The 61,525-nt window shown below is 38.9% G+C and overlaps 2 protein-coding genes across 8 annotated transcripts; one reads left to right on the top strand and one right to left on the bottom strand.

The window, feature by feature from the left end:
* Nucleotides 1-3,503: 3,503 nt before the first annotated feature.
* Nucleotides 3,504-6,170, top strand: LOC106179452 (cytochrome P450 1A1-like). Its single transcript, XM_024077459.2, has 2 exons — nucleotides 3,504-4,017; nucleotides 4,533-6,170. The coding sequence occupies exons 1-2, from the start codon at nucleotides 3,711-3,713 to the stop codon at nucleotides 5,726-5,728; spliced, it is 1,503 nt and encodes a 500-aa protein (XP_023933227.2). The 5' UTR covers nucleotides 3,504-3,710; the 3' UTR covers nucleotides 5,729-6,170.
* Nucleotides 6,171-7,887: 1,717 nt separating this feature from the next.
* LOC106179451 (sodium/potassium/calcium exchanger 5) lies at nucleotides 7,888-56,089 on the bottom strand. Of its 7 annotated transcripts, none has more exons than XM_086996731.1 (13): nucleotides 54,780-56,089; nucleotides 22,075-22,247; nucleotides 21,576-21,737; nucleotides 18,796-18,982; nucleotides 17,691-17,748; nucleotides 16,594-16,793; nucleotides 15,636-15,759; nucleotides 14,892-15,011; nucleotides 12,207-13,097; nucleotides 10,321-10,532; nucleotides 9,827-9,980; nucleotides 9,046-9,210; nucleotides 7,888-8,658 (listed from the first exon to the last, which is right to left on the bottom strand). In XM_086996731.1, exons 2-13 carry the CDS (start codon nucleotides 22,244-22,246, stop codon nucleotides 8,452-8,454), a joined length of 2,652 nt encoding a protein of 883 aa, XP_086852857.1. In that variant the 5' UTR covers nucleotide 22,247; nucleotides 54,780-56,089; the 3' UTR covers nucleotides 7,888-8,451. The 7 variants fall into 7 exon arrangements, with proteins under 7 accessions (XP_086852857.1, XP_086852862.1, XP_086852858.1 ...); XM_086996736.1 differs by having other exon boundaries at nucleotides 12,207-12,344; nucleotides 54,780-56,084; XM_086996732.1 differs by lacking the exon at nucleotides 54,780-56,089 and adding an exon at nucleotides 50,788-50,896.
* Nucleotides 56,090-61,525: the final 5,436 nt, after the last annotated feature.

Genomic DNA, 61,525 nt, shown 5'->3' with positions numbered 1-61,525 from the left:
CATTTATATCTAATTTATATTTAATTAGTTCATTTTAGGTCCGGGAGGACTAAATGTTCCTAGAGAAGTTTTAGGTTAGCTTATTTTATTTATTTACTTATTTATTTATTTATTTATCATTTCATAGAAAGATTGTTAATTATTTCTGCCCATGGGTTGACCACTTGCTAAATGAAAATCTCTCCCGTGTACTTAATTCGTCTAAAGAAAGGATATTTTGCACATTTTGCATGAAGACCTTCGCACGTGACGTACATGCAAAACATTCTGCATTCTGATGTTCATTTTGTGACGTGACTCTTAACCAGTGTAAAATTGTTTTAAAAGTTTTCCAGATTTGAATTATCGGTGATTAAACACTTACAAAGTTTAATTTGAAGTCTGTGGACATACGTACATGTAGATTCTCGATGTGAGTGCGTACTTTAACTGTTGGTTTTCTTTTTTCTTTTCTTTTTTTCTCCTTCTAATCATAATCTTCATTTCTGTTGATGTCATGTGGATGATACAGTGGCGGATTTAGAGGGGGCGTCAGGGGGGTCCTGACCCCCCTCCCCCCCCCTTCGATTCGATTTCTGGTCCCTTGAAATCAGAATTTTGACCAGCTGATCTTATCATAGTACTAAACCGTACCAAATGATACCGTTCGCCCTCTAAAATACCAATGCTTTTTTCGAAGCACGCTGAAGGGCCCCGAACCCCACGCCAAGTGGGGCGGGGGGGGGGGGGCGATTTCGCATCCTCCGCCCTCCCTTCAAATAATCCTGGAACCGCCCCTGATGCACACGAGTCTGCGACAACTTGTCGTGATTATATTTATATATATTTTATTACCTCAGTGATTCACGGATATCATTGCTGCAACTACAGGTATGATAGGCTGGGGAGAAGAAGAGATTTGCTTCGAATTCTTGGCCAGTTTCACTGATAATGCGGTATCCATATGGATATATACAGCATTTCTCATCGCATCAGTTTACATTAAGTTTATCTGATTGCTATTCTTATTCTTATAAAACTGGTTGAAAGGCCTAATCAAAGGAAAGTTTGCAATTTTATCCCCAGTGTGTATTTTGGAATTTTCCTGCCAAACCGAATTTTCCTCGAAATATTTAAGGAAACGAATTTCTGCGGTTCACGATTCATTGTTCGACCCAGCCCTGTCAAAATGATACAGTGCCTTAATTACAACCGGCCAGTCAGTTAGACCAAAATATGCATTTTTCAAAAGAAAAGGATATGAATTTTGAGATGAGATTCACTACTTTCCAATCCCGCTCAGAATCATCGCTATCACACCGTGTAGGCCTACTAGGCAAGAGCGGTGTAGCGACTGATACTTCGAAGCGCGTACTGACGCACACCTTGAATGCGGGTAGTGTGGTCCGATCTACCGGCGAATTCGGGATTATTTGGTGCCGAGTCTGGTAGTTGGGTAGGCTTGATTCAGTTCCTTACAACTGGCCTTGATGTTAGTTACATGTAGCCCTATTTTTCCAGATTTTTTTTTTTTTTTTTTTTTTTTTTTTTTTTTTTTTTTTTTTTTGAGTCTTATCGTTTTTAAGGTCTGCATTTGGAAAGTGAAGTTGCGTTTAGTTGTACAAGGGGACGCGAAAAGTACATATAATGGCACAATAGAATGAAACTTGAGATGAAAGCACTGACCCCTTTTTAGATAATCGACATGCACTTGAAATAAATGTTTCGCCTTGCACTGCTGGCTTTGTTGCAGTTATCCTTATTGTCAGGGCGAACAGGTACAGGGAGCTACTGACTAGTGTTGGCCTGACCTGACGTGACCTGGGTTAAAACCCATGCTAGATAAATAAAACAGACAATGCACTGCGTTAAGCCTTACATGGTATACTTTACAGTATATCTTCGCATGAGCTAGCTGGCTAAGTAGCAGTATGCCCGGCAAAAGTATTAAAAAATATTCAATTCTCTGAAAACGGAGATAAATATAGAACTCTTGTGGTTTATTATATATATTCAATATATCTGGCAGTGAAAATTGTTTTGTCAAAATGTCAGACTGCAGTGATAACAAATTGATTGATTTTAACTCGGACGAATGAAACACTGGCCTGCATTATGAAGTTAAAGGGATAACAACTCTTTCATTTTTGACGGGAAAATCGGCAGAGACAGATTTTCCTGGGGTAAACGACAATGCTTACACATTTACCTAAGATTAATCAATCCGTTTCGATATTCGAAGTTAGTCGATTTTTTAATTTGTTTTTCTCTTGTCTTATTTATTTATCTATTATTTTTTTAATCTTAAGAGTATTTCGGATGATAACCATCTATGAAGGTCCACGTGGCCCAGTGTCGAGCACAGATATCAGAATACTTGCGTTAACCGCCTTTTTGGTGGTAAAATTGACTTTATTATATTTCTATGGATGTGTTGTTTTCAATGTATTTATTGTGGAATTTTGAATCTCATTTGAAGAGCTGTCATACCCTTTAAACCACAGCTAGCGCGTAGAACAAAAGACTCGGCCGTGCTGTATTCGACATACAAGTTACGTGTATATCGGGTCCTAGCACCCACCACGGAACAGACAACAGTGCAAAAAAGTCGTTTCTCAAACTTTTGATATCATGGAACAGCATTAACCCCCGAAAAATGTTCCGTTTTCGAATTTGAACGACAAGTTACTCACAATACAGAATGTGAAAACGAAAGTTTAGAAATCTAAACTTCCAAAGTAAATTTCCTACCTTCTTTGACAATGACAATTTTCCTAATCTGTGAAGGCACATGAAGTATCAAGGTATCCTTAATATCATTACATGACGGGGAGAAGAAGTAGTGTTTTTTTTTCTCTTCTTTATGGGGGGAACTTCTCAGTATCTAAACTGTTGCTACTGCTGCTGCCCTAAGCGGCTGGGTTGGTCGAGGGGTCTGTAAAGGCGTGTTCAGCCTTGTCCTCCATCGTGCAACACAGGAATAAGAGTGCATCCCCAGAGATTTAGATCGACCTATCCGGATCGACCTAATTCCCTGGGGGTTCACGCTAAATTGCAGCCAGCCGAGCACGCACAGCAGTTAATTACCCCCTTACAGCTTTTAGTAGCCGGCTAAGCTGACAGTAATCTAGTGAGACTCCCCACAGAGATAGATCGATCTAAAATCTGTGGGAATGGGGTCTAAGACCCCATACCCAGAGATTAGATCGATCTACTTTAGATCGACCTAACTCCCTAACGCCGAGCGGGCACGAAAGTTAATTACCCCCTTACAGCTTGTAGTAGGCGGGACGGGCATTTAAGCCGGATTCTCTGACAGTAATCTAGTGAGACCCCCCGCGGGGATAGATCGATCTAAAAGCTCTGGGAATGGGGTCTAAGGGACCACAAGGGCCCCTAATATGTATGAATAAAATATCGCAAGGGCAGTGTAGTAGCCAATCAGAGGTCGTTGTTCAAGCCATATAAAACACTCGTTGCCGAGCTGTACGTGAATATTACTCGTGTGTTAATTGTTTCGCCTGTGGCTCTACAATCGTAATATTTCACGTACAGCTCGGCGACTCGTACTGTATCTATCGCCTAATAAGGCCATTAAGGCAAATTAAATTTTACACGCATAGTGCGTCCATGGGTACGCCTGCGGGACTGCTTACATCTAAAGTGTCATGCAAATTTGAACTGAGCTGAACCAAGGAGGGTGTCACACGAAGGCAAAACGAAAAGAAAATATGGACGATCACGAAGTTTTGTACCAGGCGATAGTTACGGCACTTATTGTGGGTCTGTCATCTTCTATTATCTTCAGATTATGGAAATGGTACAGAATCTTCAGACTGCTCCCTCCTGGTCCTTGGGGGTGGCCATTTATTGGATATCTCCCTAAACTGAAGACGAACAGGCACCTTGTTCTAACGGAGCTAAGGAAGACGTACGGCGACGTGTATTGCCTGAAAATAGGAGTGCATAGAGCCGTCGTTCTGAATGGACTGGAGACCGTTCGCCACGCCTTAGTTCAACTAGGGGAAAACTTTGCAGGTAAGAAAGACACCTGTTGGGTTGGGACCTAGATGTCTTACATCATTTCAGTTTTTAAAGATCAAAGGAAACAGTTGTGGGTGATTTCATATCTATTAGTTTACTTAAAATCTTGCATCTTATATGTGGAATTACAGTCTGACTATTAACTGTTAGGTTATTGCTTTAGTAGCCTTACAGAACTTCATTTTAATAAATTGGGATACATTTTAGAATTCATTCAGAAATCTGATTGGTTGATTTGCATAGTGGTCAACAACAAGAGAAAAACTGAAACCATGCATCCATGACAATACATATAAATATTTGTTGTGATTTGCGAACATCTTTTCCATCGTATGCAGCTTTTCGTGTTGGTTGCAATGTGAAATGCGCCGTCTGTGTAAAAAGAGTCAAGGTAGAATAACTAACGTGTAGATTAGCATGCGCAGGTCGCTGAAATGTAATGAAGAATTGCAATAGACTTGTACTTCTAAAAGCATTTTATTTTTGTAATATTTAAATTTTTATTGTAGGACGGCCGAGTTTTCATACGTTTCAGTTCATTGAAAACGGTAAAAGCATGGCCTTCTGCGATGTTGGTCCTCGTTGGAAAGTGAGAAGAACCATTGCCTTAAACGGACTGCATGCGTTTTTAAAGGACAAGGTTCACCCTGTTGAGATTGCGATGACGGAAGAAGCAATATATCTGGTAGAGACGTTCTTGGGAAATAGCGGAAAGCCTTTCAATCCAGAAAACAGCGTATATCTTTCACTTGGTTCTATAACATTCGGTCTGTGTTTCTCGGATCACACGTTAGGCCGCAGCGATGCTGAATATCTGAAACTGATAAAAAGCGTCCGCGATTTTACTCAGAATGTTGCAGCGTGTAATTTGGTTGATATTTTGCCATGGCTTCGATATTTATGGAAAGACAAACTGAAAAGTTTCATTGAAGTGAATAACACACTGCAATCCATTCTAAGTCGACAAGAGAGAGAGCACCTCGCAACTTTTGAGGAAGGTCACGTGAGGGACATATTGGATTCCTTCATTAAAACTTGCCGTGAAATGAACGAAGAAATTAAACAAGAAGTGCAACTCAAAGACGAGCATATAACTAACATAGCTGCAGATTTACTACGAGCAGGCACTGTCACTGTGTCAGTGACGCTAACATGGGCTCTGCTCTACATGATAATGGATCCCAAAATTCAAGAACGTCTGCAAAACGAAGTCGATGACGTCATCGGCCCAGCGCGAAATCCGCGACTGGATGACATGGGGTCTTTGCCGTACACGGAGGCGTTCATCTTGGAGACGCTGAGGAAATCCTCAATTGCCCCACTGTCCTTGCCTCATGCTACCACCAAGGACACTACTCTGTATGGCTATCATATCCCTAGAGGGACGTGGGTGATACCGAATTTGTTTTCGATAAGTCACGATGAAAAAATTTGGTCGGACCCCCATGTTTTCAGACCAGAGCGCTTCTTAACGCCAGAGAACACGGTGAACGAGACGCTCGCCAAGAGTTTCCTCCCATTTAGTGCCGGCAAAAGGCGCTGTTTAGGGGAATTACAGGCCCGATGGGAACTTTTTCTTTTTGTGGCAACTGTTGTTCAACGTTGTCATTTTGAGAAAGTACCCGGGGAAACTTATGATTTGGCTCCTGAACCCGGGCTTGTTCTGCACCCTAAACATTTTAATATTATAGCCAAATCGCGTTAGTTCTACACCGTAAATAACCGTGCTATGGAGACAATGATGGCGCTGTATTTTACTTGGGCATAGTTTACTCTTCCCCGTCGAGTAACTTGATTTATAAAATGCTTACAATTGCCCTACGGTGTTTTAGCACGCTATGGCCTACATAGAAATATTCAACATAACATTAGGCCTATATATTGTGTACAGTACTTAGTAATATGGTGCCTTGCAGGTTTTTGAGGAGCATAATAAAGGCTTGGTCATGCAACGTCCCGAAGATAGTTTATGCGGCTATTTATACCTATCTATATTATTCATAAATATCAACATTAAAATGGCTCTTAGATACGCATATTTTACAAAATTAAAACTCGTGTTCTTCACATAAAACACATTATAATTTTCACATTTATCGTAAGATGCTGCTTGGATTAATAAAAACAAATGTGTAATTTTAATTTAATTTAGTCTATTAAAATAGACTTGAGAGTTACATTTTTTCATTTAAGTTTTAAGCACGTGAGAAGGTCACATACATTGTAGAGCTTTACGTATGGTGTGTATGTGTTCGTGTGTGCACAGTGGCAGATTTAGAGGGGGGGTCAGGGGGTCCTGACCCCCCCCCCCTCCTTCGAATTCTGGTCCCCTGTTGAAATAAGAATTTTGACTAGCTGAATCAAATGATACCGTTCGCCGTCTAAAATACCAATGTTTATTTTGTCCCATGTTTAGGCCCGTGGGATTAAACAGGTGGAGGCCTGCAAGGAGTTTAACAAAATCTTACACATCCTCGAGACACTGAAGGAAATGTCCCTGCTGTCTCGGAATTGCGCAGTCAGCACAACTAACACAATAAGCGCCGTTTTAACCACAGCCAGTACGTAACACCTAACACATTGGACTTGACGGTGGCCGTACAAGATGTCCACACAGTCTCCATTTTTACATAAAGTTAGGCATCCGCGGACCCCCACACCCTTCAAATAATCCTTGATCCGCCCCTGTTAAGAGGAAACAGATGTGATTTATTAATAGCAGTAGCTGTCATGCCAATATATTTAATATTAAATTACTGCTTACAGTGTTAATGAATGTAGCTTACAGATACATACAAGGTCATTTTTTTGTCATAAAAACCAACCAAATGCCAGCATATAGTTTCAAGTAGTATAACTAAGAGAATTACCAAAATGCATTGTTTAATTTTACCCGAAAGTGATGTTTGAACAGATTTTTCTGCTAGCGTTCTATGCTGTATGTCAATGGGGCAGAAAAGTAGGTCACAAAAGTAGGTTAAATTGACAACCAAAATTTTAAAGAAAGGAGCACTCTAAAGCTCTTTTATGGCTGATTGGGTGATTTATTCAGTTTATCCCTTGGCAGTCGAATTTACTAGAGTCTTATAAGAAACTAGTAGAAGTGGTTTACATGTGTTACTGGGAATCCACGCTCCACCAATGATCGGTTCGTATGTACCTTTAAGATGTGGCTGTCAGCTCAGTTCAGTCAAATGTAATAATTTTGTTCCTATGTTGAGGTAGTTGGTCATTTATAAAGTAGCAGACATGGCATATAGACATATTTAGTTACATATATTGTAAGCATTTTATTTGTATCAGTTTGACATAACGTGGCGTGTAGGTTTGTAAAGTAAAGTTAATTTGAATCATAGATTAATTTGTCATTTGTCAGTTATTTTCTTTCATTTAAATGTGTTAAATGTCTCTATATCTATCTATATATTTATACATATACCGGTATAAAAGTGCTCATTATTTAGTAGTCGTATAAGCATATGTTTTGTATATTTTTGCACATTTGAACCATTATCTCTGACATTATCTCCAACATCACCTCCATCTCTATCAAGTCAGATCACTTCAATACAGAATAAAGAGATATGAGCACAAATATTGTCGTCTCCTCTTGTTCCAATATCTTCAACGACAAATTTCCCAGCTTCTCGTAGAGTCACCCGTCACAGGGTCATTATTCTTGTTGTCTTTCTCACTCAATTGTCATCGCATAAACATTGACTCCTAATAAAGTAGGCCTATACATCTTAGAGCTACTTTTTAAGGCAATCTTTTGTATGTCAGAAAATGATGTCAAACATTAGTTCTTGCCAACATCAGTGCTATAATAAATCAATTTTTTTCTACCCAAGAATAACCCATATATTGAACATACAATGAACACAGTTTATTTGAAGACGCTTTCTCTATTTACAGATGTATAAATTAGCACGACTCTAGTACAATGTATTATTATCATATTTACATTACGAAAACCAAACTCTTCATTCCGAAGTTAATAGAATCAGCGCAGCGACAGACATTTTGTTTCATCTTTACATATATCACAGTGTTTGTCAGTCTAATAAATGCGTAAGTAATAACTTGAAAATCAAATAAATATTTCTTGATTTTGTAGTTACACCGCAATTTCCAGTCACAAGATCTAATGGTGAAAATGGACGATGATAATGGAGAACATGCGCTTTGATTAAACGTCAATATCGCTTTTTCTGCTTAATGTTCAATTACCTGTATAAAGTTATGATATACTCATCGTTTTTGACATATCGCTCATAAAAAAGTCCGCCTGAGCTTAAACTGGTTCGAACGGGACTCGTTCACACAAACCAAACCAGATTTGAACCGGTCTAAAATGGCGTCTCGGATAAAGTGTCCCAGAGTTTCTGGAACTCACCTCTGAGGTAACTATAGCCACGCGTCTAAATGTTAACAGAAAGTGTTCAACTGCTTGCGGCAGATCAACTCTTGGATGAATGCATAGGTTAAGAATAAGACGTACACTCCTACAAAACTGAACCCGATGAATTTGTTCAAGACGAACTTGGATCCCATGAAGACGCCAAGAGTTATCAACAAGACCAACAGCAGCAGGAACCCGAACTTCACATGGGGCACTATGTATAAGAATGTTTCCTGGAAAGGAGAAGGAATACTTCATTTGTAATAATTTGATATATATTTGTTAAAATAAAATTGAATTTAACCATGTACACTTGAAAGATGTCGACGATTTTTTTTCACTAAACCTGCAAAATCGTTTCTTTTTTAATAAAGGTTTCTTTGTGATTTTCCGATACTGTAATATGCTTCACTAAGGCCAATAATTCATTAAGGTCACATATTTCGTTTTTGATAACCGTTAGGTCTTAATCATTCAAGAAAAAAAAAGCAACAGGTAGAGGGTGATGAATAAAATGGTTGAAAGCAGAAGAGAGGCTCCCCCCCCCCATCTGCCCCCTCGCTTCTACACCTGTGCTACTGCCACAGATAACCCGGCAAAAAGTAAAAAAAAAAACTTACACCGGGCTTAACCAGATACACTGGTGCTCCACTCTGTATGATAACCTTGATAAGAAAAGGCAGCCCAATGCCCAGGTTGATGTCAAAGACATTAGATCCTATAGCATTGGACACTGCCATGTCTCCGTACCCGTCTCTGGCTACCAAGATGGAGCTCATTGCATCCTGAAATGATATATTTTATAGATAACGGTGAAATAGACGCAGAGATAGATTGGGCCAGTCATTAGAGGTGTACAATGCAAGTTAGACTTTTATATAGCATTTTTTTTGTTAGTTTCGACACTTTTTTCTTAAACAATTAGGTAAAACATATCCAAACCTATTCATGGAATTATGATCTCTACACTCGTTTTTTTAGTTCCAAATTACTAGATTTTGCGTCACTTAAATTTCGTAATTGGCATAGGGACTGGTGAATTTCTCTTGACAAAATTTATCTTTACTCATTTGTTCATTCGTTAATCACTAATCTTACTCACTTTTATTTTCTGAAACGGGTAATCAATTTTTGTTTGTGTGCTTTACCTTTCTTTTCCAATGCTTTAATCAAATTTAATTTTCCACAGCAACTTTATTTGATTTTTACCTTAACCCTTCCCATCGTGTGGTGGGCTACGCTTTTCTGTTAGGTATTTTGAAATGAAATTAGAAATTACATTAAAAGGGGATGTGGAATCAAATTTAATCCGGCACAATGGCGGCGTCGAGGGCGGTGTTTTGTGTCGATGACTCTCTTAGCCAAACTAAGGGCCTTAAAATCAAAATCGCCAGAACTAACCGGCACACTCGTCCCGATGGCTATGAAGACGAGCCCCATGACAAAGGTATCAATCTCCAGGATACAGCCCATTCTTTCTACTACCACGATCATGGCGTAACTCAGCAGTCCAATCCACACAACCGACATCAAGAAGCTGAACCAGAACCATTTCCTGAAAGAAGGCAAAAAAATAAATACATTTGACGTCAATTATACAACCAAAATAGGACTACAATGATAATATTGCTGCTCGGCCCTCTGGATATGTTCCAAGATATATAAAATTATGTTAAAGAAAGTTGCCTATACTCGCTAAGAAAGTTACATAAAAATAAAAAGTAGGACTAAATTAATCAAAACGATGAGGCCTCCTACACAATGGCAAATATCCAGTAGAAAGCATTTGGATGTGCCAACACGGATGCAATTAATACAGCGTAGTTACCTTGTACGGACTGAAATTTAACACCTATCACGATCTTAAAATTTCTTAAGTTACCGGTGCTACTTACTTGAGGTGATCTTTAGAGCAGTCGGGTATAGACCACGTGAAGAGGACCACAAAGGGAAAGGAGATCACGAAGAGAACCCATTTTAAAATGAATTTCGACCACAGCCAACATCCGCCCTTTTCTTTGGCTTCTGAGGAATCTGGGGGAGCCATTTTGAGAGGCGGAAGACACGGGAAAATGTACATCTCCGGCTCAATCTCTACTATTGATCCCTGGAAGATGAACGGAACAACGATAAATTTAATTGTAATGAAACAGAAATATTAGTCTATAATAAATATCAGTAGGATAACTCTTTTTTTTCTTCTTTTTCGTTGTTTTCATCGCTGACGTCATCCTCATCACATTTGTGTTTGGCACCTCTTTCTCTTCCATTGAGAGTGTACTTCTTTAAATTACTAAGTCGCTCATGGTTGAGACTCTGAACTAGATTATTGTGAAAAATACCGGGATATTACAGGGAGTATTCAGTTATTATAGCCGGCAGCACATCGGGTCCGACTAAGATTTTTTTTACTCCAGCCTCTCGTAGTATGGCGCAATATTTTTAGTAAATAAAGGAAGTAAATGTTTGTCGCAGTGTTGGAGCGCTCGTGTGTGTGTGTGTGTGTGTGTGTGTGTGTGTGCATGAGTCAGTTCTCGCGCGCACGAGAGAATTTTATCTTCAATATGGTAACCCGGCAAATAAATTAGACGCCCTACCCCTTACAGGGTGCCTTGCCCTATTTTTGACTAAAATTTTGGGGCAGCTTCTTCATGTACATTTAGTAACCTAAAGCATATGTAATTGAAACATGCTCTTATACACGAACGTTGTCGGCTGTCGTCACCCTGAGCTTCAGAGATAACTTGACACTAACCTCTTCACTGAAGCTCAGGGTGGCTGTCGTAAGCCATGAAAGAAAGGAGACCGTAACGATTACATCTTACTCGATACAAATAAATGCGAAAATCTATTCTTTTTACATAAACTGCACCCTGCGAACCGCGGTGACTTTTCCTAGCATCAATCATGGTATAGCCTACTGACAGGGTGGAGAGTCACTGTGAGTTCCTTGAAACGCAGGGTAGCAAACTGATAAACGGGAAAGAAATCAATATTAAATCATCTAAAGAGAGTTTTTTTAACGGAAAACGTCTGTGAAACGCTTGGACAGATCTTGGATTCTTGAGTGTCTTCGTTGTTACCTAATTGCGCTTTTCATAAAGTCGAAACCTAAAAGATGCTCTTTGCTCTTTTTTTTTTTTTCAGACATGTTGGGTCTTCACAAATCCAATATGCGACTTTTACCCAACTGATAAGCAAGACAAAATATAATACGGGTTCAAAACCGTCAAACCAACCATTATCTACAGTACACATGTATGAAGACCGTCAAACGCAAATAGTACCTGATAAAAAGTTTCAGCAACGTAAATAGTTGCTAACAGCCGTGTGATGTGTGTTTTATGTTTATAATCAGTTCTGAGAAAGAAGGTTTTGATGTCAAAGTGTATATGATAAGTCATCCAGTAACATACATGGCAACAGTGACAAGGAGGGCAGTTTCGTGATGATGTCCATGGGTATAGACGACACTTCGAAGTCCATGCTGTAAAATATTGTATTCACGCGAGTCTCCAGCATTAAGAGCTTCAATTTTTATGCAGAATTTAATGTCATAGACGTCTGTCTCCAATAAAGTAGAAATCGAATGAAGTGAATCACGAGTCAAAAAAAAAAAAAAAAAAAGAGCACACAGAATCGTATACAGCACGCTATTAGGTGTAGGGGAGTTTCGGTTATGACTCTTAAACTATTTTTGTTGTCCCCAGCCCCTAATTTTTACTATTTTTTAAAAGAACTCAATATAATGTAATAAAACAAATGCACATTGCAGTCTTACCTCATTTGGTGACCCGGGCTTCATCCCATTCTCTTCAGAATCGGCCTCTGGAATCGGCGGCTCGGTATGATGGACGCTGGGTCTGACGGTGGTCGAATGACTACTGGAGCTATAGACCACGGACAGCCTCTTGGTGGCCTGGTGGGAAGCAGGGGACATGGGAGAGGAAGGAGGAACCGACGATAAATTAGGATTAGAAGAAAATGTGGGTGAGAAGTCGGGAGGGAGCATAGCGGCAGGGTTGCAGTGGCTCTCTTTGGTAGTCGCGTAGTCCTGGTTTTTCCGTAACTGCCCGTTTTCGTTAGCTATCAAAGCCTTCGAACTGTCCGGCGTTTTCGAGCCGTTTATTTCCGAGGAATTGTCATCAGCGGAGATGTTACATTCACTTTTTATAGGGGGCAATTTTACAGGGGACAAAGGCGCCATTTCGTACACCTCGCTTAGCCTTTGGTTCATCTGCAATGGCGGCAAAGAACCTTTCTTTTGCAACGGTGGCTTATTTTTACTGTCTGTTCTCTTAGTCACATTGGAATTTTGATCATTGAGGGAAGTCTCAGTTTCAGTGGTCCAATTATCAGAGAGAGGTTTTCGGGGACCGTCTCGGGGCCTCTCTTCCGTTATTGGCTCCACATTGGAGCTGGAAACGGCAGAGTTGCAGCGGACCCTCTCTATACACGGATCTTCCGCTGTCAGAACGGATCCGTTTTTAAAAGACCTGTGCGTATTTAATATGCCCAACGAATCTCTACGATGCCTGTAAGTATCTTGATGCCCGAGTGAATTCACTCGATAGCTACGGAGCTCCGACTGACTGGTTTGATTACTAGTTTCGTGACTGTGATACCCGCTATCTTTGTGGTTTAATTTCGGGCTACCAGGTGGCGACTGCGACTACCAAATCGAAGAAGGATTGGCAAACAGAAATCGGAAACAAGATAAAAGAGAGTAAAACAGGAAAATAAGCAATAAACAAGGGGAAAGGAACATGGAAAGCAGAAGATATAAGCAAGCCAAAAGGGGGAGAAAAAAGAGAAGAAACATGTTGTTAGTTATTCTGCAACAAGAAATGGAGGCAGTAACATATTAGTAATAACTCCCGCCCAGCGTTTCTCAGGAATGCATATTTAAAGTTCTTACCTAAGTCGGATAAGAAACGGGATTAAGCATCTGTAAATCCATGCTGTAATGCCAAATTCTTGACCGACTTCGGTAAAATAACCCCTCGTGAAACTAGGCTCTAATCAGTGTCAAGATCTACCATTTGCCAATAGGCCTAAATAACCAAGGCTTTCATTCGGAACCCTACTCTACTGGTATTTGGTCTAAGCAAAGGGACATGCAATATTTCAATCAATTCATAGAAACCTTATGCTGAACAAACCAGCCATCAAAGCTAATTCAAAACCTAATAATTGGCTGTAACGTACGCTACTGACAAATCGAAGCATGTTCTTATATTTGATATATTACTCTTCACGACAAACGCAACAACCTTTGAGAACTACATTACATTTTTTTTTTTACAAAATTTGATAATAAGAGTACGGAATACAATATAAATGAGCAAAATCCTGAAGATAGCCACTTCCAAGAAACAATACACACAACACAATACTCAAATATGTATCGTAAATTCCATGGTAGTGGTATTAATTTTAAGATACGGTGTGATTAAATCCGTCAAATGACTGCAAGGTTTGAGCATTTTTTTTTTCAGCTCGAGGCCAGTGAAACGGCATCATTTCTGTCATAATCAAATGGTTTCAGACGATCTGACCTTTGCATTGCTGATTAACAGATTGATCATCAAATGTTGCACACTGGGATTGCAAATCTAATTTTTTTAGCGCCAGGTCTATGGTAAACCTTCATATCCGTACAAATATAATTTGAGACTGTGATTCACAAAGTTATCTGATATTTATTAAAACTATGAAAATGGTATAGGATGTCTAGGGAAAAGTGGTAATGTTACTTAAAAGCTACTTGAACTTTTGAGACGTACACGTTAATTTAGTTACTTTTGCAAACATAAAGTGATCTAATACCCTTGGGGCAAAAATTGTCTGCTTTTTTTTTCTTGAATCACAACAGTGAAGCACGTATCTTGTGCATTACGCACAGACACTTAAGGCACGTTGGAAGCTACCCAAGAAAATTATGCAACCGGAGGAGAATGGCAGAAAGTATTTTAAAAAGGAACATAATTTTCACGAAAGAAATGAGAAAGATTTCTTTCAGCCATCTCCAAATAAGATAAACGGTCTTGGGTCTTGGCTTTACGTAAGCAGTTAAGGAAAGTGCACAAGGCTGTTTATATCAGACCCCTCCCCCCCCCTTATCAACCCCAACACACAAACTCCCTCTCTCTCTCTCTCTCTCTCTCTCTCTCTCTCTCTCTCTCAGGTTTTCCAGATCCCTTGTGTCACATTCAGTCTCGAAATCACCATTTACGTGATCAAAGTGACGGTGGATCGACAGTATTACACGACATTCGTGATTTGGTCTCTAAGCCAAAAATTAACCCTCTTCAAAACAAAACATTTTATCTTAATTACCAAAAACAAGACAACAAATTAAATTTAAAAAAATCTTCAAAAGAAAACAAACAAAAAAAAAATCTCTAATAAAGAACAAAGAATATCTGATGTATTAATTTATGAACAGTAACTTGGAAAAACTCACAAAGTTTCCGGACAGGGAGCCGTGGTGGACGTGATGAAAGTGTTTATCGTGGTGCGTGTCGGGATTGGATCTTCCTGAGATGATTGACAGACGGCGAGCATGGCCGCCCGCCATTGACAGCTGAAATATGAAACATGAATAATAAAGAAGGGATTCCAAAGGAAATTGAAAAAGAATCAGATTTGGTGGGAAAAAAGGGTGAACGTGAGAGGGGGATGAAAACAAAACAGTTTAAGAAAAAATTAGATCCACAGTACAGATACAAAGGTAAATAATTTCTCTGTAAAGTGTTCGTTTTGGAAGGAAACAGTAGACCTCCGGTATTCGATTTTAGTAGCCTGAATAAAGAAGCTTATTAGATGTTCAAATGTTTAGCAGACGTTGCCAAGTCGAAGATTTAATTCATATGTACTTGTCGCCAGGTTTTCCTCAAAAGCTGGCTGTCTAATATGCAGGTCTGTCCAAATTTCTAACCAGTCTGGATCTCTTGATTATTCATAGCGTTTTAGCAATTGTTGTCTCATACGCTGTATTTTTATGCTGTCAATATGTCAACGTGCCTTTTTTCAATTGATTATTCTAAACCTTCCTGCAGTTTTTCCCAAAAGGTGCATTTTTAAGCTGCATATATTTTCTGTCTCTGCCAGTTTTGTCAAAACCCCGATTGTTCTCAAACGATGTAAAGCACAGCACGTCTGTAAATGGTAATTTTTAGAAAAAAATAGAAAACACCCCTATTTTTACCTTTCGCAGATCGCCAGACTGCAAGGTGGCACTTTTATGATTGTGGATGTCATCCTCCGAGTCCTGTGCCCCCGCAGCTGTATCTTCTACTGTGGGGACAATGACAGGTCGACACAGACATGGACTGCGTGAAATATGAACATAAACATTAATATTAACAAGAAGAACTCCACTATATATGCAGTCTATGACTTGGTTGCCATACCTAGATCGATCTAACAGGATCGATCCATCTCCAAGGGGTTTCTCGCTAAATTGCTTTCAGCTTAAGCAGTTTAGATGTCTGGCAAGCCTACTGAAGCTGCTAAACGATAATTCATTACCTCCTAGCACCTTCAGAAGGCGTGACAGACATCTAAGCAGCTTTAGTTGATTGCAATTTAGGAACAATCCCCTTGCAGATAGATCGATCCACAGTTAGTACGATACGATTTGGGAATGGTCCCTTTGAGGACCCATCAAGTTGTAGTGGGTCACAAGTTCAGTGCTGTAGCAAATATAGGCGTTATAACTTGACCGAGATTTTTTTTTAATGAATAAAACGATAATATCTGGTCATTTGCAGTCATTTCCTGCTCATTATGTTCACTTCAGGGATTAAAGATAGAGAAGCGAGAGTTATGGGTATTGGGGCGCTTCTCTCCTAAACCCCCAAAATGATGAAAATGCACTGATAAAAATGATAAAATGACTGTGACTGCATATCAATATTATTTTTTCGTTTTATTAAGGAGGTCCACCAAGCTTTAAGGTGTCGTTTCTCATTAATTGAGATAGTTTTACCTAAGGAAGTTCGAATATGTAGTTGGCTCTTACGTATTTAAATATGTATGAATGTTGATACAAAAAAAAATTAAATAAATAAAATAAAAGAAAGAAAGAAAGAAAGAAAGAAAGAAAAAATAAAGAAAAAAATAACGAAAATCACATTAAGCAAAGACAGCAGTAAGTAACCTACCAAAAATTCCATCCGGCCATCCATTCCATAACTTGTATATTGAATTTCATAAGAACTATATACAAAATATACAGAAAAAGCAAAATGGCCGTTTCGTAGTGCTCTAATTTGCCGTCCCAGGCAAAAACTATGAAGACGCCAACGGAAGTGGCGTAAAAGATGGAGTCCCTTATTAACGGCCGCCAGTCAAGATATAGGACCTGTTCAGAAATCAAAGAAAAAACAGGTGAGATTTGCAACGTTTTTCTGAAGATTAAATTTTGATATATGAATGCCACAGACTCGGGTATGATAAATACGTGCAGCGATCATTTATTGTATTGTGAACTCGTTCAATAACATAAAGTATCAGCAAATAGTACCAGACCTACATACATGTAAACGGCTTCCTATTGATATTCTCTCTCTCTCTCTCTCTCTCTCTCTCAGTTTCTTATTTTGTACTTTATGGCTTAAATCACGCAAATCATACGCTGAGCTGATTAATCGCCTAATCAAAGTACTTGGGCTTCCTATAAGGTAGGAATCAGCAAATCGATTATGAAACACACAGCCGTTCTACTCGTGTCGAAGAACAATGAAAGAAAGAAATTGCCAATTACTTTCCCTTTGTGGTACGCTGAGAGTGTCGTATTCTATCTTGCAAATATTTAAGGCCTTGCAGACAAATCCTACTATTAGAACTAATGTTAGGAAATTACTTCACAAAAGAGAGACGATTTGTTGATTACTTCATGGATGAGATAGAGTGACCTTATCATGTATACGTAGACAATGATGATATATTATGGGTGCTTTTTAACAGCAGTATACTTTTAAACCCGATACACTGAGAGAATGGACAACATAACAACTTGGCTATTACTCAACAGGGTCACCTAAAGAAAAGATCCTAAGATACGCCGAAAAAAAACTTCATTTTTCCTTTCTAGCTAGGAATTTGGTCAGTAGACCAATAACTATTCAAAAGTAATAGGTAGGTTACCGAAAAGTCTTGTGACGGTCAGGTGATCTGTACCCCCCCCCCCCCCCCCCCACTCACCCCTCTTCAATCTCTCTTTTGCAGTTAAATCGACCGATGAAAAGAGATAACTCACCTGACCAGCTAAGGCAGCCGAAAGGGCAATGATTATCAAAATATTGAACATGGCGGAACTGAAAAAAAGAGAGAAAATACAGGCATAAACACGATATAAAATGAAAAACTCTGGAACATTTTGTTAATCTTTGTTCAATATGTTCACAATAGCTTAAATGCTATTCATAAATATAATTTCTATTTATAAATACAATTTCTATTCATAATCGAAATAGGTAATTAAACTTTGAATTCTTGCTTTGTTCAATTGATGAAATAATGTGGAGAGAGGGGGTCACCGGAATGCATCAGAATGGTACCACGGGAAATGATTTTGATTACTATCAGTATTTAGCCAAAAAGCAATTACTGAAGGTGGGGCTTAATAACCGTTTTTCCTGAACACATTATGTTTCTAGGTATTCTTCAAATACCATACATGTCGGACAAACCTTATCGATATTACTTCTTATAAGTTATCATATAGACCATCTTGTTTTAATCTTTATTGTTTTACGATAGAAGATGGAAAACAAATACTGTAATTTTCCTAGCCTTATGTATTCCCCTTATTGTCTTACTTACCGTTTAAATTTCATTCAGACGGCAAACCCGTAAAATATTAAATATTTTTGAAACGACGCCATGAGTAATTGATGCTTGGTGAAAATTAGTGACAATACAGCATGTATCGTAATTGTACTTCAGAGGGAAGTTAGCGATTATCTAACGTCACTTTGAAAACATGGAAATATATGTGATATAATATTAAATGGACATATCGATTTACCAGTAGCACACGAAAATTGATATTGATTTTTCCATTGTGATAAGTAATAAAGTGTCATACTCGAAACATCGACTTCACTAGAAATCACTAGGCATTTGTTACCTCTGCTACACTTTTTTTTTTCTTTTTGAGGCAGACGTGTTGTTTGCAATAAAACTGGCGATACTATTAGTAGCATGCATCTACATCGTTGATTTGTCGATGGATGTAAGCTTAGCCTAATTCTAATATAAACTGGGTCCAAATGAAAATTACATCAAAAAGTCAGCTTCACTACTCTTTGTTTTGTTTAAAAGATAATTAATTGTTGAAAGCCTACGAATGGAAAATTTACCCAGCAATTGTTCCAACTCCAACGTCATTATTGTCTGTGGCGAGACCAACGATAGACGTGAACAGTTCAGGAGCAGACGACCCGGCGGCCATGAAAGTTGCGCCAGCGACATCTTCCGACAAGTCTAACTTTTCAGAGATGATCTCGAGAGAGGGAACGAAGAAGTCATCGCAAACTATGGCAAGCGCTGTAAGAGATAAATTAGATTATGTTTAATAAAATGAAAATGGTCTGCGCTACATCATCATGTGATGAGCATATGCAACTCACAGTGTGCGTGTGTGTGTGTGTGCGTGTGTGTGTGTGTGTGTGAGAGAGAGAGAGAGAGAGAGAGAGGTAAAGAGAAAGAGGGAGTGGCTTAAGCCCCCTTTACACTGGACGACGTCCTTTCTGCGTTCCGTAGTGCGACCCCGCTTTAAGAGTTAAAAATAATAATATAACGTGCCGACAACTGGCCAATCATTGAGCATTCATTCTGCAACCAAAGCGAAACTTGTGCCGCCTTTCTACGACCACAGCGATGCCGATTTCATGGACCCAGAGAGGACGCCGTCCAGTGTAAAGGGGGGCTTTAATGACTTAGTGACAAGGTAAGAATGAAGGAAGCATTTTAATGGCATGGCCAACGAGACAAAATAATGAGAGGGAGAGATTTCAGATGCCATCAGTCTTTCGATATTATCTCAACTGTGAGTCAATTGCATTCGTGTAAAATCAAAACCGCCTTGTGGCTACTGCCGATTGCTTTCCATTCGTTAAAAATCATCTCGTCTCTCAAATTAGCCCAAGAGTATATTATATTTTCCCTACTGGCCATTGGCAGTGATGTTATCAATGCCAAGAGAAACAAATTTTGATGAATAGCCAAAATCACCATGTTATCCAGATCGTCGTCCTGTTAAAATGCTTAGCTTTCTGTCTCTGATAAAAATGGCAACTAGACAAATTAGCACGTTCTGTTTTTAAGACGTTCCAACGCACCTTTTAGGCAACGCGCATACTGCTGATTGTAATGAAAACAGAAATAAAGGAGCACATGTTATAAAATGTCTTGTGCATCAAAAGTCGCATGTTAGTATACACATGCTAAGGCATAAAGGTACCATGGTTAATATCGTCATTACAATCGTGGAATTTTCTACATTATTTCAATTTATCTTCATTGATTTATCTACACACAGAGTATCTGCTCATCAACGTCATGTGCAGCTGGTTAGAGTATTGTTCTTAATTAACGTCATTTGCTCTAAATCTTCAATATAGGTCGAACTGATTTGTACTGTCCTAATTATTCACGATATGAATGATATTCATCATTTGCCCAATGACTTACTGCCCTACCTTACTTTGAGACTAACAGATGCCACTATTATTTGCCACGTTATACAGAAAAGTGGATGTTTTCCTAAGGTGTGTTTTTACTCTTCCACGAAGTATTTCCACTTCCGGACAAATTTTCGGATAAGCAATTAAGATAAACTAATTTTAGCTCTGCTCATTTAACACACCAAGCGGGGAAAATACTTTGAAAATTGACACACAACAAAAAAAGCGCGATGGACATGCCGTTGTCTTGGATTTACGAATGAAAATCCATAACATGACAGTTGATGAAGTCCGTTTAAATCCCAAAAGGGGTTTGAACAGCAAGGAAATTTGCACATGGTAATGCAGCATCAATGCAACCAGAGTCCAATACGATATTTTTCACATAAAAGTCTATAGAATTAAAAGCCTCTCAAAATCAGGCTTTATAATCAAGTCCCTGTATTGTTTTGCCCTTAGGGATCTCCCATTTGTCTAAATTCAAATTAATTATCTTCTAAAATATAATCGATAGCGCTCGGTTGCCGTGATAGTCTAATTTTAGAACTTTGATCGCAATCATGGGAGACTCCGGTCATATTTAAAGGTCAGAGTTTTCAGGAGCGCCCTGAAAAACCGTTGGTTCGTTCCCATTAATGTGGCGTTTGTCATCTTTCCAATTGGTAGGTCCATGCCACAGTATGAATCACATTTAGGTTTAAATTAACCTTCCGATTAACAAAGTTATCAAAACATGACTGCATCTGAAACACCATTCAAATCAATTTGGAGGTGATCGCATAAGCAGCCTAACACCACGAATTAATGAAAGTAAAGCGAATAAATAAATAAATGGATATAATAAAAAAAAAAAAACATAACGAATATATAATAACCAGATTAACAAATAAATGTATGACAATGGGAACATGTTTCAGGTTGGTAAGATTAATGCTAAGATGTCCTCATTTGCAATTCTCTCGTTCGACAACCTGCTCTATCTGATCTGAAATGCGAAGGGTTACAAATCTCGGCACATCTCAACAGCCCTGGAGGCTACAGACTTCTCCAATCCGTAATCCGAAGCAACGCCGATCGCTTAACTGCGATTCTTAATACTCCCAGGTGGCGAAGTGAAGTGCCTGGATATCTAAGGTGTCTGACATTCTGTTCTAGAGAAAGAGTGTACTATAACGGAATGTTTTCTCCAGTTAAAAGTCGTGTTCGCAACTCGTTCAAATGTCGGCGTTTTCTAGACAGTAGTTTGCGTGAGATAGGCTTTATCGTGGATATCTTATTATTCGTGCATTTCTTTGGTTTTAGATGTCTTTCAAAAGTACATGTTTGGTAACAGAGTGTTACTTAATTTATACAAGCTATACACAAGGCGTTTGGCCTTTTATCAGAGAGAGAGAGAGAGAGAGAGAGAGAGAGGATAAGACAAATGTATAGGCCTATTTTCTTGTATATCTCACCTGTGAATGACACAATGATAAGAAAGAAGTAGAATGCTACCCATAGTCCTGGAAGGCCTTGTAGTTCCAATTCACAATGCCTTACATGCTCCTTGAACGTGCTGTTGGCCGACGAATTATCGGATGACACTGATAATAAATGCCTAGATTTCCACTGGCTTCCTGGAAAACAAATTAACCGTTCGTGATAAAAATAAATGAACCAAATTTCTCGTTGATGGGAAGCTCCCTTATTAACTCCCTAAATGATTAAGACAACGTACCCTATATCAGACTTATTTGTCTTGAAGATTGGATCAACGCCCGGTACACATATATTTAGACTCGTGCGCACGCTGTTGGATTTCTCACAGTATCAGTTCTAGTTAAGACGTATAAAATGACTTTAATGGAAACAAATGATTACATTCTGTTCAGCAGGACCGGGTTGCCTGAGCGAAGTGAAGTTGCAGATAACGCGCCCATATTCACAGAAACGCATTTCAACGCAAACACTTACCTGTATCTAAGCTAGGACTAGCGTGACTCTTGAGAGGAAAAGAAAATGTTCCAATGACTGCTAAGATAAGGATAAAACTGCATATCCTTCCTATACTTCTATGCCTAGAGATCATCTCTTTCCTATGTCCTAGCATCGTGTGCCACCGTGTTTTCCATTTGTGCATACTCATGCTGAAAGAATAAACAGAATCCGATTTCTTAAAGTTTACGACACCTACCAAGAAGCGATATTTACAATTTCAACCTTCCATTCCGTTTCACTGGTCTGCGTAACCTTCAGCAGATGCTCGCTGCATTAGAGGCAGCTGATTTCTACGGGCTGGAAACGAAATATCATCTACCTTTTAAAATTTTCCTGTCGATGAGGGTCATATTAAACACGTAGGCGCTTAATATCCCTCGTGTGTCTGTTTGCGAGAGGCTCAAGCGTTAGTTAGAAAGTGGTAACCACGTCGTGACGGTTAGCGCACATCGCCGCGTTATTGCGCAACGTCACTGACGTTTTAACGTCTTGGTGACGTCAACAATGACAATAAGGCCATCAGTGACGTCATAAAACAGCACTGTTACCAGAATAAAACAAAATTTTTCAGTAGCATTAAATACATCTTGCAAAAATTGGCATTTAAACAGAGACAACAACATTTAGCTAAATTAATATTTTAATTTTAATTAATATCAAAATTAATAATTAAATTATTTTTTCTATTGCAGTTATGATATACAGATAGAAAGACCACAAAAGAAAGAAGACGATATAACAAAAAAAAAAAAAATGTCATTTATAAATCATTGACACAAGTATGTGGAAGTAGGCCTACGTGAAATTATTCTATCAGAGAGGCACAAATTGCTTGTCAGCATAGTTTTTATAGCCATTTTTGGTACTAAAAAGCCTACGTAGGCTATCAGCGCACGCGAGACATAAAACTACCGTACTAGGCCCATTAACAGTACATCTTTGTCGAACTACCTCCTTTGAAAATCTACGATTATTGTTAACGGTTCGTAAAAATCGATATTTACGTAGTGGAAAAGTAAATCGTTTTTAAGAAGCTAAGCCTGTTTTCTTTGCTTTTTAAACCTATGAAGCATGACGTTAATGAAGAGCTACCGTGTCAAGCCTTATGAGTAAAACTGCACGTTGAGTAGCTGTAGAAACGATTTACTTGTTCGCCATTGTCATACAGACGGCAATGGAAAGCCTGATCACCCCATATTTATTTAGCACAGCGGCATAAAAACATTGGGCAGGCGATTTTCAAGGATAAGAAAAAAAACAGTTGCGGCAAGAAAACCCTCACAACATGTTTTCCATCATGACATATTACACCAGTAATCCACGTATATACTGTATACTTTTCATAAATAAATGGATAAACTCTCTGCTCTCTATTCAGGACAAAGAAGTAACTAATATATTTGGCCACGACACGCATATACCAGCATTTCAAATATTCACGCGTCAACGGACAGAAACCTGATTTGAAAAGAAAGCCTTGCCAAATCATGAAACAACATATAAGGTTTCCTTTCATCTTAGTCATTCATCCTTTTTCTGCGCGTTACGTCTCACCTACAAAAAAGACAGTAAAATAACCCGCCGTTCCCTTACCTAGTCAACATCAGTGCCTTTCAAGATAAATTACTTCCAATTTCTAGCTGTTTACTGGTTCTCCACAGGTAGAAATCTATCGGAACCACAATCCATCTACGAGGGTAGACCGAGCTTCTTTTTTGCACGGTGAAAAAAAAATAAACACTGCGGCGGCGTTTCTACTGATTAGCGTAATCTCGAGAAATGTTAAATGTTTTTAAAAACGTTTTGACATAACAAATAGCACAGTATTTTCCCCACAATTCACCTCGCACAATAACTGAGTTATGTTGTTAAGGATAAAAAGCACTTACATCGTTTTCTCCGTTTGCGTCAACAGGAAGGTTGAAACAGATTCCCTTTTTGTTTAACTGATAATCTTCACTTAAGTTAGAACTCAACGTTGGGGTATGTTTCTTCCGATTTTTCTCCCTATATGTCCCCCTTGCGAGTTTTCCCCTACGATCCGCCACATCTGTGAAACTAGCCAAACACTTCCCTACCGCCAAGTAATGCAGATATTGACCATTACTTGATCCTCGTGTTCTACTGATCGATTTTCTAATGGTCCGTAGGTTTTTCTTTGAACTCTATAGTAATTACTAAGATTTCTGAGGTTTATGAGTCGAAGGGGATTTGTCATTCAAGCGCGCACGAGAGGCGCTCAACAATGGCACTGAAGTGTCGATCGAACCATCGCTACAAATCATATTCTTCTTTAAGACTCATATAGGCCTATATATATCATTGTGTTGTGTAATCAAATGAAGTCCTAGTCGCAAATAGGTTCCTATTATTTGGTTATATTCTTCTTTAAAAGACACGTATATCTATGTATGTTGTGTAAGCAAGTGAAGTTCTGTTCACATCGATTATGACTTAAATGTCCTAAGTTGAAGTTCAGGAAGAAGGTGAATTGATAATGATCTTCCTCTGTGTTATCCCTTACGTTATCCGTTATCCATTCCTCCCCTGTTATCCGTTATCCATCCCTTTTGTTCTCTCTTATCCATCCCCTCTGGCATCCCTTATCCACTCATCTGCTATCCCTTATTAACCAGTTATGAACCTCTTATCCAACGTCTTTGTTACAACTATTCAATCACCTATCCCTCTGTTATCCCTTATCCATTATATATCGCTTCTTTTATCCCCTATCCATTACATGTTATCCCTTATCCATCCCCCTCCCTCTCTGTTATCCCTTATCCATCACGTACTATCCCCTCTGTTATCCCTTATCCTTATATTCCCTGTCCTTATGTTTCTGTTCAAAGCATATACGTGTAGGGAGTTGCCATCAAGCCTCTGCGACCCAAAATTAAACTGTACGCGTGTAAGTTAAAACCTTTGGGAACAGGGCTTACTATTAAGACCCTTTTCCGTGATGCTCCACTTTTGAAGGCATACCTCACCTGCGATCACTTTAGACGGAAGGTAGGATAATCAAAGTTAAGCTATTGTTTAGTGAAAGTAATTGCAATAGCAGTGGTCGACCAATAAGGTTGGTTATGACAGCGAGTTAGAATAAATAACACAGACAGAAATCCACGATAAACGCATATAAAGTTTACTGGCATTTTTTAATGACAGAGGTGACACGTTTATAAATAGAACGCATGCAACACGCAGGATATATCAATTTCTTGAATTTAAAATGCCAGCTTATGAAAAGGGCAAATATTTGCATCTATATGATATTCCGGTGACCTTTTGCTCAATCCTTTCTACCGGAATTGAGAATTCTTTCAGCCAAAAGCTACGCCCCCCCCCCCCCCCCCCCCCCACTCCCGTTACTTAAATCCACGGCCAATCCCTTAGAAAAAATTCTTTTCAAAACTATTTACGTGGTGAAAATTGGCTCAATGCATACGTATAATATTGCATCTCGTGACTTCTTGATGCCAATAACCTAATATTTAGGACTTCCATGAAATTTAGATAAACAAATCGGGAGTAGATGAATCCTGCTAACAAAACAAGTTTTATGAGTCATCAGCAGGTACAATTCACGTGTTTTTTCCAACTCCGAGGAAAGTGTCTGTTTCCTGTTCTTAAAACTGCGATTTTCATTAAATTGAAAAAAAAAAAAAGGAAAAGGAAGCAGAGAAAAACACTCGATCTGATAATTGAAAAAAAAACACTCGTTGACGTTTCATCCATATGCCTCATTAGAGAACTTCAGCATGATTTGAATCCATGAAAATAACAAATAACATTTTGGCAAGGTTTTACCGACATATATATATCACCACCTGCTTTTTCTACATGGTTTAAAATGATACGGTGGGTTAACGTCCTTATTTGAAGTTACCTCATTGTGGGACCTTACCTAGACCGATGAGCTACAAGTGCAATTAGATTGTTTTTCTCTGTTATTGCAAGCCGTCACCAAACAAAATCAAAACAACATTTTGATTTCCCTTTAGAGTTAGGTAATTTCTAGCTGCACAAGCAGGTTAATTCGCTGGAAGGGCAGTCCCGTCTCTGAAACGCTGCAATTTGTACTCTTAGCATTCCTTATTGTGTCTATCAACTGAAATATTGACCCCGTGTTCATTGCATTATGATGCCAACGTCCTTTACGGTAATACGCAGACAAAGGTCGTAAACTAAGTCTTAAATATATGAATCAGGCAATCTGCACCAGTCAATTGAGTGGTATATTAGGATAATAGTGTTCTGAGTACAAAATAGCTTCAAATTAAACGGGCTTGGTTCGTCGTTCCGTGTTCAGAAGATCAAGTCCGTATACCAAAGACTTATAATGTATGTGACAGATGTGTCTCTCTGGAATCTTAATCTTTTTCTGCAGGTAAAATCCGCCATAAGTAGGAGACATGTACAGACGTCTGACTGTGATAAATTGAAGCTTTATTATCATGCTATGTTATGATAATGTTCTTATCAACCTCAGAAAGAAAGAAAGAAAGAAAAATAACAATACACAAATAAATGATAAGAAATACCACACGCACGTGCGCGCGCACACGTGCTTATATCCTATGTGCGTGTGTATTCCATACGGTAAAATTTTTATCTAACATCAAAAAATTAAATATTAATAAATTGAAATATTTCTGCAGTGAATGTCTCCCAGATGCAAAGAAAAAAAATAATAAATGAAATAAAGAAAGAACGAAAGAACAGCGTCTGCTACAAGGCACGGGAATGTCACTCCTTTATACTCGTAGATTAAGCTACCACCACCTTAAGAACCAATGTATCAGTAACTTAAATATATAAACGAGCAATTTCTTGTAAAAATACACCGCAAAATGAATACCAGTGCATCAATAAGTTAACCAAACACAGAAATGACGATTGCCAGTCGCCGTGCTCAACACTAGCTCACAGCTTGGCCTTTAGAGATGTGTCTACAAGGCGGAGAAGTAAAATATAAACTGGGACGACTGAGGACGTTCACCCTTGTAAGTTTTATATACACTTTGTGGTCGAACTAAGGAGATTGCAGTATACACACAGGGCCGTAGCCTGAGCAAAATGCCAGGGGGGGGCAGTAAGCGGATACGAGGGGGCGAAGCCCCTGAGGGGGGGGGGTGGGAGGGGTTGCCCCCCTCCCAGGGTGTGGAAAAATTTTAAAAACTGTATGTATAATACTGCATTCTGGTGCATTTTAACTGTTATTTATTGCTCAATCAGAAGTCAGAAATTGTGGGTTCATTTTGCATTTGCGATTATTTCTTTTGCACCTCAAATCCCAGGGGGGGCAGCTGCCCCCCCTGCCCCCCCGGAGGCTACGGCCCTGACACAGACATGTAGTTATATATATACAGCCACGATTTCTTATTAGCTTTTATTTGCTTGCATAAGTTTTTCACCTTGGTTTCTGGCGCTCACTTATTTGCTCTGCAAATTTGCTTTCTATTTCGTTTAAATTGAACACCTACAGATATACGCCAAAAAAGTAATGTAAATAAAAGGAACCGATGAATATGTAGCGTGATATCTGCAGTTAATTACCCAGGCAATTTAGAAATGGATATAAGAACGAGCTACCAAACGGTAATAAGGGCTTCATCCTGAATACCTGGCCCCAGTTTTACAATAAAAAATAATAATAAATCTTAAAAAACGTTTCAGTGGCTACAATATTTGTTACCAATGTTACATGGTCATATGGACACACCTTAGCCTATCAGAAACAGTGCTATAGCACTCTCATGGACACATGAACACATCTTACCCTATCAGGAACAGTGTTACAACACTCTCATGGACACACGCACACATCCTTAGCCAGAGAACTGACTTAAGATGTTTTTGTTTTGTTTTGAAACCGGGACCAGGCTTCATGTAAAACAGCATATATTCCATGGTAACCTGCCTTTCTTTTATCTTAAATAATGGACGCCTATATGCCAAAAAATTGCATGGCCATGTCAGGGGCGGATCCAGAGATATTTCTGACTATCTTCCAAATTAACTTTTGTGATCCATCTTCCATATTTGACCGTCTTCCGACAGAAAAAAATTAGATGCCGGACAATGTAAACTGAAAGATTCTGACTGTCATCCAGAAGACCCAGAAGACAGCCCCCGTCCGCCCCTGTATGTCGACTTTTCTTATCATGGGAACTTAAAGAGCTAAAAGCAGATAATGGCGTCGGCCTTTGGCTATAGTACCTAAGTCCATACAAGCAGATGTTCAGCTTGTAAAAGAAAAAACATCAATGAAAAAAGATGCACCTGGCGGAGAAGATGCGCAACTAGATATGTAGAGAATGTTGAACGGAGAATTCAAAGAGAGAGTGGTGTTATACGCGTACATACATGTATGTACATAGTATTCGTGTGGCGGTTGCGAGATCTCAGGTCTTTCTACCTTCTGGTTTGAAAATGTGCACACGTCAAACTGGGGGGGGGGGGGGGGGGGGGGGGGCTAGGTACTGAGATATGAGTGTACATGTATATGTAGTTATGTTTCGCTGTTATGAGATCTGCAGATGGTTTATTCATTCATTTATTTATCTATTGTAAATTGTGAACGACACAGCCTTCTAGCAATCGTATTTTCAAAAATTCTGCCTCTTTTTAACGATGCCAAAAAGTACTTACAGCAATCTCTCAATACATAACCATTGTTTATGTATTGTGCTGTGTTGCTGTACATTGCATTAAAATCTTCAAACTACAATCAGGTGTGATCTTCAACTAACTGAATAAATTTCAGGCAACCGACTAGATAGCCTAGGGGTTCTAGGTCTAGTCAAAGTTTATCATTGTCCGAACGCCCCGTGAGCGATGTCAGTTCACTGCGTCACACTGATCCTTATCTCTACCACACTTTGAGCCTATGTTAGTCTTTTTTTCCTCATTTTGTAAATTATGCATGATGTAAAGAACCCGGTGATAACAAAATAGCTTTCCGTTCGACAGTGGAAAGCTGTGGCAGGGAGACTGAACGCGCACTAGGAGACTAAAGTCCCTCTCGTCTCTCCGACTGCGTAATCTTAACCGCGTGTGTTGTAAATCTCCTTTCCTTCATTTTTGTGTCAAATTATACCCCGCGTAAAAGAGCAACCAGGGAGATACGGTTGTAGATTTCCTCTTTACGGTGTGACTGCTAACACCTGTAGGCTATCTGATCAACCATGAAACACACAGATGATAGACTGCGAATAATTGAGAAAATTATTTCCGTACGACCTTACTAGATCAAAGAAACTAACGTGCTATTATAAGACTCAATTGTGCCCAGCCGCCATTAGTGTTAATCTACGTTCGGGTGCGGACTGTCAGCACATTTCCAGCAATATGAGAGAGCCAATAAGGGAAAGAAAAATGGCAGAAATGATTCTGATCCTCTTGGAGAAAGTGTCACGAAACCCGATTAACTGGCTTTTGAATGTTAACTCTTTTATGCAGACTTTCGCTCAGTACCATCGTGAAAAGCGCCATTGTTGAATCCCATGGTCTGTAAAGTACATTTAGCTAAATAGAAGTATCAATATATCATAGGACCTAAATGTAGTTTAAAACCTCCGTCTTTATTATTATTATTATTATTATTATTATTATTATTATTATTATGTTGATATTTGCCTGCCTATATTGTTGACATCTGTATACAGCACACTGTGCGTTGCTATTTGACTTGTGTTCCTCATTATAACGATGCCCTCAAAAACAATCAATTAAATGGGACAATCACGTTGTAATTGACATGTCTGCACGAGACGACATGCAAAATCCATTTAAATGTCCAGTCCTTGACCGCTCTTTTACCTTGCTATTCATTAATGATGAAGTTTGGAGCACCCTACGCGTAGAAAAACTATAGCTGTGTTTTAAGTCGCCCTATTCCAATATGCCTTTTTTTAATAGCCAAAAAAAAAAAAAAAAAAAGAAAAAAAAAAGTTTGATGCGGCTTGACATTTTCCACCGCGTGTTTTGTCTGATAAACCGAACTTGATAAATTGATTTTGCAAATTCGACAACACGCTGCATGGTGAAGCAGTGATACTCGTACTGTAATTAGCATGCTTTCAGTTCTGTCAATACTGTTGCTGTTATGGAGGATTTACTCCTTGGAAAATTTGAAGGTATTGGAGATATATGCCGGGCTAAAGGGCTGGGGGGGGGGGGGGACAAATATGACAGATCACACGCCTCCTTGGTTGGTCCCCGTATTTTATGCCGTTTTTTTTTTTCCTGTGTGGAATATTGGAAACTTGATTTCAAACGGGTACAGACGTCGCCTGCTTCATATTTTATCGTGTCCATGTTGTGTGGAGCTTTTTCTTTGTAGTCAGATATGTTATACAAAACAAGGTGTAATTACATACTGATCCCTTTGTTCTACTACGGCTATCGCAATGTAGTATATAGTAAGCGGCCAGAAACAGAAGTAGAGTATCTTTATTCCTTCCACGAACATCTCTCTCTCTCTCTCTCTCTCTCTCTTCTTTGGTTTCAATAGTAGGCCTACTTAACAAAAATGTTCTACAGTGCTTCGGAAGTGAACATAGTCGTTGTCAATGGGTTTGATATAAATACATATTGTAGAATGAAAAGTCATCTGCGTTGCACAGAGACCAGCCAAAACATACATCGGATGGACGGAAACAAAGAGGTACAAACACCAATTTTTTTATGTCACATGGTCCAAATGATCAAAATGTACTGAATACTCAACACGTTATAACCTGTCGTTGATAACAGTTGCGCGGCATCCGATACAAAAAGACATACATCAAATACGCAAAAGCCAAAAGTCTTGCATAAAAACGCTGAAGATAAGACTAATGAAGACATACACGCATGTTTGATACTCCTCGAACGTCATGGAGACTGATCAATTGACAAATTATTTCTGAGTTGTTCACAGATTGCAATTTGTACTGCAGCATGTGTCTAAGCGATAACGAGGCCTCTGAGCGGATGAAGTGCCAGGGGGATAGTCGTACAGTCTTTAAATCAAAGAGGTACCTACTTCAAAAGACTTAAGCTAAGCCTTTCGACCTTCGATCAGAAAGACCCTTTCGCATTCCTATTGATTTCTGCTCGATGCAGCTTTATTATTTTCGTGATTACCGTAAATGGCGTCTACTGGTAGTTTTATAATCTGTCGAATAACCACTTCTCTGTTTAGTTACGTTAAGCGGTGTGGTGGTGGTGGTGGTGGGGGGGGGGGGGGGGAGTCACCAGTGGTACCCTAAAATTCAGAGTGATAGCCAACTGTTGCAGGTCGGACTGCTTTGATTTCACTGCACAAAATATGGTACTTCACGCACCACGGCTACATAACATGCTTCCTCTTTAGTACACTGAAATATTTATTTATTTATTTATTATTATCATTATTATTTTTGTGGGGGGGGGGGGGGGTGAATTAAACTTTCCATGGAGGTTATCAAACCGATAAATTGCTTTGTACATGAATGCTTTTCTCAAATCTCTTGACGATCTTTCAATACAATGGCATGCCCTAGAATTAGTGATGCTGGCTGAATATGTTACTAGATCGGAAATGAAAACTACGCGTACCTAAATAATCCACATTTTCAAGAACCCATTTTTGAGGTTTTTTGAAGATGTTTTTTGATATATTGAATAGTTAGCGTGACACCAAATGTTGGGAAAATTAATCGAGTCGAATTACAAAGTGACACAAGGGAATGGCGTGAAGAAATGTAACACCGAAGGAAATGAGACTAGGACGAGAAACAGAGAACACAGGAAGAGAAAAAAAAGAGGCAAATGTGTGAAAACTGAACCAGACACGTAGGGAAGAACGCCAAGAATATAATAACTAAATGCAAATGACGAAGTGTAACAGCATACGGAATTTTAACAGCGGTTAACAAGTTTCGAGCTGTTGAAACGGCGTTTCAAATTCAACAACAGAGAAATCTATAGTAGAATTCTACGGGAGGCTCGGCCAATAATCATACTTAGTTGCCATGGTTACTGGCTTAATTAAAGCAACCCAGTAGCCAAGTGGATCGACATCAGCGTCCTTGAATCGCGACATTGGTGGACGATATTAGAAAAGGAATAATTATTTACCATTCCACATCCGCATTTGTGAGATCAAAAAGAATGTCATTTTACTGGTTGCTATCATGACCTTTAATAACACTTTGTGACTGCGACCCATGCATATCGTAGCGAAACGTAGGGAAACAAATTTGGATTTCGATTCTGATTCGCCTGGGGCGGGAAGCCCGTCGAATCTCATTTATGAGATGTTGGCAGTTTTATCGTATGAGGTCGATTGTTGTACATTGGTTATGTTTTACGCTTAGATGTTATTTGGCGTTTCTGTCACAAAACATGTCATTCGTTATTTTGAATGATGGATACAAACACAAAACATCTCCAGATCTTTCGATTCTCATCTGTGGCTACCCATACTAAATATAAACGGAGACGAGGTTGTCGGCGCTTCTACTGTACCACTGTATCTTAAAAAGTTCTTCAAACATAAACGGCTTAATACTTTCTATTGCTTTGAATTTTTGCATATTGTCGATTATTGATTCCATATCAATTGATTTTAATTGTAAAGCACATGCGCTTGTCAAATGCGCATGGTGACAGCGAACTGGCCCAAGAGCTATCGCATATGGCGTTGCATACGGCATATGGTGACGTCATAAGAAAATTCAAATTTGACGTCACGATATAAAGAGCTATATATACATTCATAGAAAAGGAATGCACGATTCCTAACTTCTCGATTTTATTTATTTCACATTTGTAATTTTCATGTGTTTTTAACGAACTAATAACTAATGATGTGCTATCCTTTTGTATGAGCATTATTTTTACTTTCCGGCATCTCCGTAATACTATTACGGAGATGCCGGAAAGTAAAAATAATGCTCATACAAAAGGATAGCACATCATTAGTTATTAGTAGGGGTGGGCAAATGAATGCTTTTTTGGGAAATTTGATTTCAGACAAGTGGATTCTATGGCCATTTTGGCTGCTGAATACAAATTTAATAAGTATTTTCATTTTAAATTAGATCTGATATTGGTATCAAGTGATTTTTCAAAATGGCCACCAAACGCTCCCTCAAATCACATATCTCTCATGTAAATCTTTAAATATCAGTTCAAAGATGGCTTGTTATATGTCTAACCAAATGATTTCATGATCAATGAGCACAAATAGATATATCATTTCAGTTGGGTCACTTCATTTTGGGTTAAAAAGAGGATTTTTTGGTCATTTTGAGGTAAAAATCACCCCAAAATCACCATTGGTCAAATGTTTATATGCAACTGTGGCTTTTAAATTAGGAAAAACAATAATACAACAAATATGGTCAATATTGTTCAAGGATCATATGAAACTGAAAAGTTTTGACATATAGAATAGGCATAATGTTAGTTACATATGGGAATATTTACAGTAGCACACTCAGTAGCAGAGCATTAAGGATATTGTTACTCTTTATTACCATCCAGATACCGAAAATGAGTTTTTTTCCTGCATCTAATTATTCAATAATGTATCTGTCTTTGTGCTGCTTTGAAACAATGAAAAAACTCTTGAAAATATGAAATATCGGCGTTTATATTTTTTCATTGCAATGTATAAGCATAAGCAACTCCAAGCTTTAATCATCTATTTAACAGCTTTCTTTTTTGAGATAAGTTAGCAATCCATATGGGGCTTCACTTCATCCCTGAACAAGATTTTATCACGAAAATTGGCCAATGGACCACAAGGGCATGAGCTACAATCCCATGCCAACGTTTGGGTTTAAATGCTTTTGTTATGGAGTTATGAGTCCGTATTGACAGATCTTCTAAAAACAAAGGTATTATTTTGCTTTATCAACGATCAAATCTGAACTAAGGCTTTAAAAATCGCTGGCAGGGTTTTGGGGTACTAAATGGTGTCATTAAATTGGCTTTGAAATAGTGATCACGGGTGTTCAGGTAAAACAGAAATTTGAGAAACTGATTTTTCAGTTTTTACCCCCAAACTGCAATTATGCCGTCACCCGTAAGATGACATGTGTAAATGTTAATTAATGTAATCACTGAACACTGAAAATTTATTTATCACCAAAAAGAATGTTTGTAAGGCAGTAAATAAGGAGTTTTGGTTGAACGGTGACAATATCCTTATTGTCTTCATTTATTACCTAGTCACACTAGAGGCGGAATGAGCTAGAATGTATAGTCGGAATGAAAATTTCTTGTTTATTCCTGGATATTTGAAGTATCTAAAAATTCTAAGCGCATTCTAAATGTTTGGGTCCATTCTTGCGCCCTGTTAAAATGTTTTGCTCATTCTCAAAACTTTCGAATGCATTCCAAGTGGAAAAATATCGAATGGCATTCAAGTGTATTCTAACTGCACTATGAGCGCATTCTTAAGATTCTTACGAAATTCCAACAGCATTCGAAACATTTTGATCACATTCGAGGGAGAACCGAAATGGCAAGGCGCTTCAAATCTTGTCAGAATGTTCCACATTGTGCCTCCAATGAGCAGGAATGCAACTTGAATGCATCTTGATTGCAGGCCGGAATTTAGCCAGCAATGAAACCACACTTGTATGGCATTTGAAGTGCATTCTTAATATTCTCACTATATTTAGACAGCATTAACAATATTCCTAATGTGTTCCAACTACATTCGAGCTGCATTTGAGAGCTAATACAATACAACCGAAATGTGTACGAATCATTCCAGGTGGGTTCGAAGCGCATTCTGAGGTATTCTTACTGGAATTAAGGTCAATTTGATATTACCCAACTAATGTGGTCGCGAATTTTGAAAATTCTTCATTATGGCTCATTCTGTTTGATTACTTCAGATTCCAAATAAGTATGACAGGGGGCTTTACAGTGTCTTCTGGTCTCAGTATATTTCTTGTTGATGCTTTCATGGTGGTGGTGAGATACTCTTAAACTACGCAACTGAAACTAAAGTACTATTCCAAGGTCAAGAGCTTAGAGGTTGTAAGAGGTTGATGTCACCTGACAAAGTTTTACCTGTTCTGAAGAAAAGGAAAATTATACAGCATAAAATTTGTTGGTACACATCCATGAAGGTGTTTTCAGCATTGGTTTTATACCAAACTGTAATCCATGAATTCAGTATGTACATAATGGCCATTATTTATATTTATCTTAGGCTCGAAGTGTGTATTTTATGTATATGTTTGTTGTAAATAACATATTTTTACAGATGTCACCCTAACAATATTGCCAATGTCTTGAATATGCTCATATTTGAACTCAGCAACCCTCAAAACATATAGAAAGACATATTACACATAATTTTTATGTACTTTACTGTGAAAATATGGCCAAAAAGCGATTTCCTGCCTTTTTTTCACAAACAAATAGCAGATACCAATATAAATCTTTAGCTTTGGTAAAAAATATTGTCAGATTTGTGTTCAGCAGCAAAAATGGCCATAGAATCCACCTGTTTTAAAAAAATTTTGTCATTTGCCCACCCCTAGTAATACAATTCCTTTTATACATGTATAATTCGCGTGACATACGCATTATCGCCATATTTTCTTTTAATATCGCCACAGAAAGGGCAGGTTAACAACGTTTATTAATAACACAGGACCCGGGGAAATACCCTGAAGTGTCTACGATTATGGAAAGCAATAACATAAAACTAAAGAAAACAAAAGAAATAATTCCTACGGATCCTACGAAGGCACCGTAATACCGACATAATGAACGGTACACGTGTATAATAAGGCAGAAAAGATAATTAAAGCGGCAATATGTCAGATAACGTTGTCATAAAACAATCATCGGTCAGCATTGATTGTTGTCGATGAGGCTACAATAAAACATACTCTACTTGGGCTTAGAAACGTGCATACCGTAAACTGTTCACTCTCCATTTGAAAGAACAGTCGTGAACAGCAACTGTTGGAGACTTATACTTTATAGGCTGAAATGAATAATCAACCATCAATGACAAATACAATATCTGATTTTAACACACGGCCAACATTATCTGAATCCTCGTAAAGTTATATTCCGAACGACTGATTGTAACTGTACGTTGCGAAGACGCACGGACTATCTATGACGTCATATGAATTAAACGTCATAATAGGAAAGCCACAACACGTGACGTCAAAAAACGTGACGCCAAGTGAATACATTCATAACGTTCTGTGACTTCGGCAAGACCACTTCTAAATAATAATAATAACAATATTAATAATGATAATAATAATGAAGTTTTGGCTCTACAGTCTTGTCGTCAAGAATACAGACAAGTAAACATGCTCAGCACTCAAAATCCCAACCAAATGGTCCATTAAAGTGCCCGAAGCCACAAATCCTCTTAACAATGGGAGAATTCTACAGTGTAGAGACTGCATGATCACTCACGTACAATTCCAGGCGCTTCGTGAATTACAGTAACATACGGGGACTGGATGCCAATCTCCAGTGAAAAAGATCGATGTGTTTAGCTAATTCATAATCTCTCTGGCGAGGCGCTAATTATGCATTAATATATATCAAACGTAGAATAACAGAGCACGGTCGGAATGAAGAGTTCTGATGGTGAAGACGGTTATGGGGAATAAGCCAAGACAGGTGGGAATAATACGCTGCAGTCAACATACATAGATACATGGATAATAGTTCAGTCATGCTATCGAATAACAACGGTTGCAACAAGAAGAAAGTGATGAATTGCAAATATCGAATTCTGAAGGGTTTTTTTTCTTTTTTTTGCACATGATGAGCCTGAATCTCCTGCAGGGTGACTTAGAGTGCATTCCCATAGATTTAGATCGATCCATCTAGATCGACCTAACTCTCTGGGGGTTCACGCTTAATTGCTGTCAGCCGAGCGCGCACGGTAGTTAATTACCCCCTTACAGCTTTTAGTAGGCGGGACAGACGTTTAAGCCAGCTAAGCTGACAATAATCTAGTGAGACTCCCCACAGGGATAGATCGATCTAAAACCTGTGGGAATGGGGTCTTAATCCCCATTCCAGTGCATAGCGATCACTTTGGTATGTTATCCCATCGGAGTAAAGCTCTTACTGGAAGATGATCTCACTAAACTGATTAATTCGGCTGTACACCGTATTGCTTCTTCTGCATTACGTCATTGGTAAAGCGGGATTCAATTGATTTCATTGCCATGGAGAAACACTCGCCAGATTGAACTTAAACCTATTTATTGCTATTTTTATTTTTGCAAATTTTCAATACAATCAATGGGAACTGGTATTTTCATGACGCCATTTTCAAAATGACCAAATAGAAGCCGATGTATTGCGCGTCTTTAATTCGCATTTGACTCTCTCTCTTCTCTCTCTCTTTCTCTCTCTCCTTAATCTGTTCATTTGTATGTGTGTATTAATTTGTTTTTAAACTTTATTCAACGATGGTAAAATAATGGTATATGTCAAATGTACCTTCCCCATGGCTATTTTATTAGTTTTCAGTAGATGAGAAAGAAGCAACTATCGTATTTCATCGCTCTAGGAAACGAAGACATCCATTTCAAAGCTCACCAGATCTAAAGACAAGACGAAAACACCGCCCTGTTCCTCTTAGATGAACCAGACTCATTAGTATAAATAGCCGCTTGTTAAAATGGTTACTCTAGTTGTTAGAGGTGACTTTTTGCAAACTGCTCTACAAATTATCACGCAATACGCCTACATGTAGAAAAGTTCGCCGTCTCCTTGATTTGCTCTCTTTCTCTTAAATAAGGCAATTTTGAGAATGAGGGGTCATGTCCAATTTCTTTAAAGGAGACGCGTACTTTTCGGTTACTTTTATTCAAACGCCGTTCCTAAATTGACACATCTGGCGCCAAAATGTCAACCTAGCACATCGGACAGTGAATTGGATAATTTCCCTGACAAACCCTTTCTTAACCTTATTGATCGACAATCAAAAAGTGACATTTATGTCTGCATTGTTATGTAAAATCACATACAGTGAAACGTAATAACATAACTGTATTTGTTGCCTGCATGACGGAGAAGTACTTCCTTCTTCAAGGAGTGGGTTCCATATGATTGAAAACATCGTCCCAGAGGACCAACAGTATCCTGCAAACGCATGAACAAAAATACATTGGCCTTTCAAAAATGCATTGTTAAAATGATTCACACGTATAAAAAAACACACCGCTGTTGTAGTTTGTCCTTAAAGTGGAAAGATATGACGAGGACAATGGAAGAGCCAGGATTTTGGGGGGAGAGGGGTAGGGAGGCAGTCAAAGATAAAAATAATTCCTTGCGTCGCTTCGCTAAAATCAATAGTAGACACCCCCATTTCAGCATGTAGAGGTCAGTGATAGAAAATCGCTTTGTTTTGACGCGTTTAATTCTAATTCTCATTTTTTTTGTTATACTGTTTTTGGGAGGATATAATTTGTGAAGTAGATCTCTCACAGGCCCTCTGAACACTCCTCTAGATCCGCCTTCGTGTGTATGCCAAGTAAATCGTGTAATGTGACAAAACCCGAGAGAGGACCGTCCATCATTTTTAACGAAGCCAAATGTCACACAAATGACGTCAAACTGACAAAAAAGTCACACTAATTGGCATTGTTCTCCTGTTCGTTTTGCCTCTGATTGCGTTTCTCGGCGTATTCATGTACCAGGTGAACGACCTTACTGGCTGATGCCTGCGTTCATGCCATGGTGCGATTTAAAGATGTGCCGAGAAGGCGGTGTCTTGGTATAAAAGCATTGGCTTTGCTGGAGTCATGGTGCGATTCGAATTGGAACCAAGCTTTATTTTTAATGACCGTGGTGTGCATTTCAGGTGATCGGTAAAATCCCAGACATGCTACTTGGAAAATCCGATTCCCGCGAATGGACCGTCACGACGTCGTAGGATCAATACAGGGCATTAATTCATTAAAAAGATTTGTATTATGGCATTTCGAAGTGGATTGATTTTGATACTTATATATAGCTTCATTATCCCCTTGGTTATTGTTTGTGACACAATAAAAACGGACATTTCCTTTTCATTTTATTGAAAACTTACAAAAATGAAAACGAGTGATAGGTTTATTTTTGTCCACCAATTTGGTCTCCGTGGTATTAAATCAATTAAACCCCTCTTTACCATTTACCATTACATTAAGATATCTTGAATAATTTAAGAATGTAAAAATATTCACTCTATTAAGCTACCGTGATATCCAAGTACAACTTTTACCGCTGTTGGTGTTATAATGGAATTTGCTTAGTAGCTGTTATTTCTAAGAGCATCTACGAATGAACCACATTTAATGACAATAAATAACACCAACAATATTAATGAAATGATGTGCCTCTTCCAACAATTGTTTGGTTTCTTTGCAAATATCTGTTCAGAGGAACAAGGGACCTTTATTTAAAGTATATATATGGCTTGGATAGTTTCACACTAAAATTGAGAACCTGAAATCACCTTGAAGATGTGACTATCATCATACTTGGAATTTCTGTCTTGCCAGGTAGAAAACACTAGTTTGCATTTTATGAGAATGGCTTTTTACAGGTGCACTAAAGCAAGAACTTCTAGAAGCAAGAAGCAACAGCATGGAAAGAAGGATTTGCACTTTCAAGATAAAGAAAATAAGTTCGTGACATTTTGTTCCTCCACCACTGGGTGACTGATGGCATATCTTTAGACCCGTGAGTACCTAGGATTCCGGTTACCTTAGTTCCATTCACTGACTTCGAAACTGACGTCAGAACAGCACGATGTGTGTCATTTGATACATGCCGTAAACTGTTTATTTTCCAGTGCTAACATTAAGTTAGTTTTATTAACATATATTAAGGCCATACTGACCTAACCAACTTGAGAATAATTATGAATTTGTTTTTGTTACGCTGATTGTATATATATTATGTATATTCTGGACTTGTGAAAATACTTTGTACTTTTTACTCACGTTGGAATAAATTATCTATCTATCTAGCATCGGTTGTCATTTATGGAATAGACCTCACAGTGTGACGAGGAAGTTTTGGCACAACTGCCGGTCACGGTCTGACACAGTCTGGCTTTTGAATTAAGTCAAACTACAAATCAAGATATTTTATATTCAGTGAGCGATACCATGTAGAACTCAAAGTAACCCCTTTGCTTCAGTGCGTTTGTATCATCTTGTTTATTTTGTATATCTTGTATATATGTGTTTTCTCTTTGTTGTCTTATGACTCTCTTTCCTTGCCATCACTGTCTGATTTTTTGATAATGTCTAACTACATGCAGCGTCTGAAAATATTCATTGCCCGACCCCAATTGGAATTCAAAGTACCCCTTGGCTCTAGTGGGTTTGTGCCATTTTATCTGTTTATTTTGCTCATTCTATTGATATTTGTTATTGACATTGATATATTTGTATTCCAACTACTACAAAAATTGAGTAAAATATAAGACGTTATTTTAGTTCGTGTAGTATATTTTACAGTTTAACTAAATTTGGAATAAAAATTGTATCCTAAATCATCATTCCAATGAATCTGCTGGTGCTGAGCATTTTCTTGTGAAATCCCTCTGCGCTTGGTATTTCATTTACTAGTTTTATATTGCAGTCAAATTATGAAGATATAGATATAACATTCCTTATACATGGTTTTGGCAAGTGGGTTTTATATGATGATGGCGCAGTGATAAGATTTGAACCATACAGGCAGTTAACAGCCTCTATCTCCCTCCATCTTTGCTGAAACTTTAAACATATCCTTAAAACTTGGAAATGAATTACCATACATATGGTCATTATTTACAGATATACATTCAGTTATCAGTATTAATTATTCGTACTTTGAGCAATAAGCAAAGCACAAGTGTCAATAAAATGACATTTCCAATCTACAGTTATATGGTTCTGTTGTGTTATAAGGCCGAATGTTGTCGGCAAACCAACCACAGAGACTCCTGTGAAGTCTGGACACATAAATGCAAATTATTAGTCCAGGGGTCAAAATCACAAACGAACTAAGACCAAATGTCGGTTTTAACTTTAAGAGAAAAAAGCTGCTTTACTTTACTACATTATAACCCCATAAATCTAATATTTTTCTGTAACATAGCCCCGTTTTTATTACTTTATATACCAGGCAGAATATTTTATAGTAGACAATTGGTTATCTCGAAACAAAACAGATTAATACATTGGGACTTTAACTGAAGCCCGACTTTGTATATTGCGTTCTTCTGTACAGCCGTCTCCTGCATAGTTACAGCTGTGATCTCGTTGACCCCACAGTAGTATCGTAAAGGTCGGACAGAAGACATGCTGACAGAATATGTCAGAAAGAGATAGCTTGCTGGGACGTGGGAATTAATGAGGTACGCTAACACGCGGAAACACACCTGAGACAAAAGCCGGTTGTGTGAGCGTTCTAAACGTACAAGGAATCGTGCTGGCAGGTTTTGTGAACCTGTTTGGTGAACGGCCTTGATCTTCAATACGAAAATACAGGGTGCCTCCAATGTCTAGGCACATGCCTGTAGCCAAAGTTCGTAGTTTCAAAAATGATTTTTAGCAGTGATTTATATTTATAAATGAAGATTATTGAATGCATATACCGTAGCATTCTAAAATACATAATACCTACATTGAATGAAAATGGGTACTTAGTCTGTAAGTAAAAATATAGGCCTATGAAGTTAGTTATAAATATGATATAATAATCCCTTTGTCTTTCGTTAAAGAACTTCCTTTCCCGGATCCGCGACGGTCCCGAGGTAGATAAAATCTCATTAATATTGGTTGGAAGATGAAATAGCCCCGAAACACAATATTTTATGATCCGTCTAGTATTCCGAATGTTCAATCGCCGGAATTACTTCAAGAAGCATAATTTTTGACAATGCCTCTGGTGAACCCGTTCCTGTTCTCTGCTATACCAATGCAATTGGATTCCAAAACAACAGTCCTCTGCCAAAACATATGAAAACATCAAAACCAGGAAACCTTTAAACCATAGATTCTTTGAACCGAAGAACCTTTGGATAAAAATAAAGAAAATCTGGACTAATAAACCTTTAGACTGTTCAGAAGCACCCATTTCATGACTTAATGCCTAAGAAAGATGGGAAACCCAGACAAGGCGATGATAGACATCCTCGTCTTCACTCCTTGGAGTGCAAGTCTTAAGCCCTAATCCACAGCCTATATTATTGAACATGACGGTATATTACAGAGGTTAAACAAATAACGGAATACTGGTTTGAACAAGGGGATGTCTTTAGGCTAAAACCGGATATTTTAACGATTGCTGTCAAGTATCAGTATTGTAAATACAGTAAAAAAAGAAAGAAAGAAACTTTAAGGCCTATCATGTATCTTATTATTTGGGGTGGTGGAAAGGTCGCAATGTTGGCGTCAACAAGGATTTTCCCATTTTTTTTAAAGAACATAACCAGAATACAAGACTGGACATCGGTGTTCTCGGCCTAACACGATAAAGTTGAAAACCGTTAACGGCAATTGCGCTAACCGATAAGTGACGTCACTTGCAAAGTTTTTGAAGGAGACTTTACAAAACACACACGCACACGTACGCACGCACGTACACACGCGCAAGTACGTACATACAAACAAATTAAAAATGGTGGAAACTGACATTCACCAAAGAGTTGGTAATTGATTTATAAGCAAAATTTGCCCTTTAATACAGATGAGACACTTCTTAAAGTAGAAAACAAAACATGTAAAACCTGTCTAGTATTTCCGCTCTAGATTTCCATGAAAGTACAACTCAACATTTTTGTGTCGGTTGATGGCGGATTATCAGTTTCCTGAATTCTAATCAACACAAAGTGATCGAAAATCCGTCTATCCATAACCCATTTACTGTTACGGAAACCTTCCAAAACAATAGCGCAATTGCTCTATATGTCAAAACGAGATCGCATTTGGTTCATTTGCTTTTAGCTTTGTGACAAAAGTAATCTGGTGGGAAATCATCTTTATCTGTAGCCTTCTTTGACTGATCAATGCGTTTTGGAGGCCCATTTACACGTAGGCGTTTAGATCGCCATCGATCCTGTCAAGAGCACAGACAACTGAAGGCCAAGCTGATGGGTGAAAGTTGTAAAAAAATGAAAACCTCGAGAACTTAGCTTGCAATTCTTATCGCAATGAGACCATGTAGAAGATTGAAAATCCTGAAATCAGGCATAATTTTAAAAACTGTCACCCCTGCAACATGCGTCAAAACATAATATAAGTTTTACAATTATTTTACAATATCTATCTATCTATCTGTCTATTGTTCTATCCATCTATCTATCTATCTGTCTATTGTTCTATCCATCTATCTATCTATCTATCTATCTATCTATCTATCACACGATAGTGCGATCGATATTATCGAAATCAGGTTTAAAACTTTGCATAAGAAATCACGAGCACAGGCTCTGTGGTGAAAGATGGTAGCGAATTAAGTCAAGTTGTTTTCCAAACAAATAAGGTGAAGAACAGTGTCCCGAGCACAGGCACTGGCACAACCTGACTCACGCGTCATTTAAATCAATCGTACTATTATTTCTGGTATTTCACCACTTGCTTACCATACACGTAATTGACGAAAATAATGACACCGTCAGTGGCGTAGTGATTGTAGGCTTTTTCACTTGTGGTTAAAATCTCAGGTGATTTCTCTTTCCGTTCATTCCCATCTGGCAGAAAGAGAGTAGGCCTTTTCACTGATGTGCTTCTAAGATGTCTTCCCCTTGAGAAAAAACACGGTGTTCGTTTCTGTGATTATCCCTTTGATGTTCGTAGACAGTATCTGTCATCGGCTTGCATGTGTATTTCATCTTTGACAGTTAGCAACATCCTGAACAAACAGTAGCGAGTGTTAAAAGCCGGAATCTGTGTACACGCTGTATTATCTTGGAGTGGGTTCCCATACCTTATCGATCTAACAGGATCGATCCAAGTGGGGGGGGGGGGTGTTCTCGCTAAATTACTTTCAGCTTAAGCAGCTTGGATGTCTGGCACGCCTACTGAAGCTGCTAAACAATAATTAAGCAGCTTCAGTAGCTTGCAGCTTTAGTAGGTCTGACAGACATCTTAGCCGTTTAAGTTGATTGCAATTTAGCGAGAATCCCCTCGGAGATGGATCGATCCACGGTTAGCACAATAGGGTCTGGGAATGGTCCCTTGAAGGCTGTTCTACGACTTCAGGCAATCACAAATATGTCGATGCGAGTTACTTGACGCGGACGTCATCCGGAAAATGTATACACAGTGTGTTGACATTAGTTTCGCAACTGGTCGCGTTAAAAAGTCTTATTGATAACTATGAACAAGCATGTACGCAGGTGCGTATCAGATGTTAGAGTAAACGGTTCTTGTAGGTAAACAGCGAGTATGGATGGTGAATATGCTTGTGATAGATGAATAGGACAACTAAAATACAACAACCAGTTTCAGTATTTGCTACTGGTGACGTTGGCCTGGCTGCCACATCAGTAATCAGTAGTATTCCTAGGTTGATGCAGGTAGTACGACTATGCGGAATATATGCAATACGCATTGATAAAGTGCGTACAAATTCTGGCTGACAGCTAATAGTAACTGAATCCTAACGAAACACGCTACGTGTCTTTGTCTGTAAACGCGTCATTTAATTACCGTAAACGAATCTCGGGCAAGTCCAATGGAACACCATATACATTGCACATATGCAGTTAATAAGTAATTATACAGATGCATCTATGAAGATTTACTATAAAGATGTCATATCTAATCCAAGCATTCGGTCCCTAGGCCTTCTTCTGGGATTCACATGCACAGCACACATGCCGAACACCATATACATTACATTACATGGAATGAACGAATGTATCAGGCAAATTCAAAGTTGGATGTAGTTTCAACAGCCAATATGGGACGCAGCTAATGCCTAAATGCGATTTTTTCACAACAAGAGAAGGGCGGGTTGAACGTATGTGACCTTGTAGATAATCTTATACAATAGTTATACTCTATACTAATATTAATTCAGCTTCCACATCAACATACAACAGTTGGCTGATCTGAGCTTTATGAATAAACATACTGGGAAAATGACTATCAGAACAGGATCAAGTGGTAAAGGCTCATCAACTCTTTGGCCCTTACGGGGACTCTTGCTTTAAATTATACTTTATTTTAACCATCAGGGTACGCTGTATGGTATATTTGCGCCTTTTATTTATCACAGATGCACAGAGAAGCCCCATGAATGAAAATATGGAAATCTGAACTAACTGCTTGGTAAAGTTAGCTACTGAAACTTATTTCAAATACAGTGTATTTTTTCTCATTGTTCCGTCACCATCAAACGAAATTATTGCACTGAATTGATAAGCGTATCTAAACGGAATTCCTCCCCAACTGTCATAGACAACATTAGGTATCATTTTTCTTATTTTTAAGTACAACAGCAAAGTGCTATGCTTACTACATGTATTAATGCTATTAATAATATCTGGTTCTTCCTACCTAATCTGTTTGCAATGCAATTTGGCTTTGAAGTTGTCTTTTAGCCCAACATTCTGACTAGCGAACGTCAAATTGTAAATCACGACAGGAAGATTGAATAGTCAATACAACATATTGTTCTATTGTTATATACAAAAGTAATAAGGATAGATCTATTCAAAACTACTTTGTTTAATCCGTGATCTTCTATCAGGTGATTACGTCACATATGGGATTGATATTGGAATTTATAGGAAGCCACAATACTGAGATCATTGGGACAAAAGGCAAATGCTCTAGCATTGACGTAAGCACACTAAAACTTAGGAAACGCAAATCAGGTTTGGGCTTTAAGAGTTAATCATCAATGAATTAAAACTTGCTTGTCCGATATAACTACGAACGCCAACACGACTTTGCTTAATGTTGTATTTTCAACTACTAAAATTGCCGATAATTTAGGTTGTGATCAGCGTTTCAAGACTTTTGGACAACATTTTACATTTGCACACACACTCACATACAGAGAGATAGAGAGAAAAAAGGGGACAGAGGGAGAGAAAAAAAAACGTCGTATTAATATTTTGGCAAACCTTTCAGCCTGAGAGAGAGAGAGAGAGAGAGAGTGAGAGAGACAGAACACCTCTGCATTCGGAATCCATAATACCTAATTCCACAACCTCATTACAAGTCCAAATGTCGGAAAGAAGTAACATTTACCATCTCTCTTTCGTGATGCGTGCACACAAACATCCACGTGTGATACAAACCAAGGCTATGGCGGCTTTTGCACCCTGCAGCAAAGGGCCTTGACGGTGACTCTTCCCCGCACTTCCAGACTATTACCTCTATTCTCCAAATTAAAAATTAGACTAAATTCTCGATTTTGAAACCCGGGGTGGCTTATTCAATTCAATAGAAAAAAAAAAGAAAGAAAAAGGTGAAGCAATTAGGCATTGACGAACGGCATGCTGACATTTGCCATAAACTCACGGAGATAATTCTCATATGAGCGTCTGTTATTACTCTAAAACAGCGTTCACACAGGGGAACAACGGATCGGCTCTGGTTCGGTCTTGAATGCGTCAATAATTCTAAGCAACACCCACGCAGAATCACTCCAAACATTGCACTTTTGAAGGAATAATGAAAACACGCTGGCTTTTGAAGAAGATGGGAAGTCACGCTGTGCGGTTACCAGCTTGATTACATTGAGAATGGAGACGTTTACGAGATCGTATGAGATTCGGTCTTCCGGTGTCGGTGTTCCGGCACCCTAATTACACCTTCGCACCTCTCATCTGTTTACATCAACTAGGGAGAAAAACACTCATTTCAGAAAAAAACGATAACCCAGAAACTTAATCTGCGATCCCTTCATCCCTTTTGATGAGCAGCAGACGCGCATGGAAGTGATGTGTTCCAGGATTTGTAAGCACCAAATTCATCACCATGGCAACCATCTTTAGAGACCATTTTAAGAAGCGAGAGTGCAAAATCATCACGAAAGTCTTAATACCATAGCAGTCTGACCTGGCTTTGCCCCTGGTGGCCTTGCTGATATTAGTTACATTAACTGCTTTATTTCACAGGAATATATGGAATATCACACCTTTGACCGCTGTTTATTCCGCCGCGTGTCTTGATTATTTCGTGTGGTTGAAAAGGGGAATTCTATAAAATAAAACAGTGGCGGTTTGAGAATAGATACACGACAGAGAGACTAAGAGATGCATGTAGACGGACAGACAGACAAATAAAGTGGAAACGCGTAGATGCCCAGTATTCATTAACGAATAACAGGGGAAACAAACAATCATGATCTATTAGTACTATATTAATATATCACAAATATCAATAAATTTGGCCCAAACTGTAAGATAAAGGGACAAAACAGTTCCAAGACCGTGATTCTGTTAAATTATGATGAGAATCACTGCAATTATGAAAACTGCGGAAAAAGACCTCAATCATTATGAACAAATTATGATAAATACGATACCGTTTCTCAACGTTTAGAAAAATAGGAGTATAATCAGACTAATGGAGACGTAATTGAAGCAAACGTGAGCTAAAAGACAGCTCACATTAGCAAGAAAGAAGATACAAACGGAATGGATCACCATTTACACAAGACTTAGGTTGCCTGGATCCGATCTGCGGAAAAGATACAAGCAGTTCCAACTGCACAGCATGAAGCCATTCAGCGATCTCAGACACTGAACACAGCCAAAGATACACCGATTGTATCAAATTCGGGAGTATACTGGTTTCGCAATTTAACAGTTACTCCCGAACTGTTGACGCCATTAAGACCGAACTGACATCGTTCCATCGGGACCTCGTGTGAACCGGACCACGATTGAGAATTGACATGATAGCCAAAGTGTCTTAGCATTTGAAAAGGAACATTAACTCTAATTACAGACACCTCGTTCCAAATGTAAAGCCCCCAAGCCAAGATCGAATTTTCACCAAAAATAACCACAAAAGGGAAGCTTTTCTCTCTCTTTTCCATCGAACGCCAGAAACTAACACAGAGACAGGCATGCGCAGGACATAACCATTCAAAATACGTGCATTTCTGACAAAGCTTCTAACATTCTGAATAGGAATTATGATGTTTGTGTTATTCTTAAAAAGATTTGTGCTGTTTACTGACCACTTACGAAAACTGGCACATTTAGTGTGGAAAATGGCCTCCGGTTTTTATTAAGTTAGAATTTTTTTAAACAAAATCTATAGATAGAAATTACATTTCCGTTGATCTTTCACCTTTGACATTCAGGGTGCGCCAGAGAGGAGTTGGCGTGTGTGCCTGATATTGACTAAAGACATGTTCACAACCGACATAAATAAGATCGTATTTAGACCAACATTCTTCAACAAATGACAAGAATGTTGTGCAGAACATCAAACGCCCAATCACGACTAGAGGGGATTTCCCAAGTATGTGTAATTTGGGTGATTGATGACGTAAATAGGTAGGCCTATAGTTATTCCTGGTATGATTTTGTCGTGTTGTGAACGTGTCAAAATGCAGGCAATGAGTTACAAGAAAGAAAACAGTTATATCTGATAGAAAGAAAGAAAGAAAAAAGAGAAGAAATTAATGAAATGAAAACAAAATGCTCTTCACGCCACCTCCGCATCCACAATGCCACAGAACGCCATAGTCAATACGATAAGAAAACTAATCTAGGAATTAGTTGAAATCTAATGAAAACATTGAACTAATACCAGAGAGCTCTTATCTCATGTTCGCGCAAGAACGAGCGGTGACGGCTGTGTTCCCACCGCTCTAAATTTAATCGATCCGGGATCGATTGGCCGACGCTATACAATCATTCGTGGTGACAGTGCCACCAACGACTGCTGTGATGGGTTCATTTTGCGTATGGAGTTGCTGTTTGGAGAGGGTTGGATTGACGGAGTAAAAACCCGAAAAACAAGTACCACAGTAGAACGGAAGCCAGTGACAGCTAGGCCCGTAGCCAATATTTTCAAAGAAGGTATTCTTTGTCGGAAAGGTGTCCCTTTTACCATAACTGGCCGTGTACCTAGATCAAAATTCACCAATTCCCTCCAAAAAGGGCGGTTCGTTCGACCCCCCTCTCCCCGGCTACCAGCCTGTTAAAAAAGATAAAACGTTTCTATATTGCTTCAGAATGGTGTCAGAACAGTAAACCGCCCCCAGCAGACTTCCGCACTCGGCAAATCTGCTCAAACCCTCCCTCCGAGACAATGAATGCGTTCCATGGAACACTTTACATCAGAGCCTCGGTCTATAACATCACTTCATTAAAACCGGTTCTGGATCGGGTTAGAGGCGTTTAAGTCCAATCTTGCGTAAACATGACCCAACAAATCTGCTTTAATTTACACTGATATCTATAGCACCAGTTGACATTTCTAAAGTAAACCAATTTCATGAGCATTGCGGCAAATTTCCTTAAAATAAAGCCATAAAACGCACGAAGTATGCTTAACTACAGCTGTTGGCCATATGTTTCCAGCCCTGATACGGCAGCTACACGATGGGAGCAGAGAATATATTCGAGTGATTTTTCTATTTACACTGGAATCGACGTCTGATTAATATGACATATGCGGCCGTGTTTGACGAACACATTTTCCGCGTTCTGGAGCTTTTAACTGTCCAGATTGTAGAGCATTGGAAGCTCAGTAAATATTGAACCGGTTCCTCTGAATCACCGAGGTCTAAAACATATTATTTTTTCTCTTCCTGACAAGGAATAATCAATATTGCATATAGACAATACCTTTAAGTTGTAAAATATCTGACAGCATTTCAATAGAACATAAAACGCGACCTTTTTCTTTAATCAATTTGACTTGCTAAAATTAAGTAGAACGTGTAAATTTACATTTCAGAAGAAAAAAATCGAAGAAAAACCTTCATTCAAATAGTTTGAATGTGTAATGTTGTCACAAGAGACAACAAATGTCGCCTTGCCTGACTGCCAGCTATTGCATTTCACTGTGCCTGTAGTTTAATAGTATTTCCCTACCAATAGTTGTAGCATTGCTTTTGGCATTGTGGTGACGTCACTTACCGTGGAGGGGCTTAATTACCTAGACGCAAAACATATGATTAACTACTTTTACTCGCTGTTTTCGCTGTTTTAGTAAAAATAAACACTGTGGTTCAATTGGGAAATAGCACAACGAATGATCTGTATACACCACAGTTTATTTACCCTTCAGCAAAATAATTTTAAAAATCGATCATTTTGCATTGCAACATATAGTATATATATATATAGTACACAGATAAAAAAGTTACTTAAAAGGTTTCAAGTTGAACTTGGCAATTTATATTCAAGTGCCGTTAATCTACTTGTTTAGCAAAAGCAACTCGTAAATCAGATCCAAACTGGTTTTTTTGCCGGTATGCAGCAGGAAATAAGGGGACCATTGGCAATGAGAACAAGATAGGAACACCGTTGATTCTAACACATCCCTGACAACCGACCTAAACCGCCTACTTGTCGAGTTCGTCAATGGAGACGAACCCGTGCTATACACCGTATACGCTGCGGTGAAGCACGTTCTCTTTAACAGTAAACAAACAGATATAAGAACCAGATTACACCTAAAAAGATTTAATTACCTAGCAGACGGGTTTATACACGTACTTATGTGACCAGTGCAATCTTACCTTTAGCTGAGAACATAGATACGGGGTCAAATCAAGGTCCTACTGCTCAAAAAACAGGCAACGATCTCGGTATTATAGCTTGTAATTGCCAAGTAACTCCAGCAAAAAGTTCACGCTATAAAAACACGTGCCTGGGTTTATTACTTTCTAATTTTAGCGCAGCCAGGAAGCGGTATAGATCACGCACTGTCAAGGATTTGGGTGTGATTTTTGAGGAGGGCAAATGCACGCCTCCCTGAGTTTAACGCCATTGGAAGTTGTTGGCTGCGAAGGCGACAGGAACCGCCTTCACAAACTTTGTCGCAAAAATTTGATCTACACTTTAAATCAGCCTTGTCATCAACTTCAGTTCACACACATAAAAATAAAATAGAATAAAAGCAAAGAAAAGAAAAGAAAAGAAAAGAAAAGAAAAAAAATAAAGAATGAAAACCTAGCAGTCCACTCATTTCAAGCAGGTATTGGTATAAAACATAAACAATATCTCACTTGCCGTTAAACAGGCACGGCGTCTCATTTCACTAGACCGCTATTGATTCATTTGGGGTCAAAGTGGACAAAGATTTTGGTCAGTACAGGTTAGGGTTCGGGTAAGCTGGAGTATTGGGGTTTGTACACGGGACGAATATCACCTGTACAAAGTAATGGAGAACGGACTACGGTTCCCAGCGGACTGCCATTTCTGTCTCACCGGCAATGCATTGAAACACAGGGTGCCGGTGACGAAGAGCTTAAGGTGGATAAAGGAGAGACGCCGCGAGTACTTTAATACTTTGGATGACGCACGCAGCATTCTGTATTCTATATATAGCGGTATCAGGGTACGCTGTAAATGATATAATACATATCCAGATGTGGTAACAGCTAGGGCAGTGTGACATCACTCACGGACAATGAAAACTAAAAGTGTCTGTCGTATTGTTTCTTTGCTATTGTTCTTTGTCTTAAATGTGATATGAAGAAGGATAAGAGGTCAAAACATTAATCAACGTGGTAGGGGTGACATGAAAGTCGGCAAATTATTATTATTACTATAAATGGTTGTATTGTATCATTTTATATATGGTAGACCTAGAATTCCATTTCCATTTCTTTCAAAGTACATAAGTTGCATATCAAACCCGTTTGATTCAGCAACGCAAACAGTAGTGGGGCTTTTGAAAGAATAACATCTGAAAGAGGGCAAACGCGCGACTATTGCTTATGAACAGTACAGCCAGGACCCTGTGTAGTGAACTACCCAAGGACAAGATGACATTTCGATTAGGGCAAACGCACGCATGCTTTGTAAGTCAAGTATCTATAACTACTTGTGGCGGAGAAACACATCTGTGGGCGATGGATTATATAGAAGTTATAGACATTTTTGTTGCGACTGGCAGATTGCAAGGTATGAGAGTAGTACGCTTGGGCTAGTTGTTATTTCATGAATAAACAGCCATAGACAATAAACTGAACATAAAATACGCCACACAAATAAACCGGCTGCAATAAAGTTTTATCTGGGCCGTTGTGGGATTAGAGAGCACCCGATAACATAACCGTCATCATTAATATGAAATAAACACAACTAGGAACGATACCTAAGTACAGAAGTAGCAGTGCGTCTACATCTTCCGCATAAACTAAAATGTTCTTTTCTCGCTGTTTCAAAATACCTAAGGGTCATTTCAGCAACTATTCGATCCGGCCAGTAATCTACCTGGCCAAAGGCAGTCGGCTATCGATAAACCATTCTTCAAACTACTCTGAATTAAGTTCCAGTGCACTTCAAGGCTAACTAGCTTCTACGGATATTGACTTTTATGCCAGTCAAATCCATCCAACAAATTATGTGTCATACCAAATGTAAAACCCGACAGATCGTTCCGTCATATTGGCATGTGGTATTATAAGATATTAGCATATGATATGGCATATCTCCTCTTGTATCATAAAGCAATAAAATCAGTTTCAAGTTCGATCATGACCAGGGGTGTACTTATTTATCTTAACTAATACTGATCAGGGTACCAATATGACTTGGAAGGCAAATATTGAAAAACGTGAAATTCCAACAGAAAGCAGTCACCCCAGAAGTTTTGGCCAGGTGTATTTGCGGGCTGCTGTACATGTATAAACTCCAAGTCACTAACAAGAGAAGTAACCCAGAGCGGCGTGAAACATTCTGTTCGGGGTCTTCTTACTGTGGTTTTGTAAACAGGAGAATACAGGCCTCTGAAAAGGCTGGTCTAGAAAAAACTACTGTACAATATTAAGCGCTTTCCTATCGCCATTTATTGTCGATAAGTACGTGCAATTACTGTTGGTACTTTGGAAATGAATTTTATGATGAACGCCGGTTGTTCTCATCACACACACACACACACGCGCGCACGCGCGCACGCACGCATGCACAGAGAGAGAGAGAGACAGAGAGAGAGAGAGGGAGAGAGAGACGCACTCGAATACGACATATTTACAAACGCTCTCTCTCTCTCTCTCTCTCTCTCTCTCTCTCTCACACACACACACACACACACACACACACACACATTTATTTGTTATTCAGCTTCACAAAAAAAGCATATTTTAGCCCCATGAAAATGCGCACAGTTCGATCCCGAGTCCTTCACAGCTACAACACTGAATCAGGTAGAAAGTATGTCAAATATGTCATTAGGCCTTATTTCCATGTATATAAAACTCCACTACGTCAGGTATTAAAACTACAGGACAGAACCTCCTATATCAGGGTGAAATTATCTTTACAATACAGGATGATCAAGTGTTTGTCAAGACATAGAGGTACACTAAGGCGGTATCCATCCTCAAATTACCGTAATTACAAGCAGGACTCTTCCTGGCATCATGATACTAACCAACAACATTCTCTTTAAAACACGAACGCAAAACATTACAATTTTTGTAGAGCATGTGATTTGTGACTTCTAACCACAAGTGAAAAATGGAATCCCAACTTTCCACAGCCCGTCGATATGTATAAGGTTACATTGGATTCTTGTGGTTAGCAACCGCAATGGTCAAAAGTTTCTAATAGTATCAGTAAATATGTTGTAAGTTAGACCGTCTTAATGAAAATATTAATGCAACTTACAGCTGTACGTATGACAGTCAAACCGTCTAAGCGTGCCTGGAAATGCAGCTAATTGTATGACTTGTATTTAGTGTATTTAGTTCTGAGATGATTTGTATGTAGTTTTAGCCATCCTAATGCATATGGGGACAGCCTAGATCAGCTTCTCAATCGTGAAAGGTGCTACGTGAATTTTTTTTGAAAAAAAAAATATCACAGTTTCGACTGACATGTAACGCACTGTCATAAAACATTAAGTATTACAGAATACATATGCAACCGTTGTTTTGTATTGAACAGCTCAACGCACTGGCACTTGACATCGCGCGTATTCGAAATGTCAAACCGACGTCAAAACACAAATATTACACCGCTTCCGGGAACACATCTTTCTATGCAGTGAAGTGTGGGCACATGTATTAAATCATTCTGTACTTTACAAATGACATATTACATCTAACATCGATTCGTGTGATTAATAAGATTAAGTGTGACATAATCTGCATGCGGAAAAATAATTGAGGCTGATATCATATGTGACAGCTTATTTCCTTTTTCGATAACAAAATCAACAGAGGCAAATTACAAATTTGCTTGCCTATGTTTTTATACCATATGGTTACCGCTACATTGGAATATGCAGCACAGCTTAATTTTGGAAAAAAATGTCTGAGACACAAAACATATGTTTAGCAAAATATCAGTGAGGGGGAAATTGGCAGCGCTTTAAATAACAGCAGAAACGACTAAATGTTAAAACCATTTTTATGTTTGCATGTGCACGTGTGCACACTCGTGCGAGCGCGCTCGCTTCGTTGTAAAGCGTCATAATTGTTCACTGCACACACGTTTGATACACTTATACATAGTTAATACACTTAGTTTATGCGGAAATACACAGCAGCATGCTACCTACCTTTTACTTGGTTAACCTTCAGATGGTTTTGCAAACAACGCCGGTTGCCTCTTAGTCGTGACGGGGGAGAGAGACAGTGCGGTTACCTTAAACCTCAATCGAAATGCATCTTCTCCTTGATCTCGGCAATTCTCGTGTATGGTCGAGGAAACTCGTGCTCGCTGAAGGAATGCGGTTCTCGGTCACCTGCCAATAGGGGTGACGAGATGCGTTCTCCGAACGGCTTTGAAATTTATACCGAGCGTAGACAGGAGCCGAGAATCTGGAACCCTTCTCTTTCCCGTGCGACTTTAGACACAGGAGTTCTTAGTCAGACTTGAGTGTTCTAGCCTTCTTAAGAAAAAGACATAATCTGTTTTGTGTTTGATCTTTTTCGGTCGCAGACTCCTCTGTGTGCCCCTATGCAAGCGACCAAGGTTGGACCTGACTCTGATGTAATACTCTTAGAATCAAGCGCCCCGGGAAATAATTTCTATTATCTTGATTTTCTAGGTTTTAACTCGGTTCCCCTGTGCCATTGAAAGCAATCAGGGAAAATTCACTGCCAGATTCCCTCTGCTGTAGGTGCGACGGAAAAATTTTGGCTCAACTCTTGGTCCAATTGAAAACGACCGGGAATTGAAGTGAATCCCTCGATGAAAAAACTGGCAAATCGTTCAGCTCTCAATAGACGTGGTAACCCTCGGTGCACCTGAAGAACGATAGGAACAGGCGATAAATCTAATGCCAGCTTTTAAATCAAAACTACCTGCAAGATACGACTTGCTCTTGAGAGCCCTTGGAAGCCCTGATTTCACTAAACGGTTCCGTGAATCAGAAACTGAGTGGCAAAAAAAATTGGCTCGCTCCAAGTTATGAAATCTTGCAAACACAGTGCTGGTACGTAAGTACATATGCATTTGTTCCACTCATTCTAAAGTGTAAATGAGAGAGCCCGGGTAAAAATCCAATACCAGATTTGCAACTGATCTGCTTGGGCGATGTAAACTTCAAATCTCTTGCTCTCTTTAAATGTTCTGCCTCGCAATACAGAGAGTAACTAAGGGATATGCATCCGATCACAAATTTCCTATTAAAACAGTTTGCATGCAGAAAACACCGGTCCCCCTGGTTGCAGGCGTCCTACTCGCAGTAGACAGTAATCGGGTAAAGGAAAAGATTCAATGCCAGATTCGCGTGAAAACTTCCTGCGTAAAGCCGTGCAGGCCAGAAAACCCCCTTGCCGTATGACTTACGCCCACCAGTTTCTACTCAGTAATCGATGTGATTTTCCACCGCTGTTGCTTTTTGCTCCGCATTCTGCGAAATGAAAGAGATGGGCTTGTTACCAGGAAAATCCAAGCTCTATACTGATTGGTCGGAAGACGTCACGTGAGCGCTACTCTCTGTGTATGACGTCAAAGCCTGTCAATAAAGATCAATGAGAGAGGGAGACTTCTTTATTGAAGCGTGGCGAAAAGCAGCCTGAGATTATGTGAAGAGACGGTAAATTATAGCACCCAATGTTCGAACGCAGCTGTCATCGTGCAGAATCGAATTATTTTTCCCTAAAGACGCCGCAAGTCCACGTTTTCCTAGATACCCGGTTGACGTCACATTTGAAGAGGAAGTTGAAGTGGACGAAGTCATGGATATCAGAACATTTTTTGTCTAGGGAAATGTCCCTATCGGACAGACATTGGCGGAGAAATAAATCTTGTTTGGTGCAAAAAACGAGGCCTTATCTCCTTCCCTCTCTTACATGTCAAACTTAACAAGGATAAATTAAGGTCTATTCTTACTGTACTTCCACTTAAATGGAATATCATTTCTCACGAGAGCCGCTTTCCGACCTTTTTGACTTGGCGCCTGTTTCAGAAAAGATCTCTAGTCTGAGAACTGGCCTTAACTTTCAGATAACAATTCTTGCCACTTTGACACAAAATAAATAGCCAGTGGCTCAATTAGATAAAACAAGGCGCCTGTTTTATTACTGGGGAGACACGGACATTAAAAAAATCTTTGTTAAGTGGACAACTGTGGACTTACTTTGATCAATAGCAGACCAAATGTTGCGTCTAAAAGTTTGGGGCTGTAGTCGGTTTGTGATATCAGAATCTGTTATTGATAGCTGGGGAATAAGAACTTGTCATTCCAGGTGGCCATTATATACGTTTTAATTTTTTTAATTTAAGTCTTACGCGCACAATTGGAAGAAAAAATGTTAACGCACCAACACCTTGACAAAACACAAAACGTGTTTTCTACATAAGCGGTCATTAACAAGCACTATACACTCATACACTGGATACTATACTAACGTAGGTAAGGATGATATTTAGTTCAACCTTAATAACAATAAAAAGGAAAGAAAACAAACATCTTTTTCCTCTGAAACATGGGGAGCTGACAATGGTAACATGACTGGCTGTTTAACACGCGACGGAGCAGATAATAGCAATCGGCGACAGCAAAATGAGCCGCAATAATCCCACGAGCGCTTGGGTGAGCAGTACATTGTGTTTGTTATACATATTGACTGTGTAATGAAAAAAGGATAATGATTCCATTATTGTAACATTGTAACGAAGATACTGGGTGTATGAGCACGAACAATAAATGATGCCAATGACAATTTTGAAAACATCACGAACGGCGCAAGAAAACAATGAACATTGGAAAGTGTGCTTATCACTGCACGGAGACTGTTTTGAACAAAAAATGTATAAGACCACATTCACATCGAGTTGAGCCAGGCTTTACAAATCCTGGGACTAAATGTGGCTGACGTACATGAAAGAAAAACCGCCTAATCTTTTAATAGTCTCTCCGCCTCTCACACGCCTCCCCTGCGGGGGTACAGTCATTAAATCTCGGCTCCATTGGGACGACACATGGGGAGGCATATTTAGTCCCAGGATTTGTAAAGCCTGGTTCAACTCGTTGTGAATGCGATCTAAATATTCATCAGAAGTTTTAAAGGTATGTCGCTATACATGCTCACGTAAAATTAAGCACGGGAATGTTGAAACCGCTATAGATGTACACTATTTAATTGCCACCAATGCAACTTATTTCAGTATATCAGTAGCAAATAACTGAGACCGGAAACATTTGGGATCAAAGGTAAACTATGAAATATCCTTTCACAGCCTTCGGAAACCGGCTGAGATTGTCAACTCTATTCATTACAACTTTAATTATTGGCAACGGCTATCGCAAAAAGCCTTGGGGTACCCTGCGATCATCTACGTCAGTGTGATATGCTATGCAGTAGACTTGTCGTCGTCTACTTTTTTATATTTGCTGAACGAAGTGAAACAAAATCTTCGATCTTTGCCCCCTTTCCCCATTCAACAATAAGATAATGGATCCGCTAGTGCACTGCATATAGTCAATATGTTATGTATAGTGTATAGTATGTATTATTTATAGTTATTTTAAATTCAGCGCATAAACATTATGATGGACAACCTCATATTTTATCAGTAATTAAAGCTCTACCGCCTCTATCAACTGTCCAAAATGTCCAGAGCTTTTCTAGATAAGACCGCAACTCCGGATATTTCCGACAAACTTGGATTAATCGGAAACGATCTACAGAACACAAATCACAGTATATGTCTATCAGCCAACTGGCCACACGTATAGATCGAAGTAAACGTCCAATACAGCTCCGAAAAGCATTAAAGTCGAAGGGATTGACGAGTATAGATTTATATGTTGAAATATGGTCTTACTTTCGAAGTCATTAGCGTCAGCATGTTGACAAATGGAGGCATTGCATTATCCATGCGCCTGGCCGCAAAACGCATGGATGTCTATCCATTTAAAAACTCAATCCGTTTTTTAGATAAAAAGATATCATTATTTTTAGGTATTTTTCATGTATTTTTGGAATCTTACTATGATATTTGATGGATAACAATTACAATATTTCATAAATATATGAAGTTAAAGATGCAAAACGCAAGCCAAGCCAAATACAGGATTGTGCTTGTGATACATGTATATTTAAAACAATACGAGGTCGGAATGATAACAAGCAATGATAATTAACGATGAAGATGAACATGATGCAGCTGATTACAAAGTCTGATTAACTATTCAATCATCTAGGCATTTCTGGACAGCCAGGGGTCAGTTTATCAAACCTACACCGGCACGTGATTTTAGAAACTATTCTTCATAATAATGAGTACTCAGCGTGTGGGCACCCTGGGTTTCAGAGATAACTTGACACTTACACTGTACCTCTTCACTATAGCCTATCTTCATCGTGTCAAGTTATATACCTCTGACGAAAATAGTTTGACCTAGTTTATATAAGCCAATCGAATCCAAGTTTCAAAATTTTTCACCAAAGTTTGGTGAAAACGCTGATTGGTTGACCGTCAATCGGTAATCCTCGGCTGATTCCGCAAGCTCCATACTAACAACAAAGTTATTGTCGAGTGCGGAGACATCCGAGTAGTTCCGAGTGCATAACCGTACACAAAGAAAGCATGGCGTCTCCTACGAGTGACTACTTAAAATAATGTGTTAAGTTATCTCTAGATTCTTTGCAAAATATGAGTATATCGGAATTGAAACCAGAGCAGTTTGAGGCCCTGCATCATTATATACTGAGGGATGATGTATTTTACGTGCAGCCTTATCTTTGATTGGTCCGGATTTGAACAAAGCGCGCTTTGACTCATTCGCGTTCATTGGCTAGATCGTTCAATGAGTCATTGAGTGCGGGCTTTAAATTTGTTTGGCGGGCGGCGGGGGCAATCGAATGTGGTCAGAGGTAACTTGACACGATGAAGATAGGCCAAAGTGAAGAGGTTAGTGTCAAGGGGTCAGTTTATCAAGGGGTCTGAAGCTCAGGGTGCGTGTGGGTTGCTAACCTCTACATAAATAGTACCTTAATACTGTACGTGGGCTGATGTTATTGCGAACATTTTGTACGATCAAAATTCTTTATATACCTTAATTACTACTGCACAATAAAAATGGGGTTCTCCCAAATCAACCGATTCCACCGCACAGCGGTTCAACTGCTTATAAAGCTACCAATTTTGGCCTCCGAATCTTTGAGAGGACTAATAAGAACTCCATTTTGGCATATTATTGAAAGCAGTCTCGACCAGTACCTCATCAACTAGCCTTGTACATGCCCACCTATATGCTGACATCTTACTGTTTAAGAATTACGTACTTATAGAGACCTCCATTAAATAATTGGATTTAGGTCCGCGCATTTTCGCTCTTGGACTGCAACATTTAGGTTTTTCTTGAAACAGGGCACTATCTGTTTTTTTTCTTTAAGAAATGAAGCTGTAGTGGTTTAAAAACTTTGTGAACCAAACTGCCGATGGGGTTCTGTATTTAAATGCACTGAAACAAGAATTGGGGGTGACCTAAAAAAATCTCTCTGTTATGTAATAAGAGAGATAAAAGGATCCAATGTCGCGCGCAAACGGACATTTCTACAACCGGAAGTAACCTGAGTGGATGTCATATAATGCAGGGAACACAGCAGAAACCTCATTGGAACCTCATTGGAGAGCCCCCCCCCCCCCCTACACCCCCACCTAGTTTGCAGACAGTGTTATTAAGTACGATAGCCTTAAGCTTATGACGTCAATCAGACAACTTTTACTGAAGCTGGATCTGGTTTGAACGTGCCAAAATGACCTTCCTACCTATACCTACTTCAAAACAACTGCCCTCGCCGTGTATCCGTATGACGGGTGTCTGATATCAGTTGGATTTTCAACCTAATCAGCATTTAAGACGAGGGTACTTTTCAGGCCATTTTGGCGCTCTGACAAGCGCTATCCTTCTAGCCCTTTCTCGCATTCAGGTATGTTTGGCAACTTGTTTCTGGGAAAATGTAGGAAATTAAACATACATGTATTCTGTATTAATAAGAGTAGTGATTCATCATTTCAATATCCGTATTTCACTGTGCTACCTACATGTGCACTCGGAGGGCCGTGACGGAGGGGGGGGGGGGGCGGCTTTAATTCACTTCTGCAATGTTTAGCTGCATGGAGGTCCTAGGCAGGAGGTACAAATGTAAATGGTCTTGATGTGATATAATACCTGAAAAATCCAGGAACTAGACTGCCTGCGGCACGATGGGTGACGATCAGCCCAGGTATCCTAGAACGATGTTATTGGCGCTGTGACATGCAAAACTGAAAAACGTGTGTGAATCCACGTGAGATGTTGTTATAACTGTTGTCTGATCAGGATAAAATTCGGGAAGGTTGTCTTAAAACAGTGCTAAAATAAAACTCAAAATATGGTAAATTCGCAGTACTGTGCAATACATGAAGACCAAATTTCGACAGAAGTTAGAGAAAACAGATAGATGATAAAAGGTTCATACAAGTACATTCTGTCAACTTTCACTCATTGCTGCACCCGCTAGTCTGCCATTATTTCTAACCCCACTCTCCTCAAATCCCGCGAAATCTCGCTTTATTTTAAGCAAGTTCGCGAGATTTCGGTCTCTCTCGGATGTTTCCCAGTGACTCCGCCATAACCATTAGCTAACCATAGCACTGTCCGCTTTGCTTAGGGAACAGTTATCTAAAATGGATCTAAATATTGCAGATACGGCAATCTTGTTTCTGCGGCGTGTTGAATGGTATTCCTTGTTAATACAAGGTCATTTCGATCTCGTTAACCAGTCGCTCGTTTACACTACACGACAAGCACTAGCCATTCAATAAACGACGGTTACATTTATAACATTAACGTAAATAACTTGG

This window comes from Lingula anatina, chromosome 10 (genome assembly GCF_051362555.1).
Source record: "Lingula anatina isolate TDL-2025a chromosome 10, LinAna3.0, whole genome shotgun sequence".
In the NCBI taxonomy this organism is placed as follows: domain Eukaryota; kingdom Metazoa; phylum Brachiopoda; class Lingulata; order Lingulida; family Lingulidae; genus Lingula; species Lingula anatina.
Note: the sequence above shows the minus strand (reverse complement) of the source record. Positions and strands in the feature narration are given on the sequence as shown.

Excerpts from the sequence above, each read along its gene's own strand:
- LOC106179452 (XM_024077459.2), top strand. The coding sequence starts at position 3,711 with ATGGACGATCACGAAGTTTTGTACCAGGCGATAGTTACGGCACTTATT. Across the intron at positions 4,018-4,532 it reads ACTAGGGGAAAACTTTGCAG|GACGGCCGAGTTTTCATACG; the intron begins GTAAGAAAGACA and ends TTTTTATTGTAG.
- LOC106179451 (XM_086996731.1), bottom strand. The coding sequence starts at position 22,246 with ATGAGTATGCACAAATGGAAAACACGGTGGCACACGATGCTAGGACAT. Across the intron at positions 13,098-14,891 it reads GCTCCCTGTCCGGAAACTTT|TCGCAGTCGCCACCTGGTAG; the intron begins GTGAGTTTTTCC and ends TCGATTTGGTAG. Across the intron at positions 9,211-9,826 it reads CCATCGGGACGAGTGTGCCG|GATGCAATGAGCTCCATCTT; the intron begins GTTAGTTCTGGC and ends ATATCATTTCAG.